The sequence below is a fragment of the Aquarana catesbeiana genome, linkage group LG05 (assembly GCF_042186555.1).
Source record: "Aquarana catesbeiana isolate 2022-GZ linkage group LG05, ASM4218655v1, whole genome shotgun sequence".
Taxonomy (NCBI): Eukaryota; Metazoa; Chordata; class Amphibia; order Anura; family Ranidae; genus Aquarana; species Aquarana catesbeiana.
In genome coordinates, this window is record NC_133328.1 from 464,675,502 (window position 1) to 464,747,590 (window position 72,089).

The 72,089-nt window shown below is 43.6% G+C and overlaps 1 protein-coding gene across 1 annotated transcript; it reads left to right on the forward strand.

The window, feature by feature from the left end:
* Positions 1-6,285: 6,285 nt before the first annotated feature.
* ZBTB14 (zinc finger and BTB domain containing 14) lies at positions 6,286-45,603 on the forward strand. Its single transcript, XM_073631411.1, has 3 exons — positions 6,286-6,525; positions 38,749-38,808; positions 40,083-45,603. Exons 1-3 carry the CDS (start codon positions 6,301-6,303, stop codon positions 41,436-41,438), a joined length of 1,641 nt encoding a protein of 546 aa, XP_073487512.1. The 5' UTR covers positions 6,286-6,300; the 3' UTR covers positions 41,439-45,603.
* Positions 45,604-72,089: the final 26,486 nt, after the last annotated feature.

Below are 72,089 nucleotides of genomic sequence, written 5' to 3' on the forward strand. Positions count from 1 at the left end.
CCTCCTGCGGACATCATATTACTATAGCCGGGTAATGAAGTGGTAAAGTGTCTTGAAAGGGTTAATAGACCCCTTCGGGGAGGAGATCACCACCACACACTTCTCGAGAGAGAGGTATGGTGGATATTCTCCTTAGATACCAGAATTCCTGCTGGCATGAATTATAAATGGAATTTGGATTTATTTTAAAATGATATGCTTTTATAATTTAATAGAGCCAGTCCTGTTTGGGATATTTTTACTTTTCTGCTAATTTAGTACCTTTTTCTGTTGCAGGTTATAATGTCTTAAAACTCTGGTTATATTATCCTGGAATTTGTCATTTTTCTATTGATATATTATACGATCCAGTGCCGCTTTTTTATGGTGAAAATTCATCCAATTGACTTAATTGTTTTATTGATGCACTTGCTCTTTTATTGAGCTGTATTATGTCTATATATATAGTTTTGTGTGTTCACATGTTTGATATGCTGTGATGAAGGCCTTTTGTGGCGAAACACGTTAGCTTTTGTACTGTTCTTACATTGTTTCTGTATGTAGCAATAAAGACTTTTTATTTTGATTACTGGAGACGCCGGATACCTTATTTTTTTGATGTTTCCATATATACAGCTATAGGTTGGCTCTACTGCGTGAAACGACGTACCCATACGTCGTTTCGTGTAATAGATACTGTGGGCGAGCGCCCGATGCGCTCTGCAGGAGCACGCACGCAGGTCTGGCAGACTCGATGTCCACTGGCCACCCATGATCGTGGTACAGAGAGGCAGAACGGAGATCTGCCTATGTAAACAAGGCGGATTCCCGTTCTGACAGGGGACAACATGGAAATCTGCTCTTCCTAGTGATCAGAAGCAGCGATCTCTGTGTTGTCCCAGTGAGCCCACCCCCCCCCCCCCACGGTTAGAACACACTGAGAGAACACAGTTAACCCCTTGATCACCCCCTAGTGTTAACTCCTTCCTTGCCAGTGTCATTTATACATTGATTAGTGCATTTTTTTTTTAGCACTGATCACTGTAATAATGTCACTGGTCCCCAAAAAGTGTCACTTGGGGTCAGATTTGTCTGCCGCAATGTCGCAGTCCTGCTAAAAATTGCAGACCACTGCCATTACCATTAAAAAATAAAAGTCCATAACTCTATCCCCTATTTTGTAGACACTATAACTTTTGTGCAAACCAATCAATATATGCTTATTGTGATTTTTTTTTGTTGTTGTTGCAAAAATATGTAGAAGAATGCATATTGGCCTAAACTGATGAATAATTTTTTTATATATATTTTTGTTGGATATTTATTATAGCAGAAAGTAAAAAATATTTTTTTTTGTTTTTCAAACTTGTCATTTTTTTTTTTTTTTTTTTTATAGCGCAAAAATAAAAACCACAGAAGTGATCAAATACCACCAAAAGAAAGCTCTATTTGTGGGTAAAAAAAGAACATCAATTTTGTTTGTGTACAACGTTGCACGACTGCACAATTGTCAGTTAAAGTAACGCAGTGCCGTATCACAAAAAATGGCCTGGTCATTAAGGGGGTAAATCCTTCCGGGGCCGAAGTGGTTAAAATGCAAATCAGTTTATAACTGTTTTTGAAATTTGGTTTTCTGGATTTTTTTTTTTTTTTTTGTGGTTATTCTTTCTCTCACTGTTAAAATAAACCTACCATTAAAATGATAAACTGATAATTTCTTTGTCAGTGGGCAAACGTACAAAATCAGCAGGGGATCAAATACTTCTTTTCCTCTCACAGTAGATGGTTTTCGTTCAGTAAAGTCCATCCTTTCCAAAATCAAATGTTAAAGGCGAACCATATGTCATACCTCCCAACTTTTTGAGATGGGAATGAGGGACACCTATCAGCAAAAGTATGCAGGCATAGGACACACCCCTTGCCCCGCCCCTTTAACCACTTGCCTACAGGGCACTTTCACCCCCTTCCTGCCCAGACCAATTTTCAGCTTTCAGCGCTCTCACACTTTGAATGACAATTACTCAGTCATGCAACACTGTACCCAAATGAAATTTGCGTCCTTTTTCACACAAGCAGAGCTTTCTTTGGTGGTATTTTAATCACTAGTGTTTTTTTTATTTTTTGTGCTATAAATAAAAAAAGACTGAAAATTTGGTGAAAAAATGCCTTTTTCTTTGTTTCTGTCATAAAATTTTGCAAATTAGTAATATTTCTTCATAAATTTTGGCCAAAATTTATACGGCTACATATCTTTGGTAAGAAAAAAACCTAATTAGTGTATATTATTTGGTTTTTGTGAAAGTTATAGAGTCTACCAGCTAATTGATCACACCTGATGTACTGAAGACCTATCTCATTTCTTGAGACACTAACAAGCCATGAAAGTACAAATACCCACAAAATGACCCCATTTAGGAAAGCAGACACCCCAACATATAATCTATGAGGCATAATGAGTCTTTTGAACTGTTCATTTTTTTCGAGACGTTTTTGGAAAATGACACCCCAAAATACATTCTGCTACTCCTGAGTATGGCGATACCACATGTGTGAGACTTTTACACAGCCTGGCCACATACAGAGGCCCACCAATGAAGTAGCACCTTCAGGCGTTCTACAAGCATAAATTACACATCTCATTTCTCAACCACCTATTACACTTTTGAAGGCCCTAGAGCACCAGGACAATGGAAACGCCCTCAAAATGACCCCATTTTGGAAAGCAGACACCTCAATTTATAATCTATGAAGCATAATGAGTCTTTTGATCGGTTCATTTTTTTCCAGAAATTTTTGAAAAATGTGGAAAAAAATGAAACCGCATTTTTTTTCCACAAAGTTGTCTATTTTTTAGATATTTCCAACACATAGCATGTACATAGCAAAAATGACACCCCAAAATACATTCTGCTACTCCTGAGTATGGCGATACCACATGTGTGAGACTTTTACACAGCCTGACCACATACAGAGGCCCACCATTGAAGTAGCACCTTCAGGCGTTCTACAAGCATAAATAACACATCTAATTTCCTGACAGCCCATTATTTTTGAAGGCCCTTATATTTCTAAAACATAGCTTTTACATACCAAAAATTACACTCCAAAATAAATTCTATTGAGGAAAGGGTAAAAAAAAAGTATTACCTGTGGTTTTAGTAGTGTCCCCAGAGGAGAGAATTGGTGCAGGCAGCAGGCAGGGATGTGCTTAGCAACAATAGTAATTATCCAAGCAGCAGGCAGGAAGATTGTCTATAGTCAGCACAAGGATATCGTCAGCACAGCCAAAGCATTTGTCCATAGAAATTGTCCAGGCAGAGACAGCCAGCACAGCCATAATATTGGTCCTAGTACACCGTTACTTCCCTGCACTCATTATTGTACCGCTCTCCAGCCCTTCATAAACATACTGCCTCTTGCTACAGCTAATTATTTCCATAGTCCACGTAGTAGGCAGAGGTGTGGTCAGTTTAGGCTGCAGGCAGGGGGATGGCGGCAGTAAGTCAGCAGCAGGCTGAGGGCCGCAATCAGGTAAAACCTGTGCACAGGGGTAGAGGCTTCGACCCACCCAAATCTCTATGAAGCCTCCAGACCCTAATGCAAAAATTACGAAACCCAGAAACAACAAAAAGAATTGTTTTCTCCATCCGAAAAACATTTCTGGAGCCCCTCACATGTGAGACCCCTGTGTCCTACAGTAGGAGGGCATCAGATCAGTCCAAGCTGTAGGCAAATGCATAGTCCATAAAACAGGCCAGGGTCAGATGACATGCAAGCAGTCCAAGCGGTGGGCAGAAGCAAAGTTGATAAAACAGGCCAGGGTCAGTTCACATGGAAGCAGTCCAAGCAGTTGGCAGAAGCGTAGTTGGTAAAACAGGCCAGGGTCAGTTCACATGTAAGCAGTCCAAACGGTTGGCAGAGGCATAGTCAAAAAACAGGCCAGGGTCAGTTCACGTAGAAGGTAGTTGCATGGGTATTTGAGGAAGCATGGGAAATGGTCAGCACAGATGATGAAAATGGGGAAATGGTTAAGAACATGGGCTAATATTTTAGGGATGTGTGATATAGTCTGAAGCATTCACCAATGCAAAGGCCGGGTTCGGAGGGACACTGGCTCTTTTAGGAGGGATCCATTCTTCCTCTGATTCATTTGCTGATCCATTACTATCGATGGGTTCAAATGCTGAATTCGATTCACAATTGGAATTGGCATTTGAATCTAATGAGAACTCCCCACTGCTCTCATCAGTCATGGAAAGGATCTGAAACGCCTCCTCACTTGTATAGGATCTTTTGGACATTTTTTCTGATGGGCTGTGCGACGGGTGACAAATGACGGTCACTGATGGGTGACAGGTGATGGGTGACAGGTGACGGTCACTGGTGGGTAGCAGGTGACGTGCGATGGTCACTGGTGTGTGACGGGTGACAGTCACTGATGACAATCTCTGATGGTGACTGGTGCACTTTATGGGACTGATAGGTGACAGATGAGGATCAGGGATGGGTCACTGATGACGGTCACTGATGGGTGACAGGTGCACCACTGACGGCAGTCTCTGACTGTGACAGGCGCACTTTATGGGCACTGATGGGTGACGGGTGCACTTTGTGGGCACTGATGGGTGACAGGTGCACATTTATAAGCACTGATGTGGTGACTGACGTGACTGTTGGGTGACAGCTGTAATGGGGGGGGGGCGATGTCACAGGTTCTCTTTTATTTGTTGTGTTGGTGCAGTACAGTACAAACACAGATCGGTAACTCACTGCTCCTGGCTCTTCTCTCCTCACACTGGAAACAGTGCGTGAAGAGAGAAGAGCCTGTAACAGATAGTAACCGGTCTTTGTTTACATTTAGTGATCGGCTGTGAATGGATCACAGCCAATGACGTGGTAAACAGCCGCCAGCCATTGACTGCAGTGTTCCTGGAAATACGCCACCACCGACGTGACTGCGCCGCAGCGGGGAATACCCATTTGTGACCGGCCGTTACGTAATCGCAGCCGATCACATGGTGAACAGCCATGCAGAATGGCTGTTCACCCCTGTCAGTGACGCGCTGTGTCCCAGGGACACCGACAGAGCACAGCTGCGCACCCTCGATAGCGCGCATGCCCTGTGTGAGTCAGCCGCCGTCATATGACGGTGGGCAGGCGGCAACAGGTTAAAGGAGAATTGTACTAGAAAAAACAAGGTTAAACCCACAAGTGCTTTTTTTTACCACTACTCTTCCTTTATTTTGGCTTTTGGAATTTACATATGCAGCAGTTTAGAAATCAGATGAAAGGTTTATCACTGGGAAACACTTTTTGATAGATAAAAAGTGCATTTTATATACAACTATATAGATCACACCAAAATGAGGGACAAATGAGGAGGAAAGAGGGACATTGCTCCAAATCAGGGACAGTCCCTCAAAATCAGGGACAGTTGGGAGCTATGTTGAGGTGGAATTAGCATCAAACAGCATTTGGAACGTTCAAACAAACATTTGGCGATCCACCGGTGTTCTGCCGCGAAAGTTCCGCTTGGCGGATAAGGACCCCCCTCTACTGCGCAGGCGCTGCGCCTGCGCAGTAGGATCCGGCAGAAATAGCCAAAGGGGAATAGGTCCAAATCAGCTGTAGACGGCGCCTGTAAGAGGGTCGCTCGCCACGCTTTGGGCACGGCCTCGCTTCGCTCGGCTCTTTTAGATTCCCCCTCTAGGTCCACTTGGATGGTAGGGAAGGAACCTGGACCCAGAGCGCAAGCGCCGTGTACAGCTGATTGTCAATCTTGAGCTTCGGCTATCTCCGGCGGGTGTTAGTAGTTCGTACTGCGCAGGCGCTGCGCAGTACAGGGGGGGAACTTATCCGCCGAGGGAACTTATTCGGCAAGACACCGGCACACGGCCAGCCTAATAATGTTCAAACTAATGAGAAAAGGGGAAAGAAGCAGCAAACTGACAAGAAACGTTCAGCCATTTCTTCACTTTCACAATTCAAATGCAGCTCCCTTCAGTGTGAGGAAAAACCTGCTGGGTGAGTAGCCGTGTGAACTCCTCAGACACCCTCAGCTCTCTCTGTGCACGGCTCCCCCTCGCCTGCTGAAGTCACGTACATTAAAGTCCGCGCGGCATCATGACACCCGCGCGAGACAGTGTGCGCGCGCACCGCTCCCGCCTCCCCACAGAGTTCCCGCTGGCACCTCCTCCCCCGTCCGTGAACCCGCACAGTCAAACCTCTATGTATGTTTAAAAACAAAAACAGCACTAATGGCGTGATAGGAAAGGAATACTGCCAAGCAATGGCCTTACATATTGACTGCTTCAGTGGGCTATGACGAGCCTCGTCACTAACGTAGAAGAGGCGTTGCCGCCACTAAAACACACAGGGCAGTGCCGTGCTTGCGCGGCGCGCCCACTTCCTACGGCGCATGCACACAGCCATATTGCTCGTGCAGGAGGTGCAGAGACGTGCACGAGTCACAAACACTTTTTTTTTTTATTATCTAATTACACCCTAATATCCTCTGTAATAAACCTCCTCACGGCCAGACACACGGTGAGTACCTCGGGGGATAGCACTGAATGCAAGGACTGGTTGGGCTTTTGGAATGGAGTGAACGCGGGTCGGCTCTGTGGCGCGCTCTCGCTGCATTGCGGGCTGTGAAGGGTGTTCGTGCCCCCGTGCTTGTGCTTCACATGGCTGGTTGTACAATGACCGAGGCGTGCACGCACGTCGGTTTAGGTGTATACAGCGGGAGAGCCCGGTGTCTGAGTGGCTTCGGGCTAGGGAAGAGGGATGGTGATGTTGGGCATGCGCCGGGGGTGTCATGGCGGACGTTCCTGTGTGGAGTGTGCACGCGGGAGCTTCTCTTGTCCTTAAGAGCGCGCGGTGTCGATGGTAGTGGAGCGAGGAATGATCACATGACCACGCCGAGCTGCACAGGGGGTGGGATGCCCGCGTGTGGTGTATGAGCGGCGCTACCTGAGAACCGCTCATAGCTGATGACGTCTGTTATATGTAGCCTATTCCTTTGTCTAAGGATGACTGAAATAAAAGTTTTAGCTATTGGAAGCCACTATTTCCCATTAATTAACTTTTATTGCCCAAGTCTTAGTTTTATTTCCACTTCCTGTCGCTGCCTATTTTGCATGGGCGTCTAACCTTGGCGTAAATGACAGCTGCGGTCACTGAGCACTGTACGCTTTACTGATAGGTCAGCATACCGCCCAACGTTTTGAGATGAGAATGAGGGACACCTACTGGCGAATGTATGTAGGCATAGGACACACCCCCCTGCCGCACCCTCTTAACCGCTTCAGCCCCGGAAGATTTTAAGAGATATATAATGTTATGCCGAGTAAATTGATACCCACAACATGTCACGCTTCAAAATTGAGCCTGCTCGTGGAATGGCGACAAACTTTTACCCTGAAAAATGTCCATAGGCGACGTTTAAGTTTCTACAGGTTACCAGTTTTGTGTTACAGAGAAGGTCTAGGGCTAGAATTATTACACTCGCTCTAACGATCGCAGCGATACCTCACGTGTGGTTTGAACACCGTTTTCATATGCGGGCGCAACTCACGTATGCGTTCGCTTCTGCGCGCGAGATCGTCGGGACGGGGTGCTTTAAATTTTTTTTCTTTATTTTACTTTTTATTTTGATACTGCCCCCCCCCCCTTTTTTTTTTGTCACTTTTATTCCCATTACAAGAAATGTAAACATCTCTTTTAATAGAAAAGAAACATGACAGGACCTTTTTAAATATGAGATCTAGGGTCAAAAAGACCTCAGATCTCATATTTACACAAAAATGCAATAAAAGAAAAAAAAATCTCCTTTTAAGAGCATTAGGCGAATGTGATGTTTGCATAGTTGCCAACATTGCAAAAAAAAAAAATGTGGGACACTTTTTTGGCTGTAGGCGGAGTCGTACAATAAGGGGGCGGGGAATTCGTTTGTAGGCTTGGTTTAGCAAAAAATACAAGTGTGGCCTGCAAAAATGGGCGAATAGTGGGCGTGGCTTAAATGGGTGTGGCTCATGAGGGTGTGGTTAGAGTCTGAGATGAATGAGGGGAATGACGGGACAGCAGCCCCAGATGCTACACAATAAAAATATGTGTATTCTAGAAAGTTTAACAATCAGCAGATAAAGATACTCCAAACACCTGGTGTTAGCACTTCAATCATCCCGGCACCATGGTTGTTATGGTGTCAGGATGATTGAATCGCATTATTTCTATTATTACGTTGTAATATAAAATGAAATCATTCAACTCACCATAATGCAGAATCAGTGGGACCACTGAGCGTGTCACCTGCTACGTCGCCTGCCATCAGGTGCCCCCAGCAGAGTCCGTCCTTAGATCAGGTGCCCCCAGCAGAGTCTGTCCTTGCATCAGGTGCCCCAGCAGAGTGCCTCCTTCCATCAGGCATTCCCAGTACAGTACCTCTTACGTCAGGTGTCCCCAGCGGAGTGTTGGCTGCAGATGGAGTGTTGGCTACAGTCTATCTACATCTCCTCAAGAGTGGTGACAAGGGGAGAGAGGTGTGCGGGTGGAGGCATGGTGACTTGGGGTGTTACAGGCTGACTTGGGGAAGGGTGGTGACCTGGGGGGTGCAGGCATGGTGGTGACTAGGCCGGAGGGGGTGCAGGCATGGTGGTGACTAGGCCGGAGGGGGTGCAGGCATGGGGGGAGGGGGATGCAGGCATGGTGTTGTCATGGGGGGAGGCGGGTGCAGGTATGGTGGTGATATGGGGGGAGGCGGGTGCAGGTATGGTGGTGATATGGGGGGAGGGGGCCAGGGCTGGACTGGGACAAAAATGTGACCCTGGACTTCATCCAGACCGGCCCAGGGCACAACACATCAGGGTACGGTATATCAGTGCACAGCATATCAGGGTACAGCACACCAGGCCACATCAGGGTACAGAGCCCAGCACATCAGCGTATAGGGCACAGCACATCAAGACATGACATTGAGGCACAGGACATCGGGGCACATCAGGGTACAGAGCCCAGCACATCAGGTCACGGGGCACATCGGGGCATAGAAGATTGGGGCAGGGCACATGGCACATTATGGGGCACATAGCACATCAGGGCACATTATGGAAAAGTCAGGGCACATGGCACATTATGGGGCACAGGGCACATCAGGGCATATAGCACATTATGGGGCACGTCGGGGCACGTCAGGGCACATGGCACATTATGGGGCACATCAGGGCACATTATGGGGCACGTCAGGGCGCATAGCACATCAGGGCACATTATGGGGCTCATCATGGCACATTAGGGCATGGGGCACCTCAGGGGGCACATTACCAACTAGCCAGTATGCAGAGTAGCGCAGGAAGCGTGTCTGTAGTAAGTTCTCTCATGTCAGTGACTCACGAGCGGCTGCTCCCCGGTGGCCCCCCCTCTCTTCTCGTCAAAGACGAGACACTGACAGACACGGGGCAGAGCGGAGGGAGGATTTCCTTGTGTTCAGTGGAGAGGGGTCACCAATCCCTGTAGCTAATAGGCTTCAGTGTACAATAGAATTTTCTATTTGTACACTGAAGAGAGAAGCCGATTGGCTGCCCCTCTCCCCTGCACTGAACACAAGGGGAAACAACTCATTGACTCACTCGTGGGGCGACGGCGGCCATTTTTGTGGAGCCGTTGCCGTTTTTTTACAAAAACACTCACGATTTTCTCGTGACAATCCCAAAAATTCGGGAAAACACCCAGGACTAGATTAAATCGGGACGAGGGTCCCAAAATCGGGATTGTCCCGGGAAAATCGGGATTGTTGGCAACTATGTGTTTGACGTCACGTCCGCCAGTCAATGCTATGGAGCCAAGTGGGGGCCATCTTCCCCTCACTCGGGAGCCAGCCAAACGGGAGAGAGGACTCGATTGTTTCCGGTGCTACCGGTGGCACCGGAGACCACTGGAGTGAGGGGGCCCTCTCCCGCTGCTGAATCCGCTGCTGAGACACTTTTATCTGAAAGCAGGCTACCCGCTGAAGAAGAGGATACCGGGTTATGGCAGCTATCTGCTGCCATAACGGTATTCCTCTTCAAACAGCCGGTGTATAATGACGGAAGGCGGTCTGTAAATGGTTAAATGACAACTACTCAGTCATCCAACACTTTACCCGCATTCAATTTTTATAATTTTTTTTTTTCACACAAATAGCTTTCTTTTGGTGGTATTTAATCACCACTGTGTTGTTTTTTTTTTTTTTTTTTTTTTTATATATTTTTTGTGCTATAAATGATAAAAGGCCAAAATAAAAAAAAAAAAAAAAACTTTTTTTCTTATTTGCAAAGTTTTATAACTGAAACTAAGTAATTTGAGAAATTTATACTGCTACATTTCTTTGGTAAAAATAACCCAAATCGGTGCATATTATTTGGTCTGTGTGAAGCTTCTAGAATCTACAACCTATGGTACCAATCATTGAAAATCGATCACACCTGATTTACTGGATGGTTGCAGACTGATCTGCGTGTAGCGGAACAGTAAAATCATCAGCTACACAGAGATCACTGACAGGCTGCAGTGATTGCCACTATATACCCTTTTGGATGATCTGTAAACCACGGTTACATCATAAACTGCACAGTTTCTTCAGTGCTCAGCGTTCAGGAGGTGGAGATTTTCTCACTGCAGCCTGTATACACGCCCACATGTGTGATGCCAATATCATGTGACCTGGCTATCTGAGATCAAGAACAAGTAACTGTTTTCTCCAGCATAAAAGACACAACTGAGCATGTGCAGGTTGAGGTTGGCTACCTTGCCTGTTCTTTCCAAGGTAGACCTTGCAGGAGGGGAGGATCTATGCATACAGGATAAAACAGCCTTTTCCCCCCTCATTTTCCAGGACAGCTACTTGAGAGATGATTGGCTCTGCCTTCTACAGGAAACACAAATCGGACACAATTTAAAAGGCCCCTCCCTTTCCCCTGACCCTCAGTTGTTTTGTGTTTCTGGACCTCCAGGAGTACGCACCGTCATGTTTGTTTCTTTCGTTTGTTCTGGTGATTGTGGTTAGCGGACCCCCTTGTTCAGAATACTCAGACTGGTTGTGGCCATGTCTGCAGTATTTTCTGCTTTTTTCAGCAGTCTGACAAGGGTCCCCCTGTGTTTCTGGTGGTTACTTGCTTTAGGGAATCTTCTGCAACTTCCACCCCCAGCGTCCTGATCCACCTTGGTACACCCAGAGAGAGCTTCCTTGTGTCCTTTTCACCGTTTTGGGTGTACCAAGATGGCGAGTGCACTTCCTGTCTCACCGCGGGACCGGAAGTGATGACACGCACTTCCGGACGCCGAGCCTCTTTATGTTTGAAAAGGACCGGCTCAGGCACACGCTGCTGGGGAGGTTTTGTTGGCTGTACAGCAAATGGACAGCGTCCAAGCTCATTACAACGCTCTCCTACCTGGTCCTTCTCATCATGGAGAGTAAGGACACCCCTGAGGATGGTGCACCTGCTCTGTCTAATCCAGCGGCTGCAATGGGGTCCTGTGTTACCCCTAAAGTTAGTACTTTTCCGTTGTAATGAGAGATTGTATATCCAGGGGTAAAATGTATTAGAAAGTGTAATTTGTATGCCTTTCTTGTTATGGTTTCTTTTTTCTAGGTTGACAAACCTGTGAAAAGGAAATGTGGAAATTGTAGATCCAAGCTTCCTGATAGCTGTAGAAAACGGTTATGTGAGACATGTATTTGTTCAGTGGCAGGGGCTGAGTCTGCTTCTAACCTAAAAGAATTGATGGTTTCCATGAAGGAAGTAGTTTCCTCCTTTCAAGCCTTTAATGATAGGTTAGCTAGGTTGGGCCCTTCCACACCAGTCACAGTGACAGTACCCCAGGTTCCTTCGGTCTCGTCAAGATCTCTACCCCCTTTTGGTGTTACCCATTAGTTCCCGTGCGGTCTCTGATCCAGAGGAGGGGCAGAACTCATATTCCTCATCTGACGAGGAATCCGGGTCAGAGATTGAGGAAACGTAACATGTCTAGATACCTATTTCCAGTCGAAGATATTGAAGAACTGTTGAAAGCAGTTTTTACTTCTGAACAGAGAGCCACCACAAAAATCTCAATCGGTTCAGGATAGAATGTATAGGGGTCTTCAAGGGCATAAGCCTAAATGTTTTCCAGTACACCAGTCACTTAAAGATATGGTCCTGTCAGAATGAAAAGGGCCTGAGAAAAGGTTGTTCCAGTCCAGAGGGCATAAGAGGAGGTTTCCCTTTCAGTCTGACATTGAAGAGATGTTTAAGTGTCCCAGACTGGATGCTCCTATGTCTCAAGTGTCTAAAAGATCTGATCTTTCATTTGAAGACTCTGGGGTTCTTAAGGACCAGATGGATAGGAAAGCTGACGCTTTGCTCCGTAAGGCCTGGCAGGCTGCGGCCTTCTCTCTGGGACCAGCCCTGGCATCCACCTGCTTAGCTAGAAATCTAGATGTTTGGGTCCAGAGGCTAGATGCCCTGCTCTCCACCGACACACCTTTAGAAGAGATCAAAGAATCTCCCCCCCGATTGCCAAATCAGTGGCTTTCTTGGCAGACGTGGCAGCAGACTGGGTTAGATCAGTGGCCAAAACGTCAGCTTTGATCAATTGCTCTAGACGGGCAATCTGGTTAAAATCCTGGAATGGGGATCTGACCTCCAAGAATAAACTCTGCGGTATTCCCTTTGAAGGCAAACTATTGTTTGGTTCGACTTTAGAGGAAGTACTTGCTCGGTCCTCGGAAAAAGGTAAAGGTTAAGCCTCAAAGTAAGAGGCCCTTTCGTAGTTTTCGGGGTAAAGCTAACGTCAAACCGGGGGGTCAGCAGGCAAAGAAAAAATGGTCGTTTAGCAAAGACAAAGCTAAGGGGTCTCTCTTTGCTCCTTCAACACAGGCAAAAAGCTCTCAGTGACGCCAGGTCAGGGGTAGGAGGAAGCCTGACCTTTTTCCGCAAGGAATGGGCAAAAGTAACAGAAAATCCTTTTGTTCTCAAGGTCATAAGAGGGTTTCAGGTTGGAATTCAATCTTCTTCCTCCCCAGAGGTTTTTTTTTCTCGCTCATCTGCTGAGGGACCAAGAGAAATGGCAGGGCATGTTAGGTCTGATTTCTCTTTGGAAATCAGAAGGGGTTATTTCCCCTTTTCCGGAGGATCAAAAATTCCAAGGATTTTATTCCCATGTTTTCCTGGTAAGGAAGGCATCAGGAGGATTCCGGATGGTCATCAATCTGAGCCTCCTAAACACTTTCTTTCTTGGTTTACAGGTTGTTTCCGGATGGAAAGCATTTACTCACTCAGGAATCTGTTATGGCCAGAGGTATTCATGGTGGGTGACCCTGGATCTTCAGGATGCTTACCTCCATGTTCCAATATAGCAGGATCATCAGAGGTTTTTGAGGTTTGTGATCCTCTTGGAAAACGGCTTAAGTCATTGGCAGTTCAGAGCCCTCCCTTTTGGTCTTTCGGCAGCCCCATGAATCTTTATAAAGGTGATGGCCTTTTTTTTTTCGTTTGCAGAAAATTTCAATTGTCCCTTATTTGGACGACTTTTAGATCTTTGCCCAGGAGAAAGAGGGCCTGGATCGGGATCTGCAAGTAGTTCTGCAGACCTTCCAAAGATCTGCAGAAATCTGCTTTGGTGCCCCCCCAGGGCTGTCTTTTTTTTTTTTTTTTTGGGCTACCTGATAGACTGTCGCCCAAAGAATTTTCTTACCTGAAGAGAAGATTTCCAAGATCCTCCCTTCCGTGCAGAAATTCAGGTGATATCCTTAGGCATCCCTGCATCCAATAATGCAGCTGTTGGGCTTGATGACTGCAGCAATTCCGGTAGTGCCCTGGGCCCAATTGCATTCCAGGCCCCTACAGGCATTTCTCCTGCATTGTTGGGATCGCAGAAAGGCCTCTCTGGACCAGATTGTGCAGCTTCCAGGAGACAATTCTCTCAATCTGTCCTGGTGGGTCTGACCGGAGCATCTGCAGGTAGGGTTGGCTTGTGCCCAGCATTTCCCGGTAAAGATTACCACAGACGCCAGAGAGGATTGGCAGGCTCAGGGCGCCTGGCAGCCAGAAGAGGCAGCCCAATCCTAAAACTACAGGGAACTGAGAGGTTGAGTCACGTGATCGTGACAACTTCCGCCCATACCCGGAAATCGAGCCCTTCACTGCATGAACTGATCAGGCAGATTTCACGGATGATATTTTTACCTGCTGTTCACTCTGGGTGCCAGGATATCAGGCACTCATACATGTGAGTTGAATATCTTTTAATTTTTTGGAATAAGTTATTTTTAAACGGTACTGCGCAATGAGGTTTTCTCTATTGTATCCATCTATATGAGGAACATTCATCATAGTTAACCAACGGTCCAGAGGATATCTACAGGGCTTGCCCCACACACGCCTTTGACCTAACTAGCAATAGTTGGTCCAATCCCAAGGGTGAGTGCACATCTACTAGGGGGGCACCCCATTTAAGCACATAAGGAGCACGGAACTACTTATCAAGTCACAGCACTGTATATGTCCTGGGGACCTGGCGCATCACGGTAAATGCCCGCTGATAGCAGACGTTTACCACGTGATCACTCCATCAAATGGAGGAGCTTCACTTGTAAACAAACCGGCGTCGTGTCATGATGCCGGTTCCTCCCTCCCCTCTCTGTAGAGATCGGTACAGCGTGAGTGGAGAGAGGAAGAGATCGCTTGCAGCGCTGTGGGCACTACAGATCCAGCCCACAGCGCTGCTTAGTGACCATACTCTGCTAATACTCGCCAATACTCTGCAAAAAATTTGAACAGAAACAAAGAAATTTTTCTCCAAGCGTCTTCCAGGACAGCCCATGAGACCTTGGGCTCCTCCTACCAGGACAGGAAACACGTCACCCCCACCAGATAAAAGGGCGGTCCTCCAGGCCCATATCAGTTATTTGTGTTTCCTCCGGATGTTCATGGAACCTGCTCCCATAGGCCTTATAAGCAGGGGCTTTGTATGGCTATTTTCTGGGGCATATCACTTACCTCTTCCTCTGCCAGAAGCAGCACACTGCTGGGGAGGTTGGCTGTGCTGCTGTTCCCTGTCCTCAGTGCCTGGAGAGGGCCAGGACCGGTGTGAGGTTGTGCCCCTAGCGCAGTGCATTGTACTATAGCTCAGCTGAGCTTCGGTTGTCCTTCCCTGCCGACAGCGTGACTGATCTGAGCAGGGAATGGAGGAGGCCGCAGCGCTCGAGGGGGCGGAGCTATTGCGCTCCAAGCAGGCCCACAGGAAGTGCCTGGAGAGGGTTACTTCCGGGGCATATGACCTCATCATCGGGCGCCGGGGACGAGGTTCCAGTCTTCATAAACGGCACGAACAGAGAACGCTGGCTGCTGGTGTTTCTTGGTGTTAAGCAGCCAGGCTGTGGATGACCAAGAGGGGCAGAATGGATCCTCCTGCAGTACCTGCACAGGCAGCGGATGCAGTTCCCAACACCAGCACCTCACAGGTAAGCCTGGGGTGTTCTGTCACCACCTTGCTATCCCTGTGAGTGTTCCCTCCCCCTCCCCCCTCTGTAGTAGTGGGTGTAAGGGGACACATTTCCTCCCTCCTGCACGTGGTGTTACGGAGTGATTGGGTGGCTTTAATTACATTGTGGGTCATTTATTTTGTCTTGCAGACCAATACTCAGGACAAGGCCCAAGCGCAGCCACTTAAAAGGAAATGTGCGGTTTGCGCAAACAAATTGAGCTCCTCATGGAGCAAAGCAGTTTGTCGCACCTGTATAGAAGGCCTAGTAAAGGATGACCCGGTTGCCTCTTGCTAGAAGATGCTTACTTCTGTTAGGGATGAGCTTGCGTCCACCTTCAGTTCCTCTAGAACGCTTATTGACAAGCTCCAGACTCCAGCAGAGAGTCCGTCTTCACTGAAGGCGTCAGTAAACACTCCGCAGCAGGCAGAGAGTGAGGACTCTGAGGCTGAGGTCAGATCTACCCGTTCTTCTCTGGAAGAATCAGGGTCAGATACAGAGCCCAGAGATAGAAAATCCACTCCAGGCTCAAGATTTAAGTTATCTGTTGAGGATGTAGATGACTTATTAAAGGCTATCTATACTACCCTTGAATTAAAAGAGGAAGAGGTTCAGTTATCCAAACATGATCTTATGTATAAAGGATTGCATAAGAGAAAATTGAGAGTTTTTCCAGTTCATAGTTCTTTGGTTGATACTATTAAACTGGAATGGGATAATCCTGAGAGAAAACCATTCTTCTCTAGTAACCTAAAAAGGAGGTTTCCTTTTGATGAGGACACTGCGCAGCCATGGAATAAGAATCCCAAGTTAGACGCACCTCTTTCAAAGGTTTCAAAAAACTCGGACCTGGCGTTCGATGATATGGGTACGCTTAAGGATCCGATGGACAAGAGGGGGGATATCCCGCAGTACCATGGGCGAGACTCCGTCAGCGTCCGTTACAAAGGTTTCTTTTAAGAAACTGGGACGGGGACGTAAGGTCCCTGGAGTCAAGGATCTGGCTTCCCGACAGGATAAAAAGAAGCCTGTGGTGGTGGAGAGCTGGTCAGCACCTAGCAGGAGGTCTCCCATGGTCCTTTCCCATTTCCCGAAGGATTACCACGGATGCGAGTTCCTGGGGATGGGGGGCCCACCTCAGCAATGCAGTAGCACAAGGAGAGTGGTCCCCAGAGGAGGCAAGGGCCTCATCCAATCAAAGAGAGCTGCTTGCAGTCCAGAGAGCCCTCCAGTCTTTTCAGATGGAGATCAGGGGTCACAACCTCCAAATTCTGTCAGACAATATAGCGACAGTCGCGTATATCAACAAGCAGGGAGGCAAGAGAAGCCGGAGGCTTCAGTCCATTGCCCAGGAGATCCTTTCTTGGGCAGAGGGGAATCTAGCCTCTATTTCTGCTGTACACCTGAAGGGGACAAACAATTGCCTGGCAGATTATCTCAGCCGTCACAGGATAGACCGAGACAACTGGTCCCTTCATCCCGAAGTCTTTGCAGACCTCACCAAGAGATGGGGTTATCCGGTAGCGGATTTGTTCGCAAACCGAAACAACCGCAAGACGGAGATATTCTTTTCCATGAACCCGGCAGACCAAGCCTTGGGGATCGATGCCTCCAGGCCTATGTTATGCCTTTCCGCCAATCAGACTGATTCCAGAAGTCCTCCGGAAGTTTCGGCTGGAAGAGACAGATCTGATTCTAATTGCCCCGTTTTGGCCCAAGAGGCCATGGTTTTCCCTGCTACAGTCTCTGGTTTCAGAGCCTCCGTGGAGTCTTCCGAAAAGGGAAGACCTATTATTGCAGGGTCCAGTATCACACCCTCAGGTGGTTTCCTTAAACTTGACAGCCTGGTATCTGAAGAAAAGATACTGAGCGCCCAAGGGTTCTCTGACAAAGTAGTCAGGACTCTCGTTAATTGCAGGAAGCCGGTTACTAGAGCCATATATTCCAAAGTTTGTAAAAGGTTTAACTCATGGTTATCTGAAAATGATAGATTAACTCATGATATTCCGTCTATTTTGGAATTTTTCCAAGAGGGTGTCGACAAAGGTCTTTCTGTTAGTACCTTAAAGGTACAGGTGGCAGCTATTAGTGTGTTCCTCCAGTTTTCTCTCCTGGAAAATCCCACTATAGCCAGATTTTTCAAATCTATCTCTAGGGCCAGACCAGTAGTAGTGAGAAGTTGTCCAACGTGCGATCTGTCCCTAGTACTTCAAACTCTGGTAGAATTTCCGTTTGTACCTCTGGAAAGTATGTCAGTTACTTACATTAAAAACTGTTCCTTATAGCTGTTACCTCAGCTCGTAGGGTAAGTGAGTTGCAGGCCCTATCAGTAAGGAAGCCCTTCCTCACGATTTTTGAGGATCGAGTTGTGTTACGAACCGATCCAGGTTTTTTGCTCAAGGTGGCAAGTACATTCCACAAATCTCAGAACATTGTATTGCCAACCTTTTGTAGTTCGCAACAGGGTGACTTAGAAAGAAAATTTAATTTTCTAGATGTAAGAAGGATTCTCTTGGTCTATCTTGAGGTCACGAAGACCTTTAGGAAAACTGATGCCTTGTTTTTCCTCTTTTCTGGAGTTCACAAGGGGAATAGTGCATCTAAAGCCACATTGACTAGATGGATAAAGCAAGCCATCTTGGAAGCTTACAAAATTAGGGAGGTCCCTACACCTTTTGTTACTGCGCACTCAACTAGAGCCTTGTCTACGTCTTGGGCTGAGAGGGCTGGTGCCTCACCGGAACAAATTTGCAGGGCTGCCACTTGGTCCAGTTACTCGACCTTCATTAAACATTATCGCCTGGATCTCCTATCAGCTCAGGAGCAGGCGTTTGGTCGTAAGGTCCTTCAGGCAGTTGTCCCTCCCTAGACTGGTAAGTTCTGGCTTATCGTCTCATGGGCTGTCCTGGAAGACGCTTGGAGAAAAACTGAGTTAGACTTACCGGTAACTCCTTTTCTGAGAGTCTTCAGACAATACCGGGTGGGAATCCGGCTGTCCTGGAAGTTATGTGTATTATGCATACAGTATGTTTTGCAGGGTCCTACGGTTCTTGAGAATACTGACATGGGCCTGGAGGACCGCCCTTTTATCTGGTGGGGTGACGTGTTTCCTGTCCTGGTAGGAGGAGCCCAAGGTCTCATGGGCTGTCCTGGAAGACTCTCAGAAAAGGAGTTACCGGTAAGTCTAACTCAGCTTTTTTTTACCAAATTTTCAGTGTTTTTTGATTTATAGCGCAAAAAAATTAAAAAAAACAGCGGTGATTAAATACCACCAAAAGAAAGTTCTATTTGTGTGGAAAAAAAAAAAGGAGAAACGTTTCAAATGGGTACAGTGTTGCATGACTGAGTAATTGTCATTCAAAGTGTGAGAGCACCGAAAGCTGAAAATTGGTCTGGTTAGGAAGGGGGTTTAAATGCCCAATGGTCAAGTAGTTAATATACATGTGATCCATATAATTTTGTGTTTAAAAATTAAGAAAAAAATCGAAAACCTAGCAGTACATAGCAATGCAAATATCACATGTATTATGCTTTCTTGAATTGATCATACAGAGGAATCATGCGTAATGCAAATTAGTGACAAAATTAGATAAAATCAGGTTCTGTCAATTTGCTAATTTCTATGACAATTTTCTTGTGTATTTGCGACCCAGCCGGTATACTGAGATGTTTGTATACAGCTTCCGTGACAGGAGTCGCTTTGGGCGGGGGGCTCGTGGAACCCATTTTCCAGCTCCCCTGGCCCCTCTTATGTGTAAGTAACCTTGTGTCTATTAGGGGCACAGGGTGACTGAGAACCCCAGTCAGGTCTGTCCTAACCAGAATCCCAGTACAACCACACCAGACTCATTTCGTTTTACCCCTGTTATCCAGGATTCTATATGTGTGGTTTGTGTTGAAAGTTGAAGGGGCTCTTTCACTTGGGACATTAATATTTATGAACAATCTTTCTTGAGAAATATGACGATAAATCATTTCAGACTGCTAGAATATTGTAGGCAGGGTGGAAATAAATCTTTTTTTAAAAAATCAAAAAAAAATAATTTGTTTAATTTTTATTTTAAATCTGATTTTTTTTTTTTTGTTTATCAAAATTATTTTAATAAAATGCTTTTGGAGTAAAAAGCTATTTAAAGATAGTATTCTATTTAAGATACATTAAGAATTTGGTTTATTCAACATGAAATGGAGCTTAGTTATGTAGCATGAGGCTGTATATTCTGCAATATTTACATTTTTGGTAAACATATTCAATGAATCCAAGCTCTGCAAGCTGAGATAACATGCACTTCATTGATGCATTCACACATTTTCACAGTAACCATGAGATAAAACAAAGTTCAGGAATATTCCTTTATTCCATTGTTTTGCAAACACTACAAACCATATGATTGAATCGGTTCTGACATTGCTGTTTTACTAACCTGACAGCCTATTATTCTAAATAGGAAACCTTCATTTTGTTTGCAAATATTAAGGATTCTAACTACCAGTAAGAATAAGCCCGTACATTTAAAGAGCACCTGTCATTTATGATCCATCATGGCAGCGCCTGTTAGCATCCACTCACTTGCTGCCGCCACGTCCCTCACCTTGTTGTGTCACTGCCGCATCACCAGCCATCCCATTAAAGTGAATGGGACTGTTGGTGAGTCAACAGCGGGTCAGAGGAGGAGCCACTGCAGGACAGAGATGACAGTTGCTCTTTAAAAATTATGATTCAAACTTAGTTAATGTAAATTGAGCCTTTTTACTAGTGTTTTAAATTGTGATTTAAATCGACTTGATTTAAATCAAATCCACCCTGATTGTAGGAATGTCTCATAGACCATTCCTAGATAGTTTGAGGTGGGGTGGAGGTTATGTGTTTATTGTTAAGTAGCTAGCTCCCATTGTTCTCTTGTTTCTGTCTGCCTTGGGAGCAAACAAATATGGGGTGTATATGCTTATGTGGATTAGCTTAGGGTTAATGTCCGCTATTAGTTGCTAGAGGGGAGGGGGGATTTCTTCTGCAGCCCTTCCTAAAGACTGCTGTTAAAAAGTTTGAAAATACCTGTGTCTCTTGTTACTGAATGTAGTTTTACCCCACCCTGTGTTCTTCTGTGTGTATACAGTGAGGCAAAAAAGTATTTGATCCCCTGCTGATTTTGTACGTTTGCCCACTGACAAATGATAAGACTATAATTTTAATGGTAGGTTTTAACAGAGACAGAATAACAGAAAAAGGCATTTTAAAAAAAAATTATGAATTGATTTGCATTTTAATGCGTGAAATACGTTTTTGACCCCTTTGCAAAACATGACTTGGTAAATTGGTGGCAAAACCCTTGTTGGCAATCGCAGAGGTCAGATGTTTCTTGTAGTTAGCCACTAGGTTTGCACACATTTCGGGAGGGACTTTTTCCCACTCCTCTTTGCAGATCCTCTCCAAGTCATTAAGGTTTCAAGGCTGACGTTCGGTAACTCGAACCTTCAGCTCCCGCCACATATTTTCTATGGGTTTAAGGTCTGAAGACTGGCTAGGCCACTCCAGGACCTTAATGTGCTTTTTCTTGAGCCACTCCTTTGCTGCCTTGGCCGAGTGTTTTGGGTCATTGTCATGCTGGAATACCCATCCACGACCCATTTTCATTGCCCTGGCTGAAGGAAGGAGGTTCTCACCCAAGATTTGACTGGACCTGGCCCCTTTCCATCGTCCCTTTGATGCGGTGAAGTTGTCCTGTCCCCTTAGCAGAAAAACACCCCCAAAGCATAATGTTTCCATCTCCATGTTTGACGGTGGGATGGTGTTCTTAGGGTCATGCTGCATTCCTCCTCCAAATGCAGCAATTTGATGCCAGAGAGCTTGATTTTGGTCTCATCTCACCACAACACTTTTACCCATTTCTCTTCTGAATCATTCAGACGTTCATTAGCAAACTTCAGACGGGCCTGTACATGTGCTTTCCTGAGCAGGGGGACCTTGCGGGCGTTGCAGAATTTCAGTCCTTCGTAGCGTTGTGTGTTACCAATTGTTTTTTTAGGGAATACTGCCTTGATCATTGACAATATTCTCCCGTTTAGTTCTGGGCTGATTCTTCACTGTTCTCATGATCATTGAAACTCCACGAGGTGAGACCCTGTATGGAGCCCCAGACCGAGGGAGATTGACGACTATTTTGTGTTTCTTCCATTTGCGTATAATCTTACCAACTGTTGTCACCCTCTCACCAAGCTGCTTGGCAATGATCTTGTAGCTCATTCCAGGCCTGTGTAGGTCTACAATCTTGTCCCTGACATCCTTGGACAGCTCTTTGGTCTTGCCCATGGTGTTTGGAATCTGATTTGCTACTGTGGACAGGTCCTCCTTCTTCCTTCTTCTTTCTTTTTTTTTTTTTCTTTATACAGGTAACAAGCTGATGTTCTTTTTTGTTGTTTTTATAAATTTAATGTTTCCCACAATAAAATACATCACATCTATCCAGTACTAATTACCCTTTCTCCTACCCCCCCCCTTCTCCCACCCCTTCCCTTACCCCCTTACTTTCTCTATACCCCTTCCTCTGCTCTCTTGAATTCTAGATATCTCCCTGTCTGCTTAAACTTTCTCCAGTCTTTCCATTTACTTTCAAAACGCTCCATCCTCTCCACGGAGCCTGAGATATTCCAAATTTTAAATCTTGTCTACTTTCCTACACCAGCTTCCCATCTTAGGCCTTTCCTTCTCTTGCCATTGTCGGGGTATTAAGCTTTTAGCTGCGTTTATTGAATGGGGAACCAATGTTCTCAGGTAGTGTTTGGTTGACAATCTTACCACATGAAACAAACACTCCCATGGGTCTTCCTGGGTCTCTATATTAGTAATCTCTTTAACCGGTTCCCGACCGGCGCACACTAATGTACGTCGCCAGAATGGCACGGCTGGGCAAATGGGCATACCCGTACGTCCCTTTAAATTTGCCGCCGCGCCATTGCGCGCGCCGCCCGTGAGCTCCGTGAGTCGGGTCGCGGGTCCCGCAGACTCTATCGCCGCAGGGATACCCGAGATCGCCTCATGGAGAGATGCTAATGTAAACAAGCATCTCCCCGTTCTGCCTAGTGACAGTGTCACTGGTCTCTGCTCCCTGTGATCGGGAGCAGAGATTAGTGACGTGTCACAAGTAGCCACGCCCCCCCCACAGTTAGAAACACTCCCCAGGACATACTTAACCACTACACTGCCCCCTAGTGGTTAACCCCATTTTACACAGGAATCAGTGCATTTGTATAGCCATAATGTCGCAGTCACTGTAAAAATCGCTGATCGCCGCCATTACTAGTAAATAAAAAAAATTATTAATACAAATGCCATAAAACTATCCCCTATTTTGTAAACGCTATAACTTTTGCGCAAACCAATAAACATAATCAATAAATGCTTATTGTGATATTATATTTTTTTTTTTTTTTTACCAAAAATGTAGAAGAATATGTATCAGCCTAAACTGAGGAAAAAAAATGTTTTTTTAAATATTTTTTGGGGATATTTATTATAGCAAAAAGTAAAATATAATGCATTTTTTTCAAAATTGTCGCTTTTTTTGTTTATAGCGCAAAAAATTAAAATCACAGAGGTGGTTGGTCAAATACCACCAAAAGAAAGCTCTATTTGTGGAAAAAAAAAGATGTCAATTTTGTTTGGGAGCCACGTCGCACGACCGCGCAATTGTCAGTTAAAGCAATGCAGTGCCGAATCGCAAAAAGTGCTCTGGTCATGAAGTGGGTAAATTCTTCCGGGGCTGAAGTGGTTAGTTACCACTAACACCTCTCTCCAGTAGTTTTTAATTTTTGGGCACGTCCATGACAAATGGGCCATCGTTCCCACTTCCCCGCACTCCCACCAGCATAATCGTGAGACTTCCTTTTGATATTTGTTTGCCTTGTCCGGTGTTATATACCAGCGTGCGAGGCATTTATAATTCATTTCAATAGTGTTACTATCTGTTGCCGTAGAGTTTGTCATCTTGAGGATTTTCCTCCAATCTTGATCTTTCTCTGCCTTCCCCAGTTCTTCTTCCTACTTTGTTATGAATGGCGGTATTTCCGGCCCCTCCATTCTCACAAGGACCTTATAGATCCTAGAGATCCCCTTCCCTGCTCTTTCTGACACACAAAGCGCTCGAACGGTCGTAAGTCCTCCTCTGATCTTACTGGCTAAGGTAATGCTGTAACAAAATGTTTAAGTTGGAAATACCGCCATTCATCTATAACCATTAACTCTTTTTTTTTTTTTTTTTTTTTTCTGTTTTTTGTTTTATCTCCTGTAACGTGTATATTTTACCTTCCCTCATGATATCTTTTAATTGTGCATCTTCTTTTTTGATCCATTCCCCGAACAGTCTCCCTTTCCCCGGTGGGAAAAAAACTAGTATCTTTTAGTGGTATCAAAAGTGAATTAAATTCCCATTTTTCCATTTTGTGTATCCAATCCCAAATTAGTAGGCTTTTCTTTGTGATAATGTGTGTATTTTGACTAAATTTCCCTATACTCAAGTAATATCCATAATATATTCCGCAGTGCAACATTACTTATCGTGTTTTCCAGTTTAACCCATCTTTTTTCCTTAGTAATTTTTACCCTAACACCCGTGATAGTATTACGTTATAGTATTTTTTTACTGTCTGGGACCCCCAGCCCCCCTTGCTTTTTGTCTTTATTTAGAATCGCAAGACTTATCCTCAACTTCTTTTTCTGCCATTTAAACCTAAGTAATATCGTTTTTAATATATGCATGTGGGAGAGGGATTGACAACATCTGCATTTTATACATAATCTTAGGCAAAATTGCCATTTTAAAAAATATTAATCCTTCCTAACCAGGAGAGGTGTCCTGTTGCAATTTTATTAATTTCCAAATTTAATTTCGTTCAGCAGCGGAATATAGTTTACCTGATAGATGGACTCTACAGATGGTGTTATTTTAATTCTTTTTCTCGCCAAACAAATGGGAACGCTTGTCGAAATATCTGCGCCTCCTGTTTCTTTACATTAATATTGAGGATTTCTGATTTTGAGGGGTTCATTTTAAAATTTTATATTTCTCTGTAGGTTTTTAATAGCTTCATCAAGTTGGGCAGAGTTACTCTAGGGTTGGTAATGAAAAGCAATATATCGTCGGCATATGCCACTAGTTTATGCTCCTCCTCTCCAATCCTGAATCCCCCTATGTGTAGACTCTGACTGACCACTGCCAGAAGAGGCTCCAGCGAGAGAACAAACAATAGGAGGGACAGGGGACAACCCTGTCTGGTTCAGTTTTGCATCCCAAAGGGCCTCGACACTGTCCCGTTAACTTTTACCCTAGTTGTTGGGCGTGTGACGAACGCGGGTGTCAGATCCCTGCCCTCCTCGCTAACTTGCAACGAAGGACTGGCCAACCTTACACCACGCTGTCACTTACATAACAATGCCACTCTCAGCTGTGCCTAGCACAAAGATTTTCCAGCTTGCGGGACCACAATCTAGGTGCGAGCAGCCTGAGAGTGATTGTCATGGGGCTAATTACACAATTAACCCTTTAACTGCCACCACCCCCGTTTAAAAGACCGAGCCGGGGAGACTCGTAATTTTAGCAATACCAATTATAATTTTAGAATAAGCGTCTGCCACACACACTGCCACCACAGACAGGTCTGCTCAGAGTCTTACTCTACAACAGTAGCGCCCTTCAAGAGGCAGGTTTGTTTATAGCTTGCGTTAAGAGCTTTAGAGACAGGGTTAACACTTTTCAACATAAGGGTTTATTATGAAAAGGTCAAAGTTGATGCAAATAAAACATTTACAGAAAAAAGATGTTTTAAAGCGGGGGGTCCACCCACACCGCCAAAAAAAAAAAAAAAAATATTAAAAGCCAGCAGCTACAAATACTGCAGCTGCTGACTTTTAATACATGACCACTTACCTGTCCCAGGGTCTAGCGATGTCGGCAGGCAATGCCGAGAACCCGCTCGGTTCTCGGCAGCTGCCGCCGCCATCCTAGGTGAGGGAATCAGGAAGTGAAGCGTTGCGGCTTCACTTCCCGGTTCCCTACTGCGTATGCGCGAGTCGCGCTGCACGTCCCAAGTGGTCCCCGCTCTCTCCTGGGAGCTGTGTGTTCCCAGGAGACAGCGCGGTGGGGACGGGAAGAGGCGTAGACTCCCATGGGAGTCTATGCCGGAAGTGGGTGCAAATACCTGTCTTAGACCGGTATCTGCACCCCCCTCCCCCCTGAAAGGTGCCAAATGTGACACCGGAGGGGGGGAGGGTTCCGAAAAGCGGAAGTTCCATTTTTGTGTGGAACTCCACTTTAAAGATAAAGACAATATACAGCCACAAAGAAATAAGGTAGAATTTGGAAGGAAGAATACTTGCAATTAATGTCCAAGGGTTGATCAGAGTTCGATCGATGAGCTAGGTAATCGGTTCTCAACTTGGCAGATGTTTCTTCTTGGATGGTAAAAGGAGAACTGACCATTGTCTTGGCATCTCCTCTTTTCTGTCAAATCAAAGGGGGTGTTGACAGCGACCAGTAACCAATCGTCTGGTCATCTTGTTTAGGTGTTGGTTGCTGGGAGGTGTCTACACTCATGACCACGTCCCAGGTAGATTTTTTGATACATATTCATATATCTGCATCTATAGTGTTTACAGACTGCAAATATCCATATTATTATTCAACGTGAGATTTCCTTCAAAACAAGTCTAAACATGCTATGTCTATAATGTATAGTCTGCTCAGGAGGAATAAGTGGTACCAGTGGTTTCCCATATGACCTGACATAGGGGTGTCTGGACTTGAAATGTTACATATTATCTGAGGAAACTAAATACTGTATTTATCAGCGTATAACATGCACCCCAAGTTTAGGAGAGAATTTTAAGGGAAAAAAATTTTAGGAGGGAAGTTTAAGGAAAATAAACTTACATTTAAATGCCCATCAATGCAGCCTCATCAGTGTTCATCTGCAGCCTTGTTAGTGTCATTGCAGCCTTTTCAGTGTCAGTGCAGCCTTGTCAGTGCAGCTTTGCCCCAGTGCAGCCTTGTCAGTGCAGCTTTGCCCCAGTGCAGCTTTGCCCCAGTGCAGCCTTGTCAGTGCAGCTTTGCCCCAGTGCAGCCTTGTCAGTGCAGCTTTGCCCCAGTGCAGCCTTGTCAGTGCAGCTTTGCCCCAGTGCAGCCTTGTCAGTGCAGCTTTGCCCCAGTGCAGTCTTGTCAGTGCAGCCTTGCCCCCAGTGACCATGCTTGATCGCCGCCGACATACACAGTACAGATCGCCGCCGACAGTAGTTTGTGTTTTAAATATGGCGCCGCGGAGTTCGGAGGGACTCGGCGCCGGCGGAACTGAATGAACCCAGCCAAGATACATAGTCGAGTGTATTCGGCTCTTTCCGGCGCTGCGCCCAGTCCCGCCCTATGATGGACATAACACAGGTCCAATGGCGGGACTGGGCGTGACTGAGCAGCGCCGGAAAGAGCCGAATACACTCGACACCGAACTCCGCGGTGCCATATTTTAAAACTACTCGCTATGTGAATGTCGGCGGCGATCGCCGGCGATAGCTCACAATTAGCAGGGATCGGCCTATAACACGCACTCACGATTTTCCCCTGATTTTAAGGGGAAAAAAGTGCGTGTTATACACCGATAAATACGGTATGTCCATTTTATGGCTGTGCTATTAGTAGGTCGGAAGTTATGAAACATGCTGAGATTTCATACTTATTCCACTGTTTTAAGCTGGATGTGTATTCAGACATTTACAACCAGGGGCCTGTTGGGTCTCTGAAGGGAGATGGTGACAGTTTTACGACAGGCCTGAACACTCTGCCCTTTCAACAAGCTGTTTTTTACGGACCTAGCCTGGTTCTGTTTTCTCTGTTGAGATAACCTTTCTGTTGAACTTAAAAAGCTTTGAATTCCTAAGACAAGGGAGGAGGAAGTTCAGATTTCTCTGTAATGTTACATGGTTAGCCAAACTGTCATGGCTACTTTCACACAACATGGCAGCTAGCTACAGCTTTTCATGTCCCGTACATGATATCGTTACAGGGCGGTTATACAATGCTTCAATCCAGTTAGTAATCTTTGGGCCTACTCCCATTACCTCTAGTGTCTTCATCATGAATCCACAGTCTACCCTGTCAAACACTTTTTCCACGTCATTTGAAAGTAGCAGTCCTGGGGACCCATGTCTTTTTATCTCCTGTGTAAGTAGCAGTGTTCTTACCCCGTTATCCCTCCCTTCCCTTCCTGGAATGAATCCGACCTGGTCCGCATGGACCAAGTGGTTCATTATCGTTTTCATCCTACTCGCTAGGACCGTAGCGAATAGTTTCGTATCTACTTTTAATAACGAGATTGGTCTGTAACTTGAACACAGGGTAGCATCTTTCCCTTCCTTTGAGATAATAGTAATAATTGCTGCTAAGGCATCCCTTCTCATCTCCCAACTTGCTCCTATCCAGTTCATATACCTACATAGTCTAGGGATTAATATTGCCTTAAACTTCTTATAATACAGTATTGTCAGCCCATCTGGGCCTGGACTTTTTCCCCGAGGCTGTATCTTTTAGGGTCCGACCTATTTCTTCTGTAATGGGTTCTTCTAGGGCGCTTAGTCTATCTTCTAAAATGTTATTTAGACTTACTTCCCTAAGGAACTTTCTCATTTTCTCCCTCCTCGGTTTTCTCTGCTCGTGGGTCTGTTTCTGTTTTACTGAGTAAAGCTCTTCATAATACTTTTGAAAAACACCGGCTATCCCCTTTGTATTATATATCATTTCCCCTGTACTACTTTGGATTTTCTCTATATAGTTTTGCGGTTTTTTTTTTTTCCTCTTCAATGCCAGATACTTGACCCATTTTTTGTTCCCACCTAGATATCTTTCTTAATTCTATTGTATGTACAACGGGTTTCTTCTATTATTTCTTTTAATTCATCCCTTTTTTTTGGTAATAAGCTCCTTGTACACGTTTTTTCTCTGCTTTTTTTTTTTTTTTTTTTTTTTTTTTTTAACATGTTGCCGTTCTAAGTCATATGTTTCTTTCATTAGTACTTCCCTTTTTTTTCTTTTTCTTTCCTTCTTTTTTTTTTTTTTTTTTCCGCTCCCATTGCTATCACAGAATTCCTCTAACATAGGCCTTATGGGCCTCCCACAATGTTGTTGCTGTTATTTCTTCTGTATCATTGGTTTTAAAGTAATGTTCTAATTCTTTTCTTATACTGTCCTCCGCCTCTTTTCCCTGTATTCTTCATTTAACCCTTTCATGCCTTTTGCTAGAAAATTACTTAGAACCCCCAAACATATATATTTTTTTTTAGCAAAGAATCTAGAGAATAAAATGGCAGTTGTTGCAATATTTTATGTCACACGGTATTTGTGCAGCGGTGTTTTAAACGCAACTTTTTGGGAAAAGGGACACTTTCATGAATTTAAAAAAAAGAAACCATAAAGTTAGCCCAATTTTTTTGTATAATGTGAAAGATGATGTTACGTCAAGTAAATAGATACCAAACATGTCACGCTTTATAAATGCATGCACTCGTGGAATGGCGACAAACTACGGTACCTAAAAATCTCCATAGGCGAAGCTTTAAATTTTTTTTACAGTTACCAGGTTAGAGTTACAGAGGAGGTCTAGTGCTAGAATTATTGCTCTCGCTCTGACGATTGCGTCGATACCTCACATGTGTGATGTGAACACCGTTTACTTATGCGGGCACGACTTCCATATGCGTTTTCTTTGCTGCGCAAGCTCGTGGGGACGGGGGGGCTTTAAATTTTTTTTTTTTTTATTATTATTTATTTTTATATTATTAAATTGTGTTTGAAAAAAAAAAAAATCACTTTTATTGCTGGCACAAGGAATGTAAACATCCCTTGTGACAGTAATATGTGTGGTGACAGGTACTCTTTATGTAGGGATCAGGTTGTCTGAAAGACCTCCAATCCCTCCTTTGCACTTCAAAGTATTCATATCGCTGAAAACTGCGATTCTGAATACTGTATATTTTTTTTAAATCTGTTGCCATTAGCAGCCGAGTGAACCGGAAGTGACGTCTCCTACATTCAGGAGACTGGAACAAAGCCGTTTGTGGCTAGACGCCGGATCGGGTCTCCCGGTGGGACGGGAGGCCCGGTCAGAGCGGCGGGAGGGGGTTGTCCCCTCTCGCTCCTCCGGGATAGCAATCGAGCGGCTTTTAGCCGCATCGGTCGTTATCCCTGGAAAACCGATCGCCCGCTCTAAAAGACAGTACCAGGATGATACCTGCAGCTGTGGGCATCATCCTGGGATATAACCCCCGAAAGCCAAGGCCTCATATATGCATACGCTCGGCACGAAGGGGTTAATCTCCATAGGTTTGCCCTCTCTTGGGCCCCACTTATCCTCACTTACATTGTTACTGGGGCATGGTCCGAGAAAGTTGTAACTTCGATATTTGTGCTAATCACAGAGTCCAGTAGCCTATGTTCAATCAGGAAGTAATCTATTCTTGAGTATATCCCAAGTACAAGGGAGTGGTATGTGTAATCTCATATTTTTGCATGTTGTGTCCTCCATGCGTCCCATCAGCTGAATCTGGTACAATTTATTGTTTAATATTTTCAAGCCACCATTCCAGACCCCTGCACCCGGGGCGTACTGTCAATCTCCGGGTCCATACAAAAATTAAAATCCCTTGCTATAATAACTCCCCCTTTTTTAAACTCCATTATTTTCTCCACCACCACGTTTAAATATTTTATTTGGTTCTTATTTGGGCAATAGATATTTGCCAGTGTGGAGCCCACCTCGTTTAACCACTTGCCAACAGCTGCATGTACATATACGTCCCAGCTTTGGGGGCGGATAGCATTGTTATGGCAGCAGCTAGCTGCCATAACCCCGGTATGCCCGTTTTCGGCCGGCGGTCGGCTACAAGATAAAAGTGGTCTCTGCAGCAGATTTGCCGCAAAACCACTTTTTTCGGGGGAGCGCCCCCCCCTGCTGACACGATTCGGTGCCCTCCGCTGCTTACCAGAGGCGATCGCATCCTTTCCCTAGCTGTGCATGGAGACGAGTGAGGGGAAGATGGTCTCCATGACACTGCAGGGCGGAAGCGACATCAAAACGTCACTTCCACCCATACGTCTTAAAGCCACATTTTTTCAAATTACTTTTTTTTTTATTGCATTTAAGTCCAAATATGAGATCTGAGGACTTATCTCATATTTAAGAGGACCTGTCATGCTTTTTTCTATTACAAGGGATGTTTACATTCCTTGTAATAGGAATAAAAGTGACACAATTTTTTTTTTTTTTTTTTAAATCAAGTAAAATAAATAAAAAAAATAAACATTTTTTTTTTTAAACTCATACGTGAGTGGCGCCCGCATATGAAAACGGTGGTCAAACCACACGTGAGGTATCGCCACGATTGTTAGAGGGAGAGCAATAATTCTAGCCCTTGACCTCCTCTGTAACGCAAAACATGCAACCTGTAGAATTTTTTAAACGTCGCCTATGGAGATTTTTGAGGGTAAAAGTTTGACGCCATTCCACGAGCGGGCGCAGTTTTGAAGCGTGACATCTTCATCAATTTACTCGGCGTAACATTATCTTTCACAATATAAAAAAAAATTGGGCTAACTTTACTGGTGTCTTATTTTTTTTATTCAAAAAAGTGAATTTCTGCCAAAAAAAGCGTGCTTGTAAGACCGCTGCGCAAATACAGTTTGAAAAAAAGTATTGCAATGACCGCCATTTTATTCTCTAGGGTGTTAGAAAAAAAACAATATATAATGTTTGGGGGTTCTAAGTAATTTTCTAGCAAAAAAACTGTTTTAAACACCTAAATTCTAAAACGAGGCTGGTCTTTAAGTGGTTAATCTCCCCCTCAAGAACAGATAACGCCTTTCAGGGTCCACCTGCCTCTCTTCTAATGTGAACCTAACTCCTCTGGCAAACCCTATTGCCACGCCCTTAGCCCGTTTGGTTGTAGAGTCACTGTGGAACCATCTTGGAAAATCCATTGAGCACAGTTTTATAGTTGTTTCATGGGAGAGATGAGTTTCCTGCAGAAAAACTACCTCTCCAGAGAGTTGCTTAATTTCTCTTAAAATTTTGTTTCTTTTTATATGTGTGTTTAACCCCCTTACATTGTACGTCAAAAAATTTACTGCAGTCATCTTTGCTCGCTGGACTCCCCTCTCCCATTCTTGTTTTCTTCACTCATCCCGAATTTAAATTCAGGGTAGTTATATCCACGAACTGGTAATTTCTGCTTAAGAGGAGGGCTCAGCAAGCCCAGAGGGATCGGCGTCTTCCCGGTATTCTTATTGCCAAAAGGAGCACTTTATTCCCCCCCCCTCTTTCTGTTTTTAAAAATTCCATCTTCTCTTCCCCCCTCCCCCCCTTTTTTTTTTTTTTTTTTTTTTGGGGAATTCTGGTCATTCCTTGACCAATGATCCAAGGCCTACCACTCCCTCCTGCCTTTTGATTCTTTCCCTTTGAGGCTGAACTCTGAGTTAGCCTTCCGGTCTAAGCTGCTACCCTCTGTACTCAGAGGTGCCCCTGAGCCCACCCCTCCCAGGTAAGTCCCGTTTTTCTTCTTAGCGTTCTTTTCCTCCCATCTCCCCCCCTCCTCCCTCCATCGAACATTTTTCTTTTCCTTGTATATTTTCTTCTTAGTTAGGGCTTTCTTCTTCTTTGCTTTGGGTGCCACTGTTGAGATTCACTGTGCACAGTTCTCTCAGGTTTTTCCCACCAGCCGGGGATCTCTAAGGTTGGCACATCCATTCTTTTACAAAATGTGTCCATTTCTTCTGGAAACAATAAGGTTGCTGAGCGACCTTCTTTTCATCCTATTAGGCAGGCAGGGAAGCCCCATGAATACCCCTTGAATACTGGATCCCATGATTCTTCATTTGTTCTAGTAATGGTTTTAGTATTCTTTTCTTTGCCAATGTTTCTGTTGCCAGATCAGGAAATACCTGTAACACTGTTTCTTCGTGTTTTGTGGGGTTCTTGGCTTTGAGGCTTTTCCAAATCTGTTCTTTAGCTTTATAATTCTGCAATTTCACGATCACATCTCTAGGGATTTCTCCTGCAATATCTGCTGGTTTTCTTATTCTATGTACTCTTTCGAATATGATTTTTTTCTGTCAGTGACTTTCCCAGCAGTGGACAAAGTACTTTATCCATTTTATCTTTGCAGAGCTTCTCCCTTTACCTCTGGTAGACCCTGGATTCTTCCTTCTGTTACGGTTTTCCTGATCTTCTATTTTATACTTCATGTACCTCTGTTCTCGCTACATCTCCTCCATCTGTTCCTTAAGTTCTTTTATTTCTGTCACTTGTACTTCCACTTTTTCCTGTTTCTTCCACTCTTTTTTTTTTTTTTTTTTTTTTTTTTTTAAAGATCTGATTCATGTCTCCATGTAATATTGAAATTTCCCCTTTTAGAGACCATTCCAATCTGGACAATATTTCTGCCATTTCATCTTTAGATGGAGGTTGACTTTTTGTTCTTATTTCTATATCCGTTTCCTGCTCTTCATTGATAGTCATTGAGCTATTTGCTCCTGCCAATAATCTGCCTTGCCCCGGCCTAGGGGCACACATTTGTTCTCCAGGGCTTTCTTTAACTGCTTCTTGTGTCATATATTTTTTGATCGTCCCTGGACTTGCATTTACTTTGGGGGCCCCTCTCCCCGTCTTCCCCCTCCTGTTGCTGGTGTTGGGGTTTATCACATATGGACTATATATTTTTTTTTATTTGTATTTGCATTTTTGATTCACTGAACATCACTAGCGCCTCATCCTTTAATATAATTTTCCCGCAGCATTTGGTGACCTGTTCACTTTTAAAGGGGCAGCTTCCATTATGTTTGTTCACTGATTTCACAGGGCGCCATTCATTGTTTTTCATCATTAAAATTAGACTGATCATTTCTTTGTCAGTGGGCAAACGTACAAAATCTGCAGGGGATCAAATACTTTTTTCCCCTCACTGTATCTCTTTGTACCCGTGTTTGAATAAACAGTCTTATGTTTCTTACCACCCTACACTGATGCCTTGACAAGTGCCTGGGTGGGCTAAGGAAACTTGGATCATGCTGGTACCGGGCAAGGGAAGCTTATACGGCGGACGTACTCCTCTTGAGTACGGGGTCCGTCACAGCTTCCAACATATTTGAAGTGTTTGTGTAGGCAAAATTTGTTTTGTTTTTGATGTAGTAGGGAAAGGTGGGAAAGGTTGGACCCCTTTTGTCAGATTTTATTGCTGTCTGTGTCCCTATTGGGGAAATCTATTTATTTGTTTTATCCTGGTGACCTGAGACAGAAATTGAGGGGGAAAAAACAAAATGTTAGAATTGTTTCTAGAAGATGGGGAGGTGGAAATCTTCCAATGGGGAATCCTAAGGGGAGATTTCTTCTAACTTCCTGTTGCTTCTCTGGGACCGGAAGTGAAGGGAAGTTTACCTGTTGATATACAGACAGCATCCTTCCATACTGTATGCAAAGCTAACAGTAACAATAACAGTTTCCCCATTCTTGCTGGACAGCACTATAAGAGATTGTTGGTTCTCCCTACCACAGGAAGCACAAATAGAACCAGTGGAAAGGAGCCCATCCTCATTCCAGGATTTTGCCCCTTTTTATAAAGTTGGGTCGGGGCTTGTTATAATTGTCTGCGCTTACCCTCCTCCAGAGTTTGAGCATTTTTCTTTTTTTATGTAGTACTGTGCCTGGGTTTTTTTGCAGGGCACAAAACCTTGATTCAGGCCCTAACTACTCCATCTTCAGTCGCCCTAGAATGTGGTAACTGTAATAAGAAATAGGCTTCACCTGGGTAGCTGCGTGAGGAAATATTTTATATATTTTGGTTTCATACCAAACCCTTTTGTAATACTTGTATTCAAAAACTTATAGTGTGTGAGACTTCTGCTTTAACCAATTCAGCCCCGGAAGATCTGGCTGCTGAATGACCGGGCCATTTTTTGCGATTCTGCACTGCGTTACTTTAACTGACAATTGCGCGGTCATGCAAAGCTGCCCCCAAACAAAATTGTCATCCTTTTTTCCCACAAATAGAGCTTTCTGTTGGGGGTATTTGATCGCCTCTGCGGTTTTTATTTTTTGCGCTATAAACAAAAAATAGCGACAGTTTTGAAAAAAAACACAATATTTTGTACGTTTTGCTATAATACATATCCCTTTTTTTTTTTTTTTTTTTTTAAAAAAGCACATTGTTTCTCAGTTTCGCAATAAGCGTATATTGATTGGTTTGTGCAAAAGTTATAGCGTCAATAAAATAGGGGATAGATTTATAGCATTTTTATTTATTTTTTCTACTAGTAGTGGCGGTGATCTGCGATTAATTTTTTTTTTTTTTTTTTCGTGACTGCGACATTATGGCGGATGCATTAGACAATTTTGACACATTTTTGGGACCATTGGCATTTATACAGCGATCATTGCTATAAAAATGCATTGATTACTGTAAAAATGTCAGTGGCAGTGAAGGGGTTAACACTAAGGGGCAATCAAGGGGTTAGCTGTGTTCCCTGGGAGGTGATTCTAATCTGATCTGTCACTCCTCAGAATAGGGATTTGTGTGTTTTACACACACACTTCCGTGCTTGCGATCGCTCGTGGCTGGCAGTCATTGTGGCCACGAGCATCGGCACCCCTGCAGTGCAGTGGGCGCTCGTGCCTGCTATCCCGACCCCGCGAGCCGACGTATAACTACGATGATTCGCGCTGACCTGCCGCCGTAAAATGACGGTGGCTGGTCGGCAAGAGGTTAATGGAAGATTGTTTGTTCTGTGAGAAAAGAAATGGTATCTACTTTCCCATCTTTTAGAGCAGTACTTAGACTATTTACTTTTAACTTCATGGGGAGGTCCTTTAGTCCTGTTGCCTCCTCGTGCATGTAACACTTTTAGCGCATTTATCCAGAAGCCCGAACAGTCCCCTTCTGAAGATTCGGGTCGAGGAAGAGAATGCTTTAATCCTAGGACAGGACAGGCGAAGGCTCTCCAGAAGCTTATTTGCCCTGGACAAAATGCAAGATTTGTTAGTCCATTTATGTAACACAATAAATTCCATCCCATAACCCACAACCCCCCTCAGGAGTTGATCACTCTTTCTCAAGGTGCCCCAGCAGAGCACATATTAGAGTGCTTGTCATTAGTTGCAAAACCTGTTGTCCATCTTGCTGATGTAGCAGTGGAGTTCGTCAAGGCCTCTGCTGGATCTTTTTGCAAGAAGTGCTGTCTGGCTAAAATCTTGGAATTGAGATTAAACTTCCTTATTCAAGTTACAATGCCTTGAAAAAGTTTTCACACCCCTTGCAATTTTGCCATGTTACAACCAAAAACGTAAATGTATTTATTTTATTGGGATTTTATGTGATGGACCAACACAAAGTGGCACATAATTGTAAAGTGGAAGGAAAATGATTAAATGGTTTTCATTTTTTTTTTTTTACAAATATCTGAAAAGTGTGCTGTGCATTTTTATTCAGCCCCCCTAAGCCAATACTTTGTAGAACCACCTTTTGCTGCAATTACAACTGCAAGTCTTTTTGGGTATGTCTCTACCAGCTTTGCACTTCTAGAGTGACATTTTTGCTCATGCAACTTTACAAAATAGCTTAAGCTCTGTCAGATTGGATGGAGAGCAATTTTAAAGTCTTTTCCCAGATTTTCAATTAGATTTAGGTCTGAAATTTGACTGGGCCATTCTAACACATGAATATGCTTTGATTTAAACCATTCCATTGTAGCTCTGGCTGTATGTTTAGGGTCGTTGTCCTGCTAGAAGGTGAACCTCCGCCCCAGTCTCAAGTCTTTTGCAGACTCTAACAGGTTTTATTCTAAGATTGCCCTGTATTTGGCTATCCATCTTCCCATCAACTCTAAACCAGCTTCCCTGTCCCTGCCGAAGAAAAGCATCCCCACAACATGAAGCTGCCACCACCATGGGGAGTGGGGAATTTAGTGTTAGTTTTCTGGCACACAGCGTTTTGCTTTTAGGCCAAAAAGTTCAATCAAATTTGATCTCATCTAACCAGAGCACCACCTTTCACATGTTTGCTGTGTCCCCCACATGGCTTCTCGCAAACTGCAAACAGGTCTTCTTATGGCTTTCTTTCAACAATGGCTTTCTTCCTGCCACTCTTCCATAAAGGCCAGTTTTGTGGAGTGCACGACTAATAGTTGTCCTGGACAGATTCTCCCACCTGAGCTGTGGATCTCTGCAGCCCCTCCAGAGTTACCATCGGCCTCTTGGCTGCTTCTCTGATTAATGCTCTCCTTACCCAGCCTGTCAGTTTAGATGAAAGACCATGTCTTGGTAGGTTTGCAGTTGTGCCATACTTTTTCCATTTTCAGATGATGGATTGAACAGTGCCTTGTGAGATGTTCAAAACTTGATTTTTTTTTATTTTTATTTTTTTTATATAACCTAAACCTGCTTTAAACTTCAACTTTATTCCTGACCTGTCTGGTGTGTTCCTTGGCCTTCATGATGCTGTTTGTTTCCTAAGGTTCTCTAACAAACCTCTGAGGGCTTTACAGAACAGCTGTATTTTATACAGAGATTTATTATATTTATTAAGTTACACACAGGTGGACTCTACTTACTAAAGACTTCTAAGGCAATTGGTTCCACTAGAGTTTAGTTAGCGGTATCAGAGTAAAGGGAGCTGAATACAAATGCACGACACACTTTTCAGATATTTATTTGTAAAAACAATTTGAAAACCATTCATCATTTTCCTTCCACTTCACAATTATGTACCACTTTGTGTCAGTCTATCACATAAAATACATTTTACGTTTTTGGTTGTAACATGACAATATGTGGAAAATTTCAAGGGGTATGAATACCCTTTCAAGGCACTGTATATATCATATATGTTGTCATGCTAACATAAACATAAGTTGCTAAAAACAAAAGTCCATATCAAAATGAAATCTGGCAAAGGTAAACAAAGTATATGAAATGGTCCAAATCCAATATGAAAACACCACTGATATTGTGCGGAAGTTGTACAATTTGACATTACCTTGTAGGGAGAAGATTTTAATTTTTTTGTTTAAGTTAACGTTACAACCACTTTAAGGGTTTCCCTCAACCACTGCTTCCTTCAGAAGTCCAATTTTGTCCTTTTTGTATTCCCAGATGGAACTTGTACAGGAACACTAGTTTCTTGTTCCACATGCTGTAGGTGGCTCAGGCTGACCATCATCCAGGAACTAAAGGATCCGGTTCGATTGCTTCTTGTTATGGGGGTTTTCTTTTTCAACATGAGGCACATTTTCCCAGATTTGCAAGGCTACAACCTGGTTGTCTTTCATAATTATTCTACCAGGTGGATGTTCGGGTCTCATCTGATTCCTGCTTTTGGCATGCAAAATGGGGAAAAAAATAACTCTGCCCAAAATTACCTGTGGCTGCTTTAACCACTTCCATACCGGGCCATAATAAAATGATGCCGTCAGGAAAACTCTTCCCTCCTGGGCAGGCATTTTATGACGTCCTCCCATTCACGTTGCTCCTGCAGACCCCCGGGAGCATACAGCGTGGAGATCGGGGATGAGGCGTGTCCCTCGGGACACAGCCCATCCCAGATCAGTGTAAAGAGCCAATAAAAATGGCTCTTTACCACGTGACCGGCTGTGTCCTAGGCCACGCTGATATTTTTTGGTGGCAGTGACAGAAGAAGGTGCGACGGGAGCACTTTTGAGGCTGGGTTCACACTTTTGCGAGTTGGATGTGGGTTTCTCCGCATCCAATTAGCATGCCAGGAGATTGTGACCAGCTCTCTGTGGAGCTGGTTCACACAATCTCCGTAGCGGCTCCAGTGCACATTGCACAGGAGTGCACCTTCTGGTTCTGAATTCAGCCAAAAATTCAGACTGAAATCGGACCTGAAATGGTGAATAGGGACACGCTGAACCCCTGCTGTAAGCCGCTCCGTGCTGCAGTGTGAACCCAGCCAAAAGGAGAGTATAACTGGGTTGGGGAGTGTGTTTTAAAGAATCCCCATCACCTAGCCCCGAATGGGTATGGAGACAGGGTGGGCTTTATTTGTACCATGGAAAAATGTCAAGGAATTAATTCCAACTTTTTTTTTTTAAAGACGCATATTTGGAATCATAATGGATAATACGCTTTTTAATCTCAAATGTGTTTACTGTGTAGATATGTGGTTTTTGTTACGATTAAACGTTTCATTTCCCTTTATTTAACACTTTCTCTATTTGTATTTCCCCATGTAGGTGATAATTTTAACACTGAATCACCAGTCTTCATTAAGGACAACTACTGTTTTGTTCATGGTATGTTATTTTATTGATAGTCTTGGTTGTTATTTTTTAATATCAAGTCCTTTTTTAAGTATTTGAATGTGTGCTTGATTTATAAATACATGTTACAGGTCCATTTTCTCTCTAAAAATAAATAGAAACCTTTGTAAAGTTGTGTTAGGATTTCAAGGGTATTATGAGTACTTCAGTCTCAAGTCATTTACCAAGAACTGAAAGTCCTAAAGCAAAGCCAGGTTATTCTTATGAATGGGGAAAGCAGGTTTGCTTTAATACCACTCTCCCCAGCAGTACTTCCTTTCAGTAGCTTTCATTCATCTTCTGAGTGACACTATGGGATTGATTTACTATAACTGGAGAGTGCAAAATCTGGTGCAGCTGTGCATGGCAGCCAATTGGCTTCTAACTTCAGCTTGTTCAATTAACCTTTGAAAAAAATGAAAGCTAATTTGGTTTCTATGCAGAGCTACACCAGATTTTGCACTCTCCCAGTTTCAGTAAATCAACACTGTTTCAAGTTATAGAAGAACTTGTAACTCACTCTTCCTTTCATATGACAGGGCTAGTGCTTAGTGATTGGGCCAACGTTGTTACATTTAAGGAAGTTCTCAGCCCTTTGTAAGCATTGATTAGAGTGACTCGAAGTTTGGGACAGCCTTGATCCGAGCATGAACAGGAAGTGATCCTCACTACTGTCATCAGAACTGAGAACAGGAAGCAGCCCAGACCATCTAGACTGTCTGAAGCTTCAAGCCACCTTATTTCCTTTTTAACCTCAGCCCCATTACATAGAGCATCCCTCCTTGACCACTTCCCCTCCAAAACTTTTCCTGGACACCCTGCCCCATCACACTCCTTTATCCTTTATAGCACATCTTCATATTTTGCTGGCCATCTCACCCTCTGGCTGACGGTGCGTCCCTCCTCAGTCACTTAGCCCCTCCCCCTCCTCCCATATCGCAGTGAATCCCTGCCTGGGCAGTCAACCCCCTGCTCATGGTGCTTCCCATCCATTTCACTCCACAGTTATGGCGTTTTCTTCCCACCCAACTAGGCCCCTGCTCACAAGGCAGGCAGCTCCACTTCACAAACTTGCCTGTTCTGAAATTGGCACACATTTGCTAGTATCTTAAATATATAAATACTACTTTTTTTTTTTTCTTTTCTTTTTTTTTTTTTTTTTTTTTTCTATTACGAGCAATTATATTTTCATGGAGTTTCATTAAAGTAAAGTAACTCTAGTAATTATTTTTATTAACATACTTTTTTTTTTTTCCCCTTTTTTTTAGGATTTTTTCATAAGCATGTCTGAGACACTGAAATATAATGATGATGACCATAAAACTGTATTTTTAAAGACCCTTAATGAGCAAAGACTTGAAGGTGAATTTTGTGATATTGCTATTGTGGTTGAAGATGTAAAATTTAGGGCACATAGGTGTGTACTTGCTGCTTGCAGTACATACTTTAAAAAACTTTTCAAGAAGCTGGAAGTTGATAGTTCCTCTGTCATAGAAATTGATTTTCTGAGGTCTGACATATTTGAGGAGGTCCTTAATTATATGTACACTGCTAAAATTGCAGTTAAAAAGGAAGATGTGAATCTGATGATGTCCTCAGGCCAAATACTTGGTATAAGATTTTTGGATAAATTATGCTCTCAAAAACGTGATGTTTCCACCTCAGATGAAAATCCATCTTCTCCAAAAAATAAATATGCTTATGAAACCAGCTTAAAGATAAGTCGCCCAGTTGGTGAAGCCAATGACAATCAAGATGACGAGGTTGAAGAGATTGGAGATCATGAGGATAGCCCTTCAGATGACACAGTTGAAGGAACTCCTCAGAGCCACGAAGAGGAAAAATCGCCTACTTCTACTCTTCGCGTTCAAGAAGCCATTCTAAAAGAATTAGGAAGTGAAGAAGTACGGAAAGTCAACTGTTATGGTCAAGAAGTTGAGGCAATGGAGACAACTGAACCTAAGGATTTAGGGTCACAGACCCCTCAAGCTCTAACCTATAATGACAGCATTAATGAAGTAAAAGATGAGCAAGCACAGGCATGGACAACGACAGGTGATATGAAATTTGAGTATTTGCTTTATGGTCACAGAGAGCAGTTTGCATGCCAAGCTTGTGGGAAGACTTTTACAGATGAGGCTCGACTAAGAAAGCATGAGAAGTTGCACACAGCTGACAGACCATTTGTGTGCGAAATGTGTGCCAAGGCTTTTACCACACAGGCACACCTAAAGGAGCATTTGAAGATTCATACAGGATACAAGCCCTATAGTTGTGAAGTGTGCGCCAAATCTTTTATCCGTGCCCCAGATCTCAAGAAACATGAGCGAGTACACAGTAATGAGAGGCCGTTTGCATGCCACCATTGTGATAAAGCATTTAAACACAAATCCCACCTTAAAGACCATGAAAGAAGACACAGAGGCGAGAAACCATTTATTTGTGCTTCCTGCCCAAAAGCATTTGCCAAGGCTTCTGATCTAAAACGTCATGAAAACAATATGCATAGTGAACAGCGCAAGCAAGTGACAAGTAATGCCATTCAGAGTGAAACTGAACAATTACAAGCCGCAGCTATGGCTGCTGAAGCAGAACAGCAGCTTGAAACTATTGCTTGCAGTTAAAAAAAAATATATATATATATATGTATATATAGTTTAAGATTTCCTTGGTAGCAAGCAGAGATACATTATGAAAGTGAGGGTGTTGTCCATTGCAGTCGATAGAGGTTTTTATATATTATGTTCAGATCTATAAATGGCTGATAGAAAAGCTTTGCCCCGGCACAGTTCCTATTGGGGAAAAAAAACAGCAGACACTAGTAAAACTTCTGCATCTAAGATCCTCACTGATTCTTATTGCTTGTAATGTTCTGTCTCCGTCTTCTCAGACTGAACAAGAGCTTTGTGGCAGAAGCAAAGTGGCTTGCGTGTATGCACAGCACATGTGCTGGGTAGTTGAAATAATGTGGTTTGTTGGAAGCCCTGGTTTTCGTGTAGACTTGCCCACTTTTTAAGGAAAACCTGGCAGAGGAAATGTGCAGCTATACTGAACGTGCTCATAACTTTTAGAATCTGGTTGCTATAACACGATTACTTTAATAGATTACTCCTTTATGTGTGTTATTTTTATGTTTTAGCCATTTCTGTTATGCATTTAAATAATACTTTCACTTGGTGAGAGATATTTTAGATTACTGCCATCTATTCATATTGTAAATTTTGGTAAATTCTTAAATTGGTCTTTGAATTAAATGAAGGCTGTGTATTAACCCATCTGTTTACATTATTGAGGGCAAGGATAAATCTGAACATACATACAGCGAAGCAATAAATCCTATGTAGTAGAGTCCGTTGCTTTTCCTTAAAGTGCCCATCCACATTTATTGCAGAATAGCACCATAATTAAAAAAAGGCCAGATTATTAAACAATCACTATTCTGCTGTTGCTTGCTTTGTTGCTCTGTATATAATTGTTTTCTTTTGTTTTTGTTTTTTTTGTTTGTTTTTGGTTTTTTTTTTTTTTTTTTGGTTTTTTTTTTGAGGGGGGAGGAAAGGAGTGTTTGGGCTTTTTTTTTTTTGCGTAAACAGACCAAGATATTTCATGAGAAATACCTAGAAATACCATTGATAACTTGAAAATGCTAGTCTCCAGGATGTCTCTGGCTTCATTAGTTTGAGTCATTGACACAGAACATATATGTAGGAAGTGATGTCCTAACTTCCGGTGGAGGTTCATGATAGCCAGCACAACAAGAAGTTTCAGAAGGAGGTCGGTAATGGCAGCATGAATATTTCTCCAACCATAAATTTCCTACATGCCATAGGTTTAGGTAATGGGCCCATGTTAACTCATTTTAAGTTTTAGGTTGTAAGCAAGATTCACTGCTGTTTAAAGGAAGCTAAACTGAGGAAGCTTTGCTGATTTTAGAAATAAAACTTAAGCTACCAATATTAAGGTTTGCTAATAGTATTCTCACACTATATTTGACATGGGACTTGTTTATACCCATCTACGGTTGCAGAACTAAACATTTCCTAATTCTGTTTAACAATGTTGTAACTACGGGTGCAAATTTATTTATTTTTACTAAGTTTTTAAGGCTTCTTCAGTATGGGTAGTTAAAATACAACTAAATAATCCTATATGACAGTCTAAACAAGTCCCAATTTTTGTTACTACATGATGCGCAAGCTTCATAAAGTTAACGAGACTTCCTTTTTTAATTTATGATTAGTACACATGGTAAAGTAATTCAGGTACATTGCGTTACACTGCTGCACTCAAGAGTTTGGACACTGTCAAAACAAAGCTGTAAGGACAGTCCAGTATAATGTTTGATTATTATTCTATATTCATAAATTGGCACTTTATAGGAGTTATATTATATTTATGGTAAGCTTTCAAAAATATTACTGTTTTATGATTAATCATACTTTAATATTAAAATGTATGAATGGTTTTGATCAGGTGATCTTGTGATGAAGTTCTTAAGCTGAGCCAGAAAAATGTCAGATATTTTCGGGAAGTAACGTACAGTGCCTTGCAAAAGTATTCACCACCCCTTGGCTTTTTACCTATTTTGTTACGTTACAGCCTTTAGTTCAATGTTTTGGTGAAGTAAAATTAGAAAAATATATACATAAGACTATTTTTCAGAAATAAACTGATAATTGACATGTCCGTATGTGTTCACGCCCTTGTTATGAACCCCATAAAAAGCTCTGTTGCAACCAATTACCTTCAGAAGTCACATAATTAGTGAATTGGTGTCCACCTGTGTGCAATGTAAATGTCACATGATCTGTCATTACATATACACACCTTTTTGAAAGGCCCCAGAGGCTGCAACACCTAAGCAAGAGGCACCACTAACCAAACACTGCCATGAAGACCAAGGAACTCTCCAAACAAGTAAGGGACAATGTTGTTGAGAAGTACAAGTCAGCGTTAGGTTATAAAAAAAAAAAATATAGAAATCTTTGATGATCCCTAGGAGCATCATCAAATCTATCATAACCAAATGGAAAGAACATGACACAACAGCAAACCTGCCAAGAGACAGCCGCACACCAAAACTCACGGACTGGGCAAGGAGGGCATTAATCAGAGAGGCAGCACAGATACCTAAGGTAACCCTGGAGGAGCTGCAGAGTTCCACAGCAGAGACTGGAGTATCTGTACATACGACGACAATAAGCCGTACGCTTAATAGAGTTGGGCTTTATTGCATAGTGGCCAGAAGAAAGCCATTACTTTCAGCAAAAAACAACATGGCACATTTTGAGTTTTGCGAAAAGGCATGTGGGAGACTCCCAAAATGTATGGAGAAAGGTGCTCTGGTCTAACGAGACTAAAGTTGAACTTTTTGGCTATGGTGCAAACCCAACACATCACCCAAAGAACACCAGCGCCACAGTGAAACGTGGGGATGTTTTTCAGCAGTTGAGACTGGGAAACTAGTCAGAGTTGAGGGAAAGATGGATGGTGCTAAATACAGGGATATTCTTGAGCAAAACCTGTACCACTCTGTGTGTGATTTGAGGCTAGGACGGAGGTTCACCTTCCAACAGGACAATGACCCCAAACACACTGCTAAAGCAACACTTGCGTGGTTTAGGGGAAACAGTCAAAGCCCAGACCTCAATCCAATAGAAAATCTGTGGTTAGACTTAGATTGCTGTTCACAAGCGCAAACCATCCAACTTGAAGGAGCTGGAGCAGTTTTGCAAGGAGGAATGGGCAAAAATTCCAGTGGTAAGATGTGGCAAGCTCATAGAGACTTATCCAAAGCGACTTGGAGCTGTGATATCCGCAAAAGGTGGCTCTATAAAGTATTAACTTTAGGGGCTGAATAATTATGCACGTTGACTTTTTCTGTTATTTTGTCCTATTTGTTTGCTTCACAATAAAAAAATAAAAGTCTTCAAAGTTGTGGACATGTTCTGTAAACTAAATGATGCAAATCTTCTAACAACCCATGTTAATTCCAGGTTGTGAGGCAACAAAACACGAAAAATGCCAAGTGGGGGATGAATACTTTTTGCAAGGCACTGTAACTAGTTGGAGGATGGGCATATCTGGTATCTTGGTAAAGAATGTCAAGAATAGACAGGATCAATGTAATATAAGAATCATACATATATTTGTTTAAATACGGTTAATTAGGATTAGTGTATTACTGTATCAGTCATAATTACTAGCATCTGTATGTATTTGCTAAATATGTATGTTATCTTTTTATATATCGTTAAAATCATGAGACCAAAACTTGTAGCCATATCGACTTTGACCTGTGAAGTCATGTTAAAGAACAACAATAGTGTGTTACATGTGGGCTTGTCAATAAAAGTCCATATATGACTCTGAATTTAGTACCTCCTCTCATATAGAAAATTGCTGAAGTTACCAGCATTAATGTTTGCCCTAGAAGGTTCTGAGCTTTGTGGCGTTATGACATCTACATGTAACCTAAAAAGATGTCTTACGAGATGGCAAGGCCCACTCGCATAGACTGACACACACACTAAGACACATGGAAGACTACAGATATACTCTGTGACACATATAGACAGGTGCTATCTCTAAAATCCTAAAATCATGTAATTTCCTGCTTCTTCTTGGACATGCTGTTTTAGAGCAGAAAGCACATGCCTGGACAGCCATGACCGTAGCTTGACACATTTAATAAACATTGCTTTTATTTCTCCTTTTTTTTTACCTACACTGAACTGTTATTTATACTTATGATGCCAATTGTGTGACAATAAAATCAAACTTTGTTTTTAAGTCAGCCTGGCTAATGAACTATTGAACAAAACGCCTAAAAGACACTACAAATATTATTAGTATCTATAATATTTTAACATATATAACCCCTTCCACTCCTGGCATGCCTTGGTTTTTGCTGGTGTCTTAGGAGAAGAGATATGTTTTCTCAACTGAGAGGAGCAAGCTGCTACTTGCTTTCTTCTATCTTTTAATCAAGATTTTTTTTCTACTAGCAATATTCTTTAGTTGCTACAGAGCCACTTGGATTAATTTTGCAGTTTTCAGATTGGTACTTGGCGAAGCTTTGGAGGCTGTACTTTAAGCCTGCCCTGAGAAGGAAACGGGCCTGCCTGTAATGGGCCCTTGATCACTGAACTCTACATTGGATCCACACCTAGATACTCATGGTGCAACGTGTTGCATCAGCCAAAGAACTCTTTACAGGTTAGGGCTATGCTACACCCACTGTGGAACACCCTGTCTAAGCTTTGCCGCTGTCTGGTAGTGAAGTTTAGTATGCGCTTGATGCCCTATATGGGCTGGTGTTGCCCACCCACACCACCTATGGAGAAACTTAAAAAATATGTAAACCCAACATTTCATATTCCTGATGTGTACCTGCTGCACCATGTACTTGTATAAAAAAAGTACCCTGTTCTCTTTGTATTGCTTCTTTTGTGTGAAATACTTGGTTATCCTGCCAGTTCCTAGCTCCTTCTAACTGTGCTGAGAACTCGGCCTGCTCTCCTTCAATGGTCAGACTTGTCCTGACAAAGACACTCCAGACATTCCCTGGGAGGATTAGTGTGCTGTTTCTCCTCCAACGATTCTTATGCAGCTGAGAACAGAGATTGTGATTACTAGGTAAGAAGGTATTTGTTTTTTTTATACCTATACACAAATGTTTTGCTTTTCATTTAGATTATAAAGTGAATGGGTTGTTTTTCAAGGTGAGGGTTTATATATAATTTAATGCTGCTCTATTGCAGATCCTCTTTCAAGAGGTCTTTGTCATTGTCCTGAAAGAAGAGAGGCTTCAAGGTTTTCATTCAAACCTGTTCATTGTATCAATGAAGCCAAACGGGGCATCCACCCTATACTGGATTTAAAGGTACACAATGCCTTTCTCCAAGTACAAATATTCCATATGTTATCTGCCCAATCAGTCATTGCTTTCCTCCATCCAGAAGACTTTCTAGCCTCTGTGGACATCAAGGGTGCCTACTTGCACATCCCCATCTTCCCGGTGCATTAGCGCTACCTGTGTCTTGTTGCAGTTTGTTGCTGTTCCCTTTTGGTCTTGCCACAAAATGAGCAAGATTTTTTTTTTCCAGATCAGGTATTCTCAAGCCTTCTCTCCATGGGATCAGTTCAACCTCATCTATGCCAATCATCTACTGGGACTTTATCCTTAACCACATGGCTGGATCGAGATAAGACATTCCAGTAATTTTCATTACGCTGAACTAGCTCTTCGGGCTCCTGGTAGACTCTCCCTTGGACCGATTAGATCATCCAGGTCCCTGGGGCTGGTTTTACAACCTACTTTTCAGTCACTGGCTTTAACAGTCAGCCAATTTTTTGAGGTCTAGGAACGTGACTCCTCTACCATCAGACTTGGTAAGCAATTTTCTCTTGGTGCAAGACGAGTGGAAATTACGTTTTCTTAGTTGGAAGAAAGCTGGCTTCTCTTTGGTCCACATTAGCATTTGGCTTTGAGGAATATTAAGGGTCAGGTCTCTGCCTTAATGGTTCTTTTTAAAAGACCATTTGCCTCTCACTCTTTAGTGAAGGCCTTTGTGTACAGGGTCTTGCGCACCTTGTTTCTTCTTTATATGTTCTCTATTGACTTCATGGGGTCTCAAGCTGGTTTGGTCAGCTCTCAGCTTAAGCAGGACATTGTCCTACCATCTTTTTGTCCTGCTTCTAAACATCCCAAGAAATTTTTCCTTCATTGTATGGATGTGGTACATGCTGTTCAAGTTTATTTTTCAGCTATAGCTCCTGTTCGACAGTCTTACTGCTTGTCGTTTCTGACAGTACCTATATGGGACGACCTTTTTAATGTTTCACTATTGCTAGGTGGATTTGTCAGCTCCTTTTTATTCAAGCTTATGAACTCAAGGGCATGGTTTTCCCTTTCCTGGTTAACTGGTTGCCGACCAGCCACCGCAGTTTTAATGTGGCAGAATGGCAGGGCTGGGCGAAACTGTTATCTTATGTCGCTTTGCCTTTTGGCCACTAGGGGTGGGCACGCACCACTGGAGGCATGCGTGCCCGCAGCGTGTGCCCGGAGCCAATGCGAGTGCCTGGCGGGCACCTGCGATCGCTCTTGAAAGAGCGAGAACTGGGATCTGTGTGTGTGTGTGTGTGTGTGTACACACACAGATCCCGGGTCTCTCGGGAGAGGAGACAGATAGTATGAACACACAATGTGTCTCGCTCTCTCGCGTGCTCTCTTGCTCTCTCTCTCTCGCTCTTGCTCTCTCTCCCCCATTCAATTCAAATAAGCTTTATTGGCAAGACCACATACATGTTAGCATTGCCAAAGCAGTTGAGTTTCTATAAGAAAAAGAAGGGGGGCTTAATATAGAGGGGAATGGGCATAAGTCCACGTAAAGGATTTTTAAATCCTTAGTCTTTCATGTACCTGTCAGTCGGTGATGCGCTGTCACATATTGAGCAGAAATTTTTACCGTTGGCTCCTCTTCTCCCAGCAGAAATTGGAGTTTATTCTCTTCTATAGAATTGAAGCCTGGGATGAGAGTGGAGAGTCTCTGGAAGTGAGTGTCCCTCACTGATAAGTACTTTGGGCAATGTAGCAGGAAGTGGTCCTCATCCTCCAGGACGCCCTGGTGATATTGCTGGCACAGTCTACTCTCCCTGGGCTTGTAGGTCTGCCTGTGCCGTCCTAATTCGATTTCTAGGCTGTGGGCGCTCAGTCTGTACAGGCTCAGGGTCTGTCTGTCTTTGGGGTCTTGTAGCACCTCCAGGTACGGGGCCAGTTTGTAGTCTCTCTGCAATGACTGGTAAACAGTTAGTTTTTTGGAGTTTGTTAGCTCATTTCTCCATTCTCCAACATGGTTTTTCTTTTGGAGTCATTGATTTGTTTTTTATTTGAGATTTTTTCAGGCCGCATTGTTGAGAGTTTAGGATAGACAAGGTGTTGATAAATTGTTGCAGGCCACACGGCTTGGACTGGTCCTTACTGTTCAGTAAGGCTTTATGGTGGTATGAGTTGGTACTGCTGTTTTGTAGGTGGTCCCAGTATGATAGTGCCCTCTTCTGTACTGTGAGAAGTAAGGGAAATCTGCCCAACTCAGACCAGCAAGCACTGTTGGAGGTGCTCCGATGGACTTGGAGGAGGTGCTCCGATGGACTTGGAGGAGGTGCTTACAGAATTCCAAAAGGGTTGTTTTCTGTTGGGCTGGGGTCCCATTTGGATTGGTCTTGGGAGGTGACAGGACCCCAAACTTCACTGCCATAAAGAATTGGGGTGATGACGCTATCAAATATTCTGAGCCAGACCCTCACTGGTGGTTTTAGGTGGTACAGCTGTCTCCTGATGGCATAGAAGGCTCTGCATGCCTTGTCTTTTAGTGCCTCTATGGCTGGCTTGAAACTTCCTTATTAATTTCTAAGCCAAGGTATGTGTAGCTGTTAGTTTCATCAACAGTGCAGTTGTTTAATGTAAAGGAAGGGCTCTTTGTTTAGTATTTTTCTTTTGAAACACCATGATTTTTGTTTTACTTTGAGTTGATTGGTAGTGCCCATGTGGCACTGTATTTCTCCAGCACTTCCAGGCATGTATAGCTGTAAATGGTTGTGGTCTGACAGGTGTGTTTGTGGGGTGACTGTAAAACAATTGAGTGTGGGGTTCATATCTGTGATGGCATAATCTACCACACTGCTGCCTACATGGGAGCTAAATGTGTACATTCCTAGAGAGTCTCCCTTGGTACGGCCATTGAGGATGTAGAGGCCCAGACTGCGACACAAATTCAGCAATTTTTTTCCATTTTTGTTGGTTGTACTGTCATAGCTGTTTCTTTGTATCTGTATCAACTCATGATCGTAATTTGCATGGCCCAGTATATACGTGTTGCCATCAGAACTTGTATAGTCCTTTTCCCTTCCTGTCCTAGCATTGGGGTCTGCACAGTCTTGTAGGCCTTTCTCTGTTAATGACAGAAGTAGGTCATCCGCATACAGCAGGAACTTCACCTCAGTGTCATGTAGAGTCAGTCCTGGTGCTGGAGAGGATTCTAGAGCTGCAGCCAGTTCATTGATGTAGATGTTGAAGAGGGTTGGACTTAGGCTTCAGCCCTGTCTGACTCCTCGGGCCTGCCGGAAGTGTTCGGTTCTTTTCCCATTCACCTTTACACTGCAGCTGTTCTCAGTGTATGAACTCTTGATAACCTCATATGTTTTCCCTCCTATTCCACTCTCTAATAGTTTGAGGAACAGGCCAGAGTCAAATGCCTTTTTAAAGTCCACAAAGCTGGCAAATATCTTTCCATGTTTTGTATTGTGCACATGGTTCTTGATGAGGCTGTGCAGGGTGTAAATGTGGTCTGTGGTGCGATGGTTTGGCATGAACCCTGCCTGACTTCTGCTGAGGACATTGTGTTGTGTCAGGAAGTTGAGGATCCGTTTATTGAGGATACTGTTGAATAGTTTCTCTAGTGTGCTGCTGACACACATCCCCCTGTAGTTGGCTGGATCATACTGGTCTCCACTTTTATGGATGGGTGTTATGAGGCCTTGGTTCCATACTGTAGGGTAGTAACCAGCGCTCAGGACCAGATTTAACATTTTGCATAGTGCAGCGTGTACATCTGGGGAGCCGTGTTTAATCACCTCTGGCAGGATTCCATCCATTCCACTGTGTTTTTTGGTTTGCAGGTTTTGGATTTTCTCCCTAATTTCTTGTGATGTAACCGGTACATCTAGGGGGTTCTGGAAGTCTTTAATTTTTTCCTCCAGATCATTTAGTCTTTTGGTGATGTCTTTTTGTTCTACAGTTAGAGCCTCCTCTGGAATATCTTTGTAGAGGTTCTTAAAGTAGTTGAGCCAGATGTCACCATTTTGGATGTGGAGGATGTTTTTGCTGGGTTCTGAGCCAATATTCTTCCACATTTCCCAGAAAGAATTTTTCCTGAAGTGCCTCTTCCAGCTGTTGCAGGTTTTTGGAGATAAAGTTTTTTGCTGTTTCTTTTTAAGGGTTTGTTTGTATTTTTTCTGTAGGGTGCCATGGGCTATCCTTAGGTCAGTGTTGTCAGGGTCTCTGTGTTTGTTATTGGAGACTGTCCGTAAGGTGTTCCTTAATGCTTTGCATTCCTTGTTGAACCATTTATTGGATTGTTTGTTGGATGGTTTCTTGTAGTTGACTTTTCTCAGCTGGGCTGTTTCAATGGTATGTAATATTTTATGGAAGTCCTTTGCTGCCTGGTTCACACCTTGTGGGCTTATCTCATAGGCGTTGTTTTGGAAGTTTTCAAGCTGTTTCTTAATGTCAGGTCTGTCAGTTACCTCTCTGTATTTTGTGGTAGACTGTTTGGACCATTTAAGTGATGGTGGCAGGTTGCAGAGAGAAGCCCGATGGAGTTTTGGCGATGGTTTGCTAGAAGATTTAATGTATAGCAGTAGTTGGTTGTGGTCTGACAGGTTTGTTTGTGGGGTGACTGTAAAACAATTGATGAGTGTGGGGTTCATATCTGTGATGGCATAATCTACCACACTGCTGCCTACATGGGAGCTAAATGTGTACGTTCCTAGAGAGTCTCCCTTGGTACGGCCATTGAGGATGTAGAGGCCCAGACTGCGACACAGATTCAGCAATGTTCTAACATTTTTGTTGGTTGTACTGTCATAGCTGTTTCTTTGTATCTGTATTGACTCATGATCGTAATTTGCATGGCCCAGTATATACGTGTTGCCATCAGAACTTGTATAGTCCTTTTCCCTTCCTGTCCTAGCATTGAGGTCTGCACAGATGAGCACTTGTCCCAGGGAATGGAAGTGGATAACCTCACTTTGTAGGACCTCATAGGTGTCTGGTCTGAAATATGGGGACTCTGCTGGGGCAATGTATGCTGCACACAGGTAGATATCTGACTGAGAGGTAAGGAAGGAGCTGCTTATTCTTAGCCAGATGTGGCTCTCTCCTTTTTTGATTGCACTGATGTTCCCATGTAGCTCCTCCTTTATACCTGACTAGTATTCCTCCTGAACACTGACCCTGTTTGATGTTTTTATCTTTCTGTGCGGGGAAAGAGAATTCCCTATAGCCAGTAGGTATTGATGGTTCATCCTGTGCCCGGATCCATGTTTCCAGGAGGATTTGTATGTCCGTCTCACGTAGTCTTTGCTTGAAATCTGGATCATTTACTTTAGATCCAAAGGCTGAAGCGTTCAGACCCTGAATGTTCCAGCTACTGATTACTAATGATGTCATTTTTTGTTTGTTTATATACCTTGTAATGGGTAAATTTTCCTGGGACAAATCGGGTTTTGAGTGGTTGTCATTGTCTGTCTTTTTTTTTGCTTTTGCTTAGTCACATAGTTTATTGCATAATGTGCTGAGGAGGGTTCTTAACTTATCCCCTCCTTTTCTCTACTCTGTAGTGATCTTAACATCCATCTTGGGGCGGGTGGTTTACTCCATTCTTGCCATCTTCGTGGCCCTGTTTTTTGTGTATTGTTGTATTAGTGGCGAGGTTTGGGGTCTTGCAGTTTTAATTGTGACTGTCTGAGAATGGGTTGTGCCATGTTCAGAGTTGTGAGTTCTCTCAAGAACAATGTCTTTTGAATTCTCTTGCCAGGTGGCTGACCCTTTGTTCAGATGTTTGTCATAGAGGTGTTGGGGCATTACAGAATGGTGTTGTGCCAGGTGAATGGAAGGCTTTGACCTGGTTTTGTCTGCCAGCTCTGTGTTGATTCGTTCAATTATGCTGTTTGGTATGTCTCTTCTTGGAAGAATGGAGGACAGAATGACTTTGTACTGTGGGAACTTTTGTTGTGCAGTCTGTTAGTTTCAGTAATTTGTCCACGATAACGTCCTGTTGTTCCTAAATGTTTGTGCCTGTGTGTATGATGATATGTTTGGGGTTAATGTATTATTGTTCGTTGATGACTCCTGTTGCCTGTTCAATTGTGGAACAGTGAATTTTGGAGATTCTTGTTCCTGGGAAGAGCCGTTTGGTGTGAAGGTATTTCCCATTTGAGTCTATTATTGAAACAATTTCTGGAGTTTGTTGCCTGTTCTTGTGGTTTGTTTGTTGATGGGCACTTTGTACAGACCATCCCTTTTAATTCTGTTTCCTGATTGTTTCCTGATTGTAGAGTATCATTTGTGATTTTAGTGTATATATTTCTTCCCTCAATTGAGCGTTTTCTTGTTGTAGCTGTTGCATTGTAGATCGAATTTCTAATAGGACAGACGTGTGTTCAGACTTGAATGTGTTCAGCTCTTCCCTCAGCTGGTCATTTACATTTTTGTCACCTAACTGTCTTTGAAGCTGTTATTTGAACTGTACAAAATCTCTCTCTAGATTAGATAAGCAATCTCTGAGGATATTGGTTGAGGGGACATCAGCCATGTCTATGGTTGTCTTTGCTGGTATCTGTTTCTCATCCTTTTTGTCTGTAGCTTTTAAATCCTTATAAACCTTGGCCTGATCTTTAATTTGGGGGAAGACATGCTTAAACTCCTCTATTGTTCCTCTATGCCTTGTGCCATGATGGTGCCATTGTGATATGTGTTTAGGGTGAGTACCACACAATTATCTTCCTCATCCCTGACCTTGATCTGTCTGCCCTTGCAGATACCTCCCTTTGTAATATTCTTGTAAAATTTACAGAAAGCTGTATGCCAGGCTTCAGTGTTCTCAGTATAGAATAACAAATCGGTTTTCTTTCTATCATGTTCAGTACTGGTGAACAGGGGCGTTGCTAGGTCTGCAAAAGATCTGGGGCTAGAGCCCATAGCAGCGGTCACCAACCTTTTTGCAGACCCGGGGGAGGGGGGGCTGGTGGTAAGCAATTTTATGCGGGCAAAGGATGGTGTTGGCGTTTCAATCATCATGGCACCATGGTTGATATGGTGTCGGGGTGATCGAGGTGCATTGTTTCTATTGTTACATTCTAATATATAATGAAGTGGTTCAACTCACCATAATGCAGAATCAGTGGGAGCCCTGGGTTTGTCACTTGCCACATCTCCTGCCACCAGATGCATCATGTCACTTGCCACCATCGCCTGTCAGCAGATGCAGCTTTTTAACTTGCTACCATCACCTGCCACTAGATGTGGATTGTCGCTTGCCATGTCGCCTGCCACCAGATGTGGATTGTCACTTGCTACATCACCTGCCACCGTTTGCAGATTGTCACGTCACCTGCCACAATTTGCAGATTGACACTTGCCATGTCACCTGCCACCATTTGCAGATTGTCACTTGCCACGTCACCTGCCACCATTTGCAGATTGTCACTTGCCACGTCACCTGCCACCATTTGCAGATTGTCACTTGCCACGTCACCTGCCACCATTTGCAGATTGTCGCTTGCCACATCACCTGCCACCATTTGCAGACTGTCACTTGCCACATCACCTGCCGCTAGATGTGGGTTGTCACTTGCCAACTGATGTGGATTGACACTTGCCATGCCAGCCAGTGCCACCAAATGTGCATTGTCGCTGCATTGGTGGCAGGCTAGCAGCACTGGTCCATGAGGGCAGGAGAGTGGCGATGCGGGGCGGGCAGTGAGAGATAATGTAATCTCTCTGCTCCCCGCCGCACCTCTGACATTGAAGAGGCCCGTGCTGTGCGGGCGAAAGAGAGCGCTGATGTGTGGTGGGCAGTGAGAGATGATGTCATCTCTCTGCTCCCCGCCGCACATCGCTCCCACATTGAAGTGGCCCAGCTGTAAGGGCAGAAGAGCGGTGGAGCGGGCGGAGAGAGATGATGTCATCTCTGCCCATCCGCCTGCTCATCTCTCTCCTCCACCTCTAATGCAGCCCGCCGCAGCCGCGACCCTGTGGCATACCTCCCAACTTTTGAACTTCAGAATGAGGGACATGCTACGTGAATGCACTACGCGCACTACAGCATAAGTGGGTGTGGTCAAACTTAACAGTGGGAGGGGCTTAAAGGACATGGTTAAACAAAAGGTTAATGCAAAAGTTGACCCCCCCCCCTACTACCACCTGCCACTTCCACCGCATACCAAGATACTCCAAGTGGCTAAAGAATAATTTCAGATCTTTATTTAGATATTGAGAGGATCATTCAAAAGAATTTGGAGGAACAGTATGTCAAAATGTGGACAGTTTCTCCAAAATCTTTTAACTACTCTGGAGCAGGGGTAGGCAACAGATCAATCTGAACAAAATGAAAAAGATCACCGGGGTTTGGCGCCCTTTTTTTTTTTTTTTTTTTTTTTTTAGAAATTACCCAGCAAGGCCTAAAATAGGGAAAAAATATAATAAATATAATAAAACAAAATATCATTGTTAAAATATAAAAAGTTAGCCTACCATAAAGGACAGTGTCAGAAAGGGAGAGGACGGTGTCAGTAGGGCAGAGGACGGTGTCAGTAGGGCAGAGGACGGTGTCAGTAGGGCAGAGGACGGTGTCAGTAGGGCAGAGGACGGTGTCAGTAGGGCAGAGGACGGTGTCAGTAGGGCAGAGGACGGTGTCAGTAGGGCAGTGGACGGTGTCAGTAGGGCAGTGGACGGTGTCAGTAGGGCAGAGGACGGTGTCAGTAGGGCAGTGGAGTAGGGTAGAGGAGAGGACGGTGTCAGTAGGGCAGTGGACGGTGTCAGTAGGGCAGTGGAGTAGGGTAGAGGAGAGGACGGTGTCAGTAGGGCAGAGGACGGTGTCAGTAGGGTAGTGGAGTAGGGTAGAGGAGAGGACGGTGTCAGTAGGGCAGAGGACGGTGTCAGTAAAGCAGAGGACGGTGTCAGTAGGGCAGAGGAGTAGGGCAGAGGACGGTGTCAGTAGGGCAGAGGACGGTGTCAGTAGGGCAGAGGACGGTGTCAGTAGGGCAGAGGACGGTGTCAGTAGGGCAGAGGACGGTAGGGCAGAGGACGGTGTCAGTAGGGCAGTGGACGGTGTCAGTAGGGCAGAGGTTGGAGGTAGGCAAGTGTACACAGAAACAAATCCGTTTACATCTGCCGCTCCATAGAAGTGAATGGAGGGTCCGATTGGGTCCACCTGAAAAACAGACAGGCGGACCCGATTGGACTGATCGTATGAAATGGGCTTAAGGCTGCTTTCACATTGATGCACTGTGGTTGCACACACCGTGGGTGCAGCGCAGTGTACCTGTGACTTTCCTGCAGGTTAGTTGCCATAGAATTATATTATATACTGCTATGTCTATGGCTCAGTGCAGGCAACCCGCAGCTGCACCTGTGGATGAGTTTAAAAGCAGCTCAGTGTAGAAAACAGACATGTCCATTGCTGTTTGATTTTATAAAAAAACTGACCTCAATCTTCATGGCTGCTGCTGTCCTCCAGGGCGGGTATGGCTGGTGGCTGCTGGTGCTGTCCCCCAGGGCGGGCATGGCTGGCGGCAGCTGCTGCTGTCCCCAGGGCGGGGATGGCTGGCAGGAGCTGCTGCTGTCCCCCAGGGCGGGTATGGCTGGCGCATGCTGCTGTCCCCCAGGGCAGGTATGGCTGGTGGCTGCTGCTGTCCCTCAGGGCGAGAATGGCTGGTGGCGGCTGCTGCTGTCCCCCGGGGGGGTATGGCTGGTGGCGGCTGCTGCTGTCCCCCGGGGGGGTATGGCTGGTGGCGGCTGCTGCTGTCCCCCGGGGGGGGTATGGCTGGTGGCGGCTGCTGCTGTCCCCCAGGGGGGGGGTATGGCTGGTGGCGGCTGCTGCTGTCCCCCGGGGGGGGGTATGGCTGGCGGCTGCTGCTGTCCTCCAGGGCGGGTATGGCTGGCGGCTGCTGCTGTCCTCCAGGGCGAGTATGGCTGGTGGCGGCTGCTGCTGTCCCCCAGGGCGCGTATGGCTGGTGGCGGCTGCTGCTGTCCCCCAGGGCGCGTATGGCTGGCGGCTGCTGCTGTCCCCCAGGGCGGGTATGGCTGGTGGCGGCTGCTGCTGTCCCCCAGGGCGGGTATGGCTGGCGGCTGCTGCTGTCCCCCAGGCAGTTATAACCACCCTGGGGGACAGCAAGCCAGCCATACCCACATGTGGCCCGCGGGCCAGCGGCTGAGCGCCCCTAATATAATGTGACAGGGAGGTGGAACGGGCTCCTGGAGCATGGGCCCAGCACTATGCCATTATGTCCACAAAAGTGCGACTGCTGCCTGCACACTACAAATCCCAGCATGTTCAGAACTTATCCCTTCCACATGCTGGCTCCTGTCACTCCAGGGGGAATCCAGGGAAATCTCAGTCCTCCTCCCTTTTAATAGAAGCCCCCAGCCCTGTCAGTTTCCTGGACAGTAGAATATACTCAGTCACCCCAATCCTCTGCTCTCACCATAAATATGCTTGCTTGTAGGATCTACTGCACCCCCTTAGAGAGCATTTCCCCCGGCCGGACCCTTGCCATTACTGAGGACAGGTGGGGGGTGAGAGGGAAAAAACAAAGCCAGGAGAGATCAGCAGGGAATGAATTGGAGCGAACGGTGAGGAGACCAGCGAGAAGGCAGGACCAGCTCGCGGAGGGGGCGGGGCCAGCTCGCGGAGGAGGCGGGGCCAGCTCGCGGAGGAGGCGGGGCCAACTCGCGGAGGGGGCGGGGCCAATTCGCGGAGGGGGCGGGGGGGGGGCAACTCACGGAGGTGCATGGATAGGGAGGACAGGTGGTTGGGAGGCAGTGTCATTCTAATCAAGAGAACAGCCCCTTAGCAGATGACCCGCCTCCTCCACTCAGCAGCGTTCCAATGCAGGAGAGGGGAGTGGTTTGTCCTATAACATACTGACCCTCATGCGAGCCCGCTACCCTAACACACAGCAGCGACATAAAACCAAATGCAACAGAGAGCCACACGGCCCCCCTGAAGCATGGGCGGGGTCACAGTTGCAGCTCCTCATGTTACGCCCTTTGTCCCAGCCAGCAATGTATGAATGTCTCCACTGGTTGGATGACAGAGGGGCGGGTCTGGGTAGCAGTCCCGCCCATACCCGACATCACACTCTCAATTTGACAGGTGAAGTCTTCCTTCCTGACTGCACAGTGTACATCCAGCCAGCTTGTCCATCAATCCCTGGCTGTGCTGGATGATCACACTGCTGCAGGTCCTACTGAGCCAAAACCTATCACATAATCAACAGACTTATGCGGATAATGCATCTGCAGGGTGGGTTAGAGACTTGGGGCTATGGGCTCCAGATTCGGGGCTCCAGCCTCGATAGCCACCCCCTGGCGACGCCTATGCTGGTGAAGTCGGCAAACAGTTTCTGGATTTGCTTAAGAAGTTCTTTTTTCATGGCTTTCTTTGTTCTTTTCTCCCTCTGAGTAAACCATCCCCAAGACATCAGACCCCCTGCTGGCTCTGGCTTGTGTAATGTGGTCTGTGTTTGAGGTATTTGCTTTCTGCTGTTCCATTTTTAAGTATAGAAGTTTGCGTAGAAAATATTTTCTATATGTTTCTGTGTTTGCTGTTAAAGCAAGATGGTCCTACCTTGTGTCACTGTTTGCTTGAGTCCTTCAGCCCTGGATGCTCACTGATGCTGGATACTTTTTTTTAAATCTATCTCCTATTTTTTTAGACGTTATAACTTTTGCGCAAACCAATCGATATACTGTACACTTATTGCTTTTTTTTTTTTTTTTTAACCAAAAATATGTACAAGAATACATATTGGCCTAAACTGAGGAAACATTTTTTTTTTTTTTTTTAAAGAAAATGTGGGATATTTATTATAGCAAAAAGTAAAAGATATTGTGTTTTTCAAAATTGTCGCTCTTCTTTTGTTTTTATAGCGCAAAAAATAAAAACCACAGAGGTGATCAGATTAAAGCGACGCAGTGCCGTATCGCAAAAAATGGCCTAGTCATTGAGCAACCAAATCTTCCGGGGCTGAAGTGGTTAAAGTGCCCCCACCAAATGAATTGGCGCTTTGTGGGTTTTTCAGCATCAGGCTGTTTTGCAGATTGCAAGGCTACCACCTGGTCTTCTGTCCATACGTTCAATAAGTTTTACTGCATGGATGTTTACGCCTCAGCTGATGCTGGTTTCATGGTTCCTCAAGCATCTTGGTGGGTTTTAAGCAAAACATGTTAGCCTAGCACACTTACTTGCTAGCCAGCCACCAACTAATTACACTGCTTAACTGGTAACCCTTTTTGGTTTAGTGAATGTGTTTGCTGTATTATACCTGTCCCTGATGGACTTCTTTTGGACATCTTTGTGTACCTAAATTACTTCATCCTGTGTCAACATTATGTACAATTCAGAAAACAGTCTTTTTGGCATACCGTAAAATCATTTTTCTGGTGTACTTTATGGGACACTGTTTCCTCCCCCTCCTGTTCTTATAATCCACTCCTATTCTTTGCTAACAAAACAGACATTCTGAGAGTGAGGGCTGTCCTTGCAACTTTGTTTTGCTAGTGTCCAATATTCGAACAGCTGCAGCATATAACCCATTGTACTTGAATTGCTTAAGAATGCTAAGAAAATGACTTTGCAGTAAGGCAAAAATCCTATTTTAGCTTTCCTGGCTGAGCCAAATGCTCTTTTATCTGTGCTTCACAAGCACTCCCTCCCCAGACACTGCAGCTCACAATGGGAATGCTTCAGCAGTAGAGGTAATTCTGTCAATCTGGAAGGCAATGTGCCTGCTGCTGGCACATTGGTTTGGCCAGTTTCTAAATGACAAGCTACAGATTTCAGATTTGGCACGGACAATGCTGTGACCAATAGCCCCTGCAACTTTTTTTTCATCTCACTATAGTGCAAGCAGGCACAGGCAACTGTGCTCTGAATTCAGGAACCGTGTATCATTGTTACCACACCTTCACAGGAAGCTGCATTACATGAACTTTACTGGCCGGTCCAACAATAAATTATGAGACTTTTCAAAGTGGGTAAGGGGAAACTGCAAGTGCAGGTTCACCTAAAATTAAGTGCTGCAGTATATATACAGTGTGTGTGTATATACAGTGCCTTGCAAAAGTATTAATACCCCTTGAAATTTTCCACATTTTGTTTTTTTGGGGGATTTTATGTGATAGACCAACACAAAGTGACACATAACTTGCGCCCCAGTCTCAAGTCTTTTGTAGACTCTAACAGGTTTTCTTCTAAGATTGCCCTGTATTTGGCTTCATCCATCTTCCCTTTAACTCTGACCAGCTTCCCTGTCCCTGCTAAAGAAAAGCATACCCACAACATGATGTTGCCACCACCATGTTTCATGGTTGGGATGGTGTGTTGAGGGTAATGTGCAGTATTCGTTTTCTGCTACACATAGCGTTTTGCTTTTAGGACAAAAAGTTTAATTTTGGTCTCATCTGACCAGAGCACCTTCTTCCACATGTTTGCTGTGTCCCCCACATGACTTCTTGCAAACTGCAAATGGGACGATTAATGGTTTTCTTTCAACAATGGCTTTCTTCTTGCCACTCTTCCATAAAAAACAGATTTGTGGAGTGCACAACTAATAGTTGTCCTGTAGACAAATTCTCCCACCTGAGCTGTGAATCCCTGCAGCCCCTCCAGAGTTGCCACGGGCCTCTTGGCTGCTTCTCTAATTAATGCTCTCCTTGCCCGGCCTGTCAGTTTAGGTGGGCGGCCATGTCTTGGTAGGTTTGCAGTTGTGCCGAGTATGGCAACTGCACTGCAATTGGCACTGATCGGATGATGGCTTGAACAGTGCTATGTGAGATGTTCAAAGCTTGGGGTATTTTTTTTTTCTAACCTAACCCTGCTTTAAACTTCTTCACAACTTTATCCCTGACCTTTCTGTGGTGTTCCTTGGCCTTCATGATGCTGTTTGTTCACTAAGGTTCTCTAACAGACATCTGAGGACTTCACAGAACAGCTGTATTTATACTGAGATTAAATTACAAATAGGTGAACTCTATTTACTAATTAGGTTACTTCTGAAGGCAATTGGTTCCACTAGATTTTAGTTAGGGGTATCAAAGTAAAGGGGGCTGAATACAAATGCACACCACACTTTTCATATATTTATTTTCAGATATTTATTTGTAATGCATTTAGAAAACCATTTATCATTTTCTTTCCACTTCACAATTATGTGACACTTTCTGCTGGTCTGTCACAAAAAAATCCCGATAAAATACATTTGTTTTTGGTTGTAACATGACAAGATGTGGAAAATTTTCAAGGAGTACAAATATTTTTCCAAGGGTGTGTGTGAGAGATATATATCTATATCTAATCTATTTTATTTTATTTTTTTATATAGGATAGATTAAATGCACCATAATGTAAATATGCAGCCACACTGCTTGTGTTTTTACATATACGGTAGTATGTTTAACCTGGGCAGTAATGCGCGCACACACACAAAGGATGCATTCATGTAAAAGCACATCCTGAGCATGTAAACACCTGTGACGTTGTTCATAGTAACATGCTGGGCACAGCCCTGAATTATATGTTCATTCAAGTCTGCATTTGCCATCAAGTTAAACTTTAAAATAGGTTGTATGAACTGGTCAGGAATATCGCACAAAGGAAGCAATGCAAAGAGAACAAGATACTTCTTCATACAAGTACATGGTACCACAGACACATATCAGGGATATGAAATGCTGGGCGAACACACACTTGAATGAATACAGTCAGATGTGGCTTTATAACTATTCAATGTTATGTTGTTAGGTTCCTGTTAAATATTTCACTGTGATCTGTTAAAAATGTGTACAGGGCATCAGCTGGCCAGTGCACCTATCTGTTCTCAACTGTGTATTCAGAAACTGTATCCTAAAATAGTGAGTAATGAGTTTAACTTTGTATTTATTAAAGTTTAACTAAATGAAAAACATTTTTTCATTTTGGATAGAGTAAGGGAGGGCTATAAACCCTGTTGGGGTGTTTTTCTACCATCTGTGTCCCATAGGGGAGATTTCCCATCACTGCACGTCCCATAGCCAAAACAGCAAGTGATATAAAATCCCTCCAAAGCGAGGTAATCCTGGGATGTCACCAGAACCAGAGTGTTCCCCTCTATTTACTGTTTTGGTGTGGGATTTTCTTTCGCGTTTGATGTAAACAGGAAAATTAGAGAGGGTAAATCTCCCTAATGAGGTCACAGACCGCAATAAAAACTGGCCGGTGTTCTAAGCCCTCTCCACCCTATCCAAAACTAAATAGAAAAAGTTTTTCCATTTAGTTACACATTAATCTTTTCATTTTGATATGTTTTAGAACCATAAATGGTTTTTAGGCAGGCCTCCTGTACATGTATGGTTGAAAGTAGAATCCTTTCATCTGAATATATTTTAGATTTGGAAAATCAGATTGGAGATGCAGATTTAGGAAAACCTTATTTTACTATCTACTACAGTAATGAATATAACTCTATATCACACAGGGAAAATATGGGACTATTACTGTATAGGTTCAGAAAAATATATGCTTAATGTATACAGTAAATGTACATGCATGCGGTTTCTCCAATTTTGTGATTTCTATGTGGAGCCCCAATTTTTTTTTTTATTGCACGTTATTTTAAGAGCATAGAGCATTTTGTCATGTTCCAACAAGTCTATCATCTTATTAAATTATATGCAGTTCCTGTAAAGTGAGCTTTTTCAAAAGCATCAGTTTGTGTTGTGTTTTTAGATATATACTTTTACATGGTCCAGTTCAAATCTTTATGCCAATTTACAATCTTAATTTTAACATGTTGCATGTTTTCATATGAAAAGTTACCATTTATTTTAATGCTTTGAGAAATTGGTATTTTCATGTAAGTCATTAAAAAGCTAATCACATTTGTCAAAGCTAAGCTTTTTACATTTTTATTTATGGCTCAGGACACAGTTTATTGCTGTTCCAGTAACTTTTCTCTTAAAATAAGTGTGCTAAAGACACCATAGTCAATTAGGATCAAAGAAGTAGTATATGTGCTTAAAGGTTTGTGTGTATATATAGTATATCATAGAAATAATGTGTATAGGTTCAAATTTAGTAGCCCTTAGACCTCTTCATTATTAACAGGCATTTGGGGTCTTCATCTTGATATAGATGTTTTACCTACTGATTTTACTGAGCATTCCAAGCGGCATAGGGATTTTTTTAAAACCTGAACTCTCGACACAAAAACTTTCAATAAAAGGGTAAATATGGTATTCAATTTGTGTGTGCCAAATGGCTTAACAATGCAGATGTAACCTTAAAAAAAATAGTGGTGCTATAATTTCTGTGCCACTCCTAGCCTCTGAGAGCAGAACTAGGAGAGGAACCCATCAGATCAACCACCACATGCTGCTTGTAGAAAACTTCAATGGGGTGAATACAAGACCAGTCATCCAGCACAAAGAAAGAGCAGCAGTGACCAGTCTTTATTACAGGTAGGTAACTCATGCACATAGGTGGAAAGTAAGGGAGTTGTTTCATGCTGGATTACTGCACAAATATGCAGGAAGTGCATAAAAGATACGATTCATATAAACTTAGGCATGGTCCTTGAATTTAGGCAAAAGTTGTGTATCTCAGACTTAGAAATATTTAGATTTTTAATTGTATGTAGACTTTTAGTTTTGTATTTGAATAGTGTGAGTATAATGTAAAGCCAAGACAATGTTTAAAACCCAGGGAAAAAAAGCAGTAATTGCTAAACCGTTTTAAAGCGGTCCTACACCTGATGGCTGCATTCATTTTGTTTTTCTAGGCCTTTTTTTTTTTTCCTTTCCTGGTGATCTAGCCAATAAGTCTGTTTTTCATTGAACAAACTGATCTGCAAATGTAGCAATTAGAGATATAAGACAAGCCATTTACCACTGCCAAGGATGCTTACACTGATCAACATTTTATATAAATATAAGTAACAAAATGCGCTGTGACTGTCTAAAACAGTGGTTCTCAACCTGGGGGTCAAATGATGATTTGCCAGGGGTCACCCAATCCTTGGCTGTTCCTGAAGCCCGCACCAATCTCCCAGCCTTTTTGCGGCCACCCAGCAGGGCTTTCCCTGGAGCCGTGGCCGCCCACTCAACCTTTTCTTAGCCGCCCATTCAGTTCACGGCATGACTGGGGGGCAGAGACTAGAGGTCAGCTGACTGATGAGGCATGTGAAGTGGGAGGGACTGGAGGAGACCCTGTCTCCTAATTTCGGTATAGGTGTCACTGCTACGAGACACCACAAAATCGGAGACACTGAAGCAGGAGACACAGTGAGTAACACTACCTGTGATTAGAGTTGCCATTAAAAGTCCCCACTACAGCTCTCAGATCAGCAGATGACCTTCATCAAGAGCACCTAAGTTGGCTGATCAGAACTCCCCCCAGCACTGCCACTCATCCCATTTCCAACTTGGGAAATTTTATCACGGGGTCATGGCACTAGCGTGGTTGAGAACCACTGGTCTAAAAAATGTTAGATGGAGTTTTGCTTCAATTTGTTTACTGTATTTAAATCTGCTAGTCGTAATAATTATGCCCCCCACTGCCAATGCTGCTGTCTGAAGGTTGCTCTTGCTCTAACATCCAGAGTGTACAAACTCTAATACAAGAGGTATAATACTGGCCAGGCCACTAGGTGAAAACAGAGGGGGGAAAAAGCCTAAAAAAACTTAATGCAGCCATCAATCTAATGGTTAGCAAGTATATTACTTTTTTAGGTTTAATACCCCTTTAAGATTAGTTGTGCCAACACAGAGAAATTCTATTCAAAGCAGTTGGGGAGATATATCAAATTCTTTTGCAATATATGGTAGTTAAAAAACTGGATCAGTGAGACAGATTTATTATAGGATTACAGCTTGGCTCATGCAATAGTTTAGTGTAATACTTTAATATGTAAAATCTGCCTTGACCACTTCTTCGTAGTGAATTGAGTAGAAATCTGAATCTACAATGATAAATCTGGCGCAAACCTTTGCAAAACTGTTGTCTTTGCTGATGTAGGAGTTGCAAATATACAAAAGCATGTCACATGTTTTGCTAAATAAGATACAATATTCTTTAGTATAGGCTTAGGCAAAGTTACAATAGATCTAAACTGGATTCTTTCTCAACTAGATAAAGATAACTTTTGGCTATAGATGCACTTTTTGGATAGGGGTGGTAACCCCCCACACTATCAGGTTTTTATCCATGTCCTCTTACTTTGTCCTAGTGGACATTTATTGACGGAACTGAAAGTGAGAAAAAAAAAATCAAACTTTTTAGTTATCAAAACAGGAATAGAGGTAAAATCTTCCAGTGGACAGGGACAACGGTCTAAGAGGGCATCTCCCTCACTTTGGAGATATTTTCCCTGCTCATCCTGCTGTGCCAGCAGGCCAGAACATAAAGGGAAATCCAAGTTGAGACAGTAAAAAATAACTTAATGTAGAATTAAATTTTCATCCATTTTACACTAAATCAATAGTAAACCTGTAGGTAAATGTAATATCTCCTAAACAAACACCGTTTTAGGAGATATCCTAGCAAACAGCAGCTGGTTGACATCACAGGCGCATGCATTCTGAAGGAACGGTATACCTGTGATGTTCATTTAGATCTGCGTGTCCTGGCAGTAGTGACGTCATTGTGGCTTGGCCATTCAAGGGGCTGCAGTCCGTGAATCGGGAAGGAAGACAGAGTGAAGATGGAAGCCTCTGCAGTGGTGACAGCACACTGCTGGAAGGCTTTGTTTTCAAGGTAAGTATTCTCATTCATAATGTGTTAGTATGCGATGATCCAATATGAGTTTACTACCGCATTTCATTTATTCAGATCCCTAATGAAATATGAGAATAATTAATTAAGTAATGTTAAAAGTATGTTCCTAATCACTTTACGCTATGCATACCTTTAAAGCAACTCACTGCGGATCACTCATTACCACTTCCCCAAGCTTTTGGTCAGGAAGTGCACCTTTTACACAAACTGCATGCTTACCTTTTTATAAAGGCTGTGGGCCTAGCCAAGGGAGCTCATGTAAGGGTGGCTACGGTGGGACCCTGCAAGAGAAATAACCACCCGAAATGCTGAAACACAGAAGAATAGATTTTTAAAGACTGATTTCTAAATAGTAACTACGTTGTTGCTTTAAATGAAAAGCACATAGCAACTATTACTACTGAGTCTGCTGCAATATACTGAAAAATGAATGACCGTCACAGCAATTTTCCTTTCCTGACAAGCTCCATGCTAATAAATTTGTACCCCACCTACAGCTCGGCATTCTGTAACTAGTCCTACTAACCTGGGTGGAAGTGGTAAGGCCATGGAGCTCGTCAGGAAAAAAAATTGTGGTATCTGTGGTTCAATTTTCTGTTTTCCCTGATGGCTCCATGTCAGTACACTTGGGACTAACTAACCAAACAAGGTAGGAATAATGCTATACACATTTTAATTTTGGCTAGAAGCAGAAGCCAGGATACCTCTGCCAAATTCAGCTGTTGTCAAGGTTGCTGGCTCTATACAGTACTAAGCCCATGTAGCTGCCTTGCAGATTGCCTCTGGGGACACACAACCTGCTGCCCCCCATGAGGTTAATACACTTCTGGTGAAGTGTGCCGTAACCCCCTCCGGCGCAAGCAATCCTTTTGACTTGTAGACCAGGGAGATGAGCTTCACCACCCAAGAGGCAATCATTTTACTAGAAGGCCTTAACCCCTTGCCGCCAGCCCTTTAATGGCTTTGCTATGCCGGGAGGTGGGGCTTATGGCCATGTGACCGCTGTGATTGGCTGTCACGACAGTAACCTGATTGGAAAAATCCAGCTTGTAAGCAGCGATTGGGAGTGGCACTATCGCACACAAATCTTCGATTGCTCAGGCCCGGCCGCCAAGAGGCCGCATATTTGTGTGCGCTTGGTCCCAAGAGTTTAAGCTTTTACGTCAGGGGTACTGAATTAAAATTCACAGAGGTCCAGTCAGTAAAAAATTTTTTTAGCAGAGGTCCGATGATCCTAATAAACTTTTCACGTGTGCCAAACCGCATGTTGCTATATTACAGTCCTTGGTCCCCCCCACATTATAGTACTTGGCTCCCCCTCATTCCAGTCCTCATCTCCCCCCACATTACAGTCCTCAGGTCCCCCCACTTTAATGTTCTCAGCCCTCCCCACATCAGTCCCCAGCCCCCCCACATCATGGTCCCCAGCCCCTCCATTTTGGTGTCCTCAGGACACCACATCACAGCCCTCAGCTTCCCCACTTCAATGTCATCTGCCCCCTATATTACAATCCTCCGGCTCCTCCAGGTTTAATTTCCTCAGCCTCCCCCATATCGCTGTCCTCAGCACCTCTTCCCCACTTTAATATCCTCAGAGCCCCCCCATATTAAATTTTTGCACATCACCTCTAAGCAGGAAAATACTAATTAGCTAAAAGATCATCCAACTGAGGGCATGAGACACACGCACTCACTCCTTGGCTCCTTTTCAGCCTTTGACGCTAGTGTGCTCACCCCCTTCAACCACTGTCGGCTCTTTGAGGATTACAGAGTGACGGCAGTGGTAGCCTGAAATGCTGCTCCCAACTTCAGGATGTTGGTAACTACCTTGGAGTCTTGAGAAGGCCATTAGCCCTAGAGCCCATTGGTCTTGGAATAGCCCCTCTCACTGGCAGCTGACTGTACCACCAGCCACTAGGTTGCCAGCAGTGCGTGACATTGCACCATTACTGATCCAAAAATCTAATTTGAAAGGGCCCAGGATTCCACTGGACCCAGCTGACCATGGGAATGGTCGAAGTCATGATACCCAGGAGATGCAGGCATTCCGCTGCCAGAAGCTGAGTATCTCTCTGGACTGCCGCTATCCTCTTGAGGATGATAGGAGTCTTGGCCCCTGGCAGAGAAGCTGTAACTGCCTGAGTTTTTTGTTCTGAGAAACTGCAGCACCTGAGCATTCACAAGATGGCTCTTCTCCAGTTTGAGCAACCAACCAAACTTCTCCAGCATCAAGATTATGTTACTGTATCTCTCAGTGAGCACATAAATATGTGGGGGTGGGATGTTCTAATAATTACAGCCATTTGGCGATATAATCCCTGACATAGAATGTATGTAGAAAAATGCAAGAGAATGGGACATTAAGTATATCTCCAAGGGTCCAATGCAAATCGACAAATAGAAATATAATAATTTTTTAAACATTTTATTCAAAATATAAACATTAAAAATGTAAATGTATTGTACAAACACTTGATATGAAGAATGCTGTAATGATCATGTATCTATATATTGTTATAGTATTTGTATGTGGAGATCCCAGGTCCTGATGAAGCAGGGTTTCCTGCGAAACTCATTGACCTTTACAAGCTGATCTCAAGGCCATATGAACAGCGACTTTGGGTGGCTAATTTATCTGCATGGATTTAAGTATTTTTAAATTTTTATTTTAAACAGTGTTTAAAAATTATTATGTTTCTATTTATTGGTTTGCAATGTACCCTTGGTGATATTTAAAGTTCCATTCTCTTTTTCTACATACTATCTCTCAGTGAGAAAGCAACGCATGTCTGTACTGATTTAAGAGAAGGATGTCATCCAAATGATATACAGTATACAAATCCCACATATACAGCAGGTACGCTATAAGAGATAGACTTTCGTAAATACCCTGGGTAATGTGGTCAGACCAAAGGGCAGACATACAAATTGGTAATGAAGCTGTCCTTTTGCAAACCGTAGACATTTTTGGAAGAAGGGAGCCATCGGAATATGAAAGTATGATTCCTTTAGATCTATCCACAGGAGCCAATCTTTTGGCTGTATGAATTTCGAATTCGGAGCAACTCCATTGTGAAGCAATCCTTCCTTATGTATGTGTTCAGCTCTCTCAAATCTATCAGAGGTCTCGATGAACTTGACTTCTTTTTCCAAAGCCTTTCGACAGGCCAAAAAATGAGCTAGGAAGCTCTAACTGCCACACTATTCTACATATTCCCCCCAGGAAGTCAATGCACTTGCGACATCATCTGTCCTGCAGCTTCTTACGTCCCTGCAAATAGAATTCCTCCGACTGTTGGTGTAATCACTTATTTGCAGCATTATTTGCAGCATTAGTTGCCTCCAGAACACTCCCAAACTCCCAGTTTTTTCTTTTTAGGTGTTTTTTGAGATTGGGGAACAGATAATAGTCAGAAGGAGCCAGGTCGGGTGAAAAGGGTGGATGGGGGCATCACTTGAAAGCCTAAGGAGGTCAGATTTGCCATTGTTTCACCTGAAGTGTGTGATGAGGCATTGTCATGCAACAGGATGACACTTTGTGGAGAGCTTTCCTTGACGTTTCTCCTTGATTATTTTGCCTCAACCTCATCAAAGCACAGTAATATGTTGCATTGATGGGTTGAAACCTTTTGGAGGTAGTCCACCAGCAGAACTCCCTTCTTATCTCAAAAAACTGTTGCCATTTGCTTCTGCACTGACCTTTGCACATGGAACTCCTTTGACCTGGGGAACCACTGTGCCTCCATTCCTTAGACTGTTCTTTTATCTCAGGATCATAACAGTAGATCCATGTCTCATCACCAGTTACCAGTTTGTCCAGGAAATCTGACTAATTTCTTGCAAAATATTCCAAAACCGCCACCGTTTGCTCCATACTTTTCCTCTTTTGTTCAGTTGTCAAAAGTTTTGGGATCAACTGTGCTGCAAGCTTTTTCATTTCCAAGTCATTGTGGATAATGGCACCAACTCTCACATGATATTCCCAGATATGTAGCAATACTTTTGGCTGATATTTCGGCAGTCCTCCATGATCATGTCATGGATGGCTTTCACATTTGCAGGCACAGAGACAGAAACAGGCCTTCCACTGGGTTTCTCACTTTCAACACCGAAATGGCTAGTTTTAAAATTGACAACCCAACGTTTAACTATTGCATATAAAGGGCCACTGTCGCCCAAAGTTTGTAACATTTCATCATGGATCTGCTTCCCACCTTCCCCTTGGAGAAACAGGAACTTGATTATGGTCCTATGCTCTTCCACATTGAATTTTTCTAGAGGTGCTGCCATGTTCGCTTTGGACCTGAAAAAGAAAGATCAGTTAAAATCATAGGTAGTTGATTTTTGCACCATTGAATATAAACAAATTGGCCAGTACATCCTGCAATTTACAGTTTCCTAGCTCAATGCTTTCTGGGTAAGGCCTTAATACTTATCAGCACCCCCTCGTATGTCCCACCAACCAGCGTATCATTTTTTAAGATCCATGTCCTCCTGTCTAACACATCCTTAAAGGCTACCGCATCATCAAGAGGCAGGGTAACATGCCTGGCTAAATGCATAAGGCCTGAGACGACCACTGGAGGCACTTCTAGGTTTTTTTACGTCCTAAGGGATACAGCTTAGCAAAACGATTCTCAAAGGAGAATCTCCTTTCCATTTGCTTCCACTCGTTAGCAGTAATTTCTTGAGTTTCCTCCCAGGAAGGGAAAATTCAGTCCCTCCTTCCTGACCTTTCTGAAATCTTTCCTCTGCTTCCTTTGCAGCTCTACGGCCACATCCTCCTAGAGTAGGGCCTGCCTGTTTTTCTTTACAAAGGATTGAACAAGGGAAAATTTAAATCCCTCATAATGGCTCTCCTTTTCATCCAAGAAAAAGCGTCAGATGCTATGGATTCCTGGCATTCCGGTCCCTCCGCTGTAGCAGAAGGCAACTGTGGAGATAACGAGTGAGAAGTGGAAGGAACCAGAGTATGTGGAGGCTGAATCTGAGTGATAAATGCTTTTAGCTTCTTTTGAAAAGCTTGCTTCATCATAGAGAGCATTTCTCTATTTTCTGATTCCCTGTCCCTAGTCGCTTCTTTGGAGCCAACTTTATAGGCAGTCTTTCCTGGCAGGGCCCTGTAAGGGCAAATCCAGCTTCCTCCTGGTCTGTGTTGTTTATGATGCAACTCCTCTTGGTAACGTGGTGAAGGGTGACTGTACCTTAAACCATAACAAGAGCGAGAAGCCTCAGATCTTCCATGGAAACGGCGATCATCCCTAGAGGGTGACTACTGTCCACTTTTTCAAAGTCTCTCTCTCACTGGACACCCAGAGGAAATAAAGCCTTGGACCTGAGGAGCTGGGGCAGCAAAAAAAAAAAAAGGCAAACACACAATGTAGGTTGGCAGGCAATAGCTGAAATAAGTAGAAATACATAGGCCTCTCCCCTACCTTCTTGAATGTTAGTCTTTTGAGGGGGTTGGCATAATGGCACAACTGCAATGAAAAACATAGGATGGCTGTGTACCAGTAGATTCCATGCAGCATATTTCTAAACGTACTTGAACAGCCTTATTGGGTTAAGAATTCTCCTTTTTTATATAGCCCTTTCAGCGACTTGACATGTTACTACATCAAGACCATGCCACGTTCTGTAACAATTAATAACCTTCAAATGGGTTACTGCTCCAATTGCCTTGTTATTTTGCTGTATCAATGATTCCCAAGTCCGGATCTACTTTTATTTGTCTTTGGCGCTTGAGATCTTTATTAATGCTTACCTTTAGTAAAAGTGTACTTTTTGCTGATCTTTGTAATCTCTATCTTTGTATCTGTAAAACTTAATAAAAACGACTGAAATTAAAAAATAGGATGGGACATAAGTTAATGTCATGTGTTAAGCAGACAGGATTTACTCTGTGTACCTGTTATGCAATGCACTACCTGTAATGGGGGAAGGGGGATAAGGCACACACCAGTGGGCTGAAGAGTGTAAAGAACACAGTTCTCTAAAAGGCAGCATTGTTTATGGCTGAGAAGTATCTTTAAATTTGTCTCCACAGTCCGAATGATAATTTTGTTGTCCAACTTTATCTCAAGGGATCTTATCAGTTTGATCACCTTTCTCTGCACTTCTCCAGTTCTTTGATATAGTTTTTGTGAACTGGTGCCCAAAATTGAATTACATAATTCAGATTAGGCCTTACAAAACAATTGAGTATTGGCCATCATTTTTTTTATTTGCACTAACATCCAAATTTTCAGAGCAAGCTTTTGAGGTGTACCCCCTTCTTTAAGGTGTAAGCAGTACTAATGGACCTTCAAGAAGGGGGTACACCCAGAAAACGTGTCCTGAAAATTTGGATGTTAATGCAAATAAAAAATGTATCACAGAAGATAATAGTGTTTGTAACAAGTGCACTAATACGGCTACAATCACCTTAAGGAAGATGATCTTACTAATGATTTGTACAGGGGCAAAATGATCTCTCACTTCCCCTATACCTCTTTTAATACAAGAAAGTATTTTGCTAGTTTTAGAAGCAACAGCTTTGTCTTGCAAGTGGATGTAAACCCTTACATATACCAACTGAAGTTACTGGTCACAACTGATGCACAAAGATGAAACAAATTCTCCTACATAAGTTGTACCTGTTTATCTGCAGCTCTCTCTTCTCCAGATCTGTTCAAATTACACAGA

Bases quoted from the DNA above. Each gene is read 5' to 3' on its own strand.
- ZBTB14 (XM_073631411.1), top strand. From the start codon at position 6,301: ATGACGAGCCTCGTCACTAACGTAGAAGAGGCGTTGCCGCCACTAAAA. The intron at 6,526-38,748 runs GTGAGTACCTCG...TTCCCCATGTAG, and splicing joins TCCTCACGGCCAGACACACG to GTGATAATTTTAACACTGAA. The intron at 38,809-40,082 runs GTATGTTATTTT...CCTTTTTTTTAG, and splicing joins CAACTACTGTTTTGTTCATG to GATTTTTTCATAAGCATGTC.